The sequence below is a fragment of the Quercus robur genome, chromosome 10 (assembly GCF_932294415.1).
Source record: "Quercus robur chromosome 10, dhQueRobu3.1, whole genome shotgun sequence".
Lineage (NCBI taxonomy): Eukaryota > Viridiplantae > Streptophyta > Magnoliopsida > Fagales > Fagaceae > Quercus > Quercus robur.
The window spans coordinates 47,441,280-47,508,355 of record NC_065543.1 but is presented as its reverse complement, the minus strand read 5'-3'; the positions used below and the strand labels follow the sequence as shown (position 1 = coordinate 47,508,355).

Sequence of the window (67,076 nt, the reverse complement as noted above, 5' to 3'; positions counted from 1 at the left end):
ACAAACAGAATAAAAAAGGAAAAAAAAGATAATGATAAATCACTACACAGTCCACACTCTAAATGCTAATTACTATCTCAAATATTTATAATCCACATAATAATATAAAATTTACAAAAAAAAAAGGAAAAAAAAAATTTACCTAGTACTTTATTTCTTGAAAGTAAAGTACTATACAAACAGAAAAAGAAAGATAGAAAAATAAGGATAAATCAATACATAGTCTACACTTTCAATTCTAATTACTATCTCAAATATTTATAATTTACATAATAATATGAATTTTATAAAAGAAAAAAAAAGTGAAAACAAAATTTACCCAGTACTTAATTTTTTGAAAGTAAAGTACTACCAAATAACCATTTATTTAGAAAAAAAGAAAGGAGGACAGATTTTTTTTTTAATGAGAGGGGGCAGTGGATAATTATAACATGGTTCCACTTAAATTTAGACAGATGGAGCAAAATTGAATTCTAATTCCATGTGAATTGAACAATTGGAAAGATAATTATTGTGTAGTCCCCACATAAATCTAGACACATGATACAAAATTGGAACTCTAATTTGAAATTATAATTTGAGTTTTTCTTCACTTCACCTATTATTATTTTATATTTATATATATATAGATTATCAATTGATTTAGTTGAGGACAAACTTTTCCTCCAATTTGAAGAAATGTTTTTCTTAAAATGAGTAAAAGGCAATTCACAAATCCATATCACATGATCTCATTTATGAATGATATGGCTATTAAATTGGTCATATTAACTATATCAGTTAGTGATTGAAATTTGAAAGTCATCAATCGTGTTATTGACGAGATAGTTTTGTAAACTGCCAAATAACCATTTTTAGAGGAAATTTAAATCAAACCTGATCGAAGAAACTCTTGGACTTTCAGCCCAGGATGCAAAACAAAAGCTGAGTGGCCCAAGTTGGGTAATGAGCTGCTTGGGCAAGGCTTAAAAGACCGACAAGCATTGTGAGATGAAATTTAGATGCGCCCAACTATGCCTTCATGAGCCCAACTGGTCTATAGCCATTTGCGAAGCTTTGATGCTTCTGGCCTGTTCTCTTATAGGCTTTCTGCCTGTAGGACTATGCCTGTATTGGCTAGTTAGTTTCTTAATGCAAGTTTCCTTTTAACAAAAAATGAAATAAATGAGCCCAACTAATTCGTTGATTTGGTGAACCCATTACTAGGAACAAGCATTAACGTGTGGGCCTGTTGGGTTGCTCGTTGAATATAGTTGCGTGGAACTTAATAGTGTTTTTTATTTATTTATCCTGCCTAACGAATGTTTTACCACCATTAGCAATGGAGTGTTTGATCCAAAAATTTACTCCAATCGCATTAGCAATTTTGAGGAATTTTAACACTCCAAGATTTTCAACTGAATCGCTATTCTCCGTTTCTATTTTATAAGGATGGTGTTTGAGATTATATGACTGAATATTCAATTTGTTAGTATTTATATCATTGTTTATACTTTTTTAACTAGTGTCAGATTCTCTCTGTCTCTCTGGAAGAATGGTCCCATTCTCCCTCTAGGCAGTAGATGTGTTTTGTCCCTTACGTAAGTAAGGAGTGTTTGTTTTCTTATTCTACTGTTTTATCTGGTTGTGTTGTTTTGTTATTGACTTCTATTTGTCTCCATTCTCGTCTCACTACTGGTGTGCCGAGACTAGTGGGTGTCTTTTTCTGGGGTATTGGGAAACAATTTTCTTTCATTTTTTTCTTCTTCAACTTGTTCTTTGATATGGAAGACCTAGCAGCTAGTTGGGATAACTTGTCTTTGTCCGAAAAAGAAAATACTGGGTACACTATGCGGGCGGACCATCGTACTGGGGAGTATATGTTGGCTGCCAAATTTCTTACTCCACGCTTCTTGATAATGGAGGCGGTGGCTAGAACATTTAAGCAGCTATGGAGATCAACAAATGGCTTTAAAGTTAGGCGCTTGGGCGAACATAAGTGTCTTTTTGTCTTTGACAACCTCCCTGATGTAGACCGTATCATCAAAAATCAGCCTTGGAGCTTCGACAAATACCTAGTTGTTATTCAAAGGTATGATGGTGAATCCCCGGTGCGTGAATTAATCTTTAATAAGGTTACGTTTTGGGTGCAGGTTCATGACATCCCATACAGGTATATGACGAAGCATATGGCTGAATGCTTATGTGATATTATCGGTGAAGTGCAAAAATCTTCTGGGGCAGTCGATGATGATGGGGGTCAGTTCATGAGAGTTCGAGTTACTCTTGATATTAACTTACCGCTATGCCGGGGCCGTGTTATTACCCTTGAAGGAGGGGGCAAGTCTTGGGTTTCCTTCAAGTATGAGCGCCTTCCGAATTTGTGTTACTGGTGTGGTGGTCTAAGCCATGATGAAAAAAATTGTGAATTATGGATTAGCAGTAAGGGTACTCTCAAGACTGAAAATCAACAATTTGGGCCATGTTTAAGAGCCGCTCCGTACACCTCTGCAGGGAGAGACGTTATCTACGTTCCGGGGTATTATGAGAACCGGTTCTCGAAGCCGGATAATCTGTCACAGTGTCCGGTGGATGCAGCGGCTATGGAGGTGGGAATTAATTCAGAGGCGCCGATGGAGCATTCAGTTAAGGGAAAGGCGCATGTTGAGGAGTTAGTTAATGCAGTATCCGTTTCAAATCCAAACTCATCTGCTGGGATGGATGGAGTAACGCATGACAAACTTAATAGCTCTATTCCAAAAATTACGGTAGCAGTATCCCAGCCAGTTTTGGAAATTCCAACGGGTCAGAAACAGAGTAATGACAGGGATTTATTCTCGGAAACTCTTAAGGAGATTGACGCTGAAATTTCCAAATTTGATTCCCTTAGCCACGTGGATGTAAGCAACGAGTCTCAAGGCAATTGTTCTGTCCGTAGTGATCCTTGCCCCACGCCCCAAGCACGTGACTCACTTAAGCAGCCCAGCTCTTTCCAGTTACAGAATTCGACCCTCACTGACGTCCCTGTTTTGACCGATACCTCTGTTCCATATTCAGGTACCTGGAAAAGATTTTCTCGCCCACTTCAGGGGGCAGCCTCTTCGCAAGTCCAAAACTCATCCTTAAAAAGGCCCTTTTCTCTACTCCATGAATCAAATGAGTTACCTAACAAAAAACGTTTGGTTTCTCAGGCGAAGTCAGGAAGTATTACTCAATTGGCAGAGACTGATATTCAGTCCTGCCAGGAGCCATGAGTGTCCTAGTTTGGAATTGTCGTGGGCTTGGGAACCCACAGACAATTCGAGAGCTCGGGAATTTGGTCCGGGCACAAGATCCTGCGGTTGTGTTCTTGGCCGAGACATGGCTAACAGAAGATAGGCTGAAGTTTCTTTTGCGGAATTTTGTTTGTGATCAGAAGTTTGTTGTTTCAAAAATAAGTCAGGGGGGCGGTCTTGCTCTTCTGTGGAGGTCTGATTTTGACGTTAAGGTAGTGTCTTCTTCAATAAATCATATTGATGCTGTGATTAATTCAGGGAAGGAAAACTCTTGGAGGTTCACGGGTTTCTACGGTAATCCCGAGACTCACAAACATCATGAGTCTTGGGCTGTCCTAAAAAATCTGAACCGAAATTCTTCCTTGCCTTGGCTTTGTTCGGGTGATTTTAATGAGATTTTAAGGTCCCATGAAAAGAAAGGTGGTAGAGCAAGACCGGAGGTGCAGATGCGGGAATTCCGGGACACATTGGATGAATGTGGTTTTGCCGACTTGGGGTTTAGTGGCCAAAAATTCACTTGGTGTAAAAGGTTGGCAGGAGGTGTTATGGTTTGGGAGCGTCTTGATAGGGCCGTGGCTAATCAAGAATGGATTTCTATGTTTCCGGGATACTCAGTAACTCATCTTGACACGGTCTTCTCGGACCATAAACCCTTAAGTATTTATATGGAGGGGTTTCAAATCCGAAATCAAAGACCATGGAGGTTTGAACAAGTTTGGTTGAATGATGAGGCGTGTCGTTCTACGGTGGAAGCCGCTTGGGAGAGCCCTTTTTTCTCTCCCAACCCGATGTCGGTGGTTGAGACTAACGTGGAAAATTGTCAGAGGCATTTAAAAAAATGGAGTAAGGAATCTTTTGGTAATATATCTCGGGCTCTTGTGGAAAAAAAAAAACAAATCAAAGTGGCGGAGGGGGAGGCGGTGAGAAGTGGAAATGGGGACCGGTTACATGCCTTGAAGGTTGAATTAAGGGAACTTCTTATTAAGGAAGAAAAGCTTTGGCAGCAGCGTTCCAAGTTGCATTGGCTTAAAGAAGGGGATCAAAATACACGTTACTTCCATGGTAAAGCTTCTCAGAGGTATAGGAAAAATTGTATCAAACGCTTAAGAAACAAAAATGGGGAGTGGGTTGATGGGGAGGACCAAATTGCTCAATTATTTATTGACTATTACAGTGAGCTTTTCACAACTTCAAATCCTTCTCATTTGGAGGAGGTATTGGAGAATATTCCGCAGGTTGTCTCAGATTCTATGAATGCGGATTTGGTGAAACCTTTTGTTAAGAAAGAGGTGGATGTGGCTCTTAAGCAGATGGCACCTCTGAAAGCGCCAGGCCCGGATGGCATGCCCCCCATTTTCTATCAACACTATTGGGACTCCATTGGTGATGACGTGTCTTGTGCTGTTCTTTCCTGCCTTAATTCAGGTTCTATCCCAGCTAGCCTTAATCATACTCATATCACCCTTATCCCCAAAATAAAAAATCCCGAAAGTGTTTCTGATTTTAGGCCTATATCTTTATGTAACATTCTGTATAAGTTAATTTCTAAGGTGTTGGCTAACCGTTTGAAAACTCTGTTGCCATATGTTGTATCAGAATCCCAGAGTGCCTTTCAATCCGATAAGGCTATCTCGGATAATATTTTGGTAGCTTTTGAAACATTACATCATATGAAGATAAAAAAAACGGGGAAGGAGGGGTTTATGGCTATGAAATTGGATATGAGTAAGGCGTACGATAGGGTTGAGTGGATTTTTTTGGAGAAGTTGATGCGAAAGATGGGTTTCCATGAGAGATGGGTTGATATGGTTATGGTTACAATCAAATCCGTGTCTTACTCTTTCTTGATCAATGGGTTCCCTCGAGGATTAATTAAGCCTACTAGGGGGATTCGTCAAGGCGACCCCTTATCCCCTTATCTTTTCTTGTTGTGCTCGGAAGGATTAAATGGGTTGCTCAATAAAGCTGTGGCTAGGGGTGATTTAAGGGGCTTCTCGCTTTGTAAGAATGGCCCACAAATCTCACACTTATTCTTTGCCGATGATAGCTTGATCTTTTGTCGGGCAAGGATGGGTGATGTGCAAGCAATCCAAGTGGCGTTATCCCTATATGAGAGAGCATCCGGGCAAAAAATAAATGGCTCAAAAACAAATCTTTTTTTTGGTAAATCTGTCCCTGAGAGCACCAAATTAGATTTGATGAACTACCTAGGGGTGCTGGAGGTAAAGGAGTATGAAAAGTACCTAGGATTGCTGGCTATGGTGGGTAGGAAGAAAAAGGAGAGTTTTATCTATATTAAGGAGAGGATTTGGGGGAAACTTCAAGGGTGGAAGGAGAAACTTTTGTCACAAGCCGGTAGGGAGGTGTTATTGAAAGCTATTGTGCAAGCAATCCCATCTTTTGCTATGAGTTGTTTTCTTTTACCGGTGAACCTTTGCCATGAAATTGAGGTTATGATAAAAAAAATTTTTTGGGGTCAACGTGGAGAGAGAAGAAAGATTCATTGGAAAAATTGGGAGTCTTTGTGTATGCCAAAAAATGAAGGCGGAATGGGTTTCAAGGAACTTAGGAAGTTCAACGAAGCCATGTTAGCTAAGCAAGTTTGGCGGCTGGTTCATGACCAAAAATCTCTCTTTTATTGGGTTTTTAAGGCAAAGTTTTTTCCTTCGGGGGACATTTTTTCAGCACATGTCAAAACGGGGTCATATGCATGGCGGAGTATCCTTAAGGCACGCTACATAATTGCTGAAGGTGCTAGATATAGAGTGGGGAATGGCCAATCTGTCCGGATTTACAATGATTGTTGGCTGCCTGGTGATGGGTCAGGCAAAGTGATCTCTCCCCCCTCTTTGTTATCTGCTGATTCGAGAGTTTCAGACATTATAGATGCTGATACGGGTTGGTGGAATGTGTATCTGTTGGAGCGAGTTTTTCTGCCATTTGAGGTGCAGAAAATAAAATCCATCCCTCTTTGTCTTATCCCACAAGAAGACATGTTGATTTGGCCAAAAACTAAGGATGGCCAGTATTCGGTGAAGCTTGGGTACCAACTGGTGTGTGCCAAGGAGCTCTCTGGTTCACCGTCAGGATCATCAAATGAGGCAAACCGGAGGTTGTGGTCTGGTTTATGGAGAATGAAGGTGCCCAGCAAAGTTAAGACTTTTTCTTGGCGGGCTTGCTCGGAGTCCCTTCCCACGATGGTGAATTTGGCTAGGCGAAGAGTGGTTCTGTCCAGCAGCTGCACGGGGTGTAACAGGGGGCCTGAGACAGTGTTTCATGCTCTATGGGGGTGTGAGAAGGTGAAGGAGGCATGGGGTACTAACTTTGATGAGTTGCGGAGTGCAACGAATCAAAATTTATTTTTTGTTGATCTTTTCAGGTTGGCGCTGCAGAATCCACGTGGAGCTGAAGGTTTCATAATGATCTGTTGGTCTATCTGGAATCGGCGCAACAAAATCCGAGTTAATGAGGTTGCTACTCCCCTTGAGAAGATTCCGGAGCTGGCACAGAAGCAGCTGACGGATTTTCAACAATTGTGTGCAAAACCAGAAGCAAAAATGGTGGCGCGGAAGGCCATCTGGAAGCCTCCTGATGTAGCGCTGCTGAAAGCTAATTTCGACGGAGCGGTTTTCGACGATCTGGGAGCTGCTGGAATTGGTGTGGTGGTGCGTAATGCGCTGGGTGAGGTCTTGGCGGCTCTGTCTGAAATAATTCCCCTGCCTTCATCCATTGTTGCTCTGGAAACTATGGCAGCAAGGCGGGCTGCTCTGTTTGTCCGTGAGTGTGGTTTCAGTGGTGTTATTTTTGAAGGGGATTCGGAAGAGTCTATTTCAGCTATAAAGAAGAAAAATTTTCAGCATCCAGTTGTGGGTCATTTAGTTCAAGACATTATGTCTTCAGTCAGTGTGTTCCAATACTATTCTTTCTCTCATACGCGTCGGCATGGCAATGTTTTAGCACATGCGTTGGCTAGACGAGCGAGATTGTCTTTTCCTACTTTAGTTTGGATGAATTCTGTTCCTACGGATATTTATCGTTTTTTTGTGTCTGACATTCCAGTAATAAAATAATTTTTGTCGGCCTGGTCGGGCAGGCCTGATTCTCAAAAAAAAAAAAAAAAAAAACTAGTGTCAGATTAATAATTACACGTAGATCCAAGTAAGAGTGTTTATTCAACCAACCAACATGATTCTTCGTGTTGGTTTTTTCATGGGTTGATGGGATTTATTTTAGGTTGGATATGTGTGAGTGTTTTTTTTTTTTTTTTTTCCTTTCAAATTAATAATTACATGTAAATCCAAACAAAGTTAGTAATATAAGGTACGCGTTTAATATTATAAATATATGGACGGGTATAATTCAGTATTTTTCATAAAATTATGTTTCAAAAATTTGTCATAAAAATATAGAAATGGTGAAAAAACAGTACGTGTATAGTACGAGTATTATATGTTTATTTTTGATAAAATCGTAGCCGAAATATGAAAACATTTATCATATATAATTTTTTATATAAATAAGATAATCTTTGCATCATGACCATTTAACTCTTGTTAAGTATGTCCAAGAGCCTTCTAACTCAACTAGTTGACATATTTTGAATTTTTTTTTTTTTTTTTGTCTAAAAAAAGTTCATAATTGTTTTTTTAATAAATATTATAGAAAGGAAAATGCTAGAGTTTCAAAGTATATTACAACATTTTTTACAAACTAATGATATAGTGAGTGGTGAAAACGTGATGTTAGTGGTGTGAATAGATGAAAATGAATAATACTAAAGATACAAACTATATATATATATATATATATTAACTTGATCTTACTCGTATTCAACAATATCTTGATGGTACTGTTAAAACAAGTTTTTTATATATATATATATATATATAATGAGAAATTATTATATATTTTAGAAATTCACGGCTTAAAAATTGTGTAAATTGTAACTCTAATACTAGGTATAATTTGAACTCATATATGTGTGTAATTGTGATTGTTTTTACATATACCCATGCATATACCTAAGGTTATATATTAGTTTTTTTATATAATTACCTATGATTTAAACCATCTTAAGACTAAGAGAAAATTTAGTTAAATTCCAAATTAGATTTCAAAAGTTAGACAATGTCTGGTTAGTGTAATTTTAAGATAATTGCTTTAGTACTCTACGAAATTGATTTGTCCATGAGCCTAAGGTAGCTCTTGTTAGATTGGCAACCGCGGACATTGAATGTCAGTTGGAGGTTGAGGCAGAGGCAGAGGCAGAGGCAGAGGGTTTGGGGGAGGAGATGAATCTAAAGTTTAGATTTTTTTTTTTTTTTTTAGCTGCTTTTTAGAAACCATTATTTTAGTGATTTTGTTAGTAAATCAATGACATGACATAATCTGAATTCATTATAAAAGAAATGTTAAAATTAAAGTGACTGTATGCGGTAAAGTTTTTCTAGAACTATATATAGAAGATCTTGATCTATATAAGACCACCTCATCATCATTGTTTGCACACTTTAATTTGCACAAAACAATAATACTACAAAAAATTACTTCAAAACAGGAAAAATAAATAAATTAACCCATACCACACACATGTCCATTTGTATCTTTACTCCCCCCATACCCCACCCCCAAAAAAAAAAAAAAAAAAAAAAAAAAAAAAAAAAAAAAAAACTATGACATATGATGGCTCATGGTTTTGTTTTGGCAGAGCAGATAACAAGTTTGATTTAAAGCTTTAGGATATAAATCGATTACTTATCATTTTCTTTTGTAAAAAAACAAATTATCTCCATTTATTATGTCTAAATTTATAAAGTAGGCACATTTAATTTGTACACATGATGTTTTTACATTTTACAAGATTGTTGTCAAACATAGAGTTCCATGGTATCATATTCCTTGTACAAATATTAACAACAGTAAATAATAATAATTATAATTATAATTTACAAAATCCAAATAAATATTAATTATTCTTCAATTTTTTTCTTTTATCACTACTATTTCCATGCATAAGCATGGATTACAACCTGGTATAGATTTCTAAAGGAATGCAAAAATTTTAGTTGTAGAGTTTATTATGTACAAAAATAAAATAAATTAATCAAATAATTCGTGAACAAAGTAAAACTTAACTTGTGTTCAAAATAAAATTAAATAAACAATATTAAATTTTTAATTCTTGAGTCAACACTAATATCTAGAGGAAAGTCTCAAATGACCAAACACCCTCCCCCTGTTCTTTGTCAAAAGAAAAGAGGAAACTTGAGATCAAAAGAAAGAGAAAACAGTGCACTGTTCTTTGTCAAGGGAGGAGAGGAGACTGAGGTCAATAAAAAGAAAAAATAGTGCACTGTTCTTTGTCAAGTGTCAAGGGATGAGAGGAGACTGAGGTCAATAAAAAGAGAAAATAGTGCACTGTTCTTTGTCAAGGGAGGAGAGGAGACTGAGGTCAATAAAAAGAAAAAATAGTGCACTGTTCTTTGTCAAGGGATGAGAGGAGACTAAGGTCAATAAAAAGAGAAAACAGTGCACTATTCTTTGTCAAGGGATGTGCACTGTTCTTTGTCAAGGGACGAGAGGAGACTGAGGTCAATAAAAAGAGAAAACACGGCACTGTTCTCTGTCAAGGGATGTGCATTGTTCTTTGTCAAGGGACGAGAGGAGACTAAGGTCAATAAAAAGTGAAAACAGGGCACTGTTCTTTGTCAAGGGATGAGAGGAGACAGGTCAATAGAAAAAGAAAATAGTGCACTATTCTTTGTCAAGGGACGAGAGAAGACTAAGGTTAATAAAAGGAGAAAACAGTAAAAATAAATTAAATATTTAAAAGTCGAGTATTATATCTGTGGGGCCAGAAAGCTTATGATCCGGCCCACGCTCTACTAAGGCCTAGGGCCCGTGCCGAGGAGGGTATTTGCCGAGGACGAATAGGGAAAGGCCGAATAGCCTGGGGGCATAGCCGAGTATGACCCTATCCTCGGCATCCCAAGACTTCAAAGGGAAGAGCAACATCTCGTTGAAGGCTGCCCCCAAAACACCCCCTGAAGAAGAGGCGAGAAGAATGGGACCTACGTGGGGGTACGGTGTGGAGTTGGTTCAAGGTAAATACGTCCCCTCCGCATTAAATGCGCCCACAAACGTCCTAACCATATTAATGAGAAAAGACGCTTGAACAGTGTGGTTTCAGTTATTGCAACTAACAAAAAGCAAGGGGAGGCAGCCGATGGAACAGGTACTTAAGTAGGCACCTGCCTGATCAACAGGTGGAGGGCCAGGATCAACCAAGAAGGGCTATATAATGTGAAGGTTGATGCGCCAAGAGAGGGGGGGCTGGGAAAAAAGGCCAAGAACCAGAGCCTCCCAGACCGTATTGAGGAGAAAGACTCCTCGAAGCGAACATGACTTACTTTTGTATGAACACCATGGTTAACCACCGACCAGTGACCAAGGCCTAGCCTTTCAAACCCACGCTTTACAGATGATATTGTTTAGGCCCTCTTTACGTACGAGCCCAATATCATCTTAGGGTCATCACGAATTGAATCCCTACAATTGGCGCCGTCTGTGGGAAGGCTTGTACGTTGGCCCAGGCGGTGGAGCGAAAGGTCCTCCTATTACTTCCAGCAGCCCGCTACCGTGTCCTAACGTAGAGTTCCACTAGGGGCTGCGTTTCAAAGCGTTAGTAACGCGGACGGTTTTAGGGGCTTTCCACGGTGGATCAACGTCTCACATCTTGATTGAGGGGCTAATCCCTCAAGGGGCTAACCCTTTCCATACTTAAAAAATCTAAGTTTTGGACAGAACCAAGGTATTGCATGGTCTTCGGACTCAAACCTATGGGGAAACCAACTACATAAAAAATCTAAGTTTTGGACAGAACCAAGGTATTGCATGGTCCTCGGACTCAAACCTATGGGGAAACCAACTACTTAAAAAATCTAAGTTTTGGACAGAACCAAGGTATTGCATGATCTTCGGACTCAAACCTATGGGGAAACCAACTACTTAAAAAATTTAAGTTTTGGACAGAACCAAGGTATTGCATGGTCCTCGGACTCAAACCTATGGGGAAACCAACTACTTAAAAAATCTAAGTTTTGGACAGAACCAAGGTATTGCATGGTCCTCGGACTCAAACCTATGGGGAAACCAACTACTTAAAAAATCTAAGTTTTGGACAGAACCAAGGTATTGCATGGTCCTCGGACTCAAACCTATGGGGAAACCAACTACTTAAAAAATCTAAGTTTTGGACAGAACCAAGGTATTGTATAGTCCTCGGACTTAAACCTATGGGGAAACCAACTACTTAAAGGAAATCTGGACACCAAGTTGGTCCTAAAAACACACATGACATCTCAGGTGATGCCTATATCCCGACTGAAATAGGTTCAGACACGAGTTCAATACCCTATGGGTGCGGGTGAGCTAGCATTCCGAAACATGATCCTAAATATATCATATGCACAACCATTCATACATGTTAAGATAATTAGCTCAAAAATCATAAACGGTAGTAAGCATCGACGAGGGCAACTAACATGTAATCAAAAGGAAAGAGGAAGAAAAGAATTTCGTATACGTGTTCAACAGGTTCAACTACAAGAAAACTACAAAGTTTTCGGGAAAAAAAAAAAAAACTAGTTAATCATTGAACTAAAAACAAATACGGAGGCTGGTCGGGGTTTCTACTTCTTCAGTTCTGTGTCGGCCACATCCTGGGAGGGCAGAACAGGACTAGCTTCGACGTCCTGGAGGATAGTCACTTCTGGGGAAGGCTGAGCAGGATCGGTGTTGGTACTCTTGGGGACCTCAGCAAGGGGAATTGCCTGCAGGGGCCGGGCAAGGATGGCTGGCTCTTCGGCTTCAGGGATCTGAGCGCTGACCGTAGGCTCGACGTCCTTTTTGGGTACCTCGGGATCCATACTTTCGGGTGCTTCTATCACATCGTGAAGCTCTCCCCCTTTAAGCGACTCGCCAGGGGGGACGCTGGTCTGTGCAGCTTCTGACTGAGTGACCCCTGCATTGTGTTGGTTGCTCATAGCCTCGGAGCTGGAGGAGGCGGCCTCACGGATGGCTGGAGGGTAAAATATGCTCTCCGCCTTCCACAAATCAGTCGAAGCATCCACCCCAGCTCGTTTTAAGGCCTCTTCCCAAACCTGGGAGTAGTATAGCCTGCACACTTCGGGAATTTGGGCTTTAAGGGAGGCTTGGGTTTCAGCTACCCCCGTATTGTAACCATCATCCTCGGCCGTTTCCCTAGCAGCTTCGGCCTCATATCTGGCAAACTCAGCCTCCTGCTTGGCCCTCACGGCTTCGTCCTAGGCATGCTCCGCCACACCTTTAGCATTCTCTGCCAAGATTAGTCTTTTCTTCAAATCACTGATCTGCTCCTTGGCTATTCGCAATTGATCCTCGGCTTCGAGCAAACGTTTTGTCGGTTCCTCGGCCTGTTTTTGGGCACCATCTAAACCCGCTGAAGCGCTATCCCTTTCTCGGATAGCCTTCTTTAAGGCCTATTTAGCCTTTATGAGGTTGTCCTCGAAAGCTTTGAGAGTCCACGCGGTGTCTATGCGTTTGGAGCGTTCATTCTCGGCGGCCTTACTCTGCTTGTGAACTTCCTCCTCCATTCTATATGTGGCCTGGAAAGCCTGTCAAGTGAGGTAAATACATCGTGAATGACAAATCGGGAGCAAGAGTTAATAAAGTTTTAGGTTTCAAGAGCCTTACCATTCCCAAGTACCTCTTCGTACTGAGGAAAACCTCCTGTATCCTCATTTTCTTCAACTCATCCATGTCGGTGGGAAGCAGCATAGCTCTCCCTAATGCATTGGCCACATAACCGCCCTCTCCATCTCCGAGGTCCCTCATGGATGTGGTTTCCAACAATGGCCCCTCGTGAAGCATTGGGGAGGGAAGCTAGGCGCTTGGCGAGGATTGGGCTTCGATCCCCTTCCCCTTACTTTGGGCAGATTGGGCTTCAGTTTCTTTACCCTTGCTTTGGTGCCCAATCTTTAATTATTTCACACGCGGGGCTTCATCCCTCTCCTGAGAAGATTAGGACTTTCCCCCGTCCATGGGTTCCTTACCTTTGGGGCTCCTCTTTCTCTTTGAGTTCGTGGGCTTCGGTCGAGGAGGCAGAGCTGATCAAGGAGGAGCAGGAAGTTTAGGGTGGGGAGATTGTGACTGCGACTTAGTGGAGGATGACCTAGTCTGGATGGTCTGGGGCTGAGTTGGTGGAGATGGAGCGCTGGACTGCGTTGTTCCCTACGCACCCTTCCCCGGTTGACCCTCGAGGAGGTCGAGTAAGCTGGTCGGGGGCTTTCTCTTAAGTCCCATCTCGGTTCGGGAAGATGTGCCTACTGATGACAATTCCGCCTCAGACAAGGCCGGGTCACCTAGATCACCAGAAGGATCCTCGGATTGGTCAGCTAGGTCAAATACCCCAAATCCTTCCTCGGACTGATCTAACTCGCCTTCGTCCTCCGCTGCTTGGTGAGATAAGGAGAGGTCCACTAGTGGGATGCCTTCTGGGACAGAAAATCTTTCGAAAATTAAAAATCCTGATTCGACCACGGTAATTTTTGGAAGCCGAGGATGGCTGGCGCTGATCACGTGCCTAGAGTCGGCAAATGACTTCTGAAAAGGAGCATACCCTAAGATTTTGTGAGCGGCTCGGACTTGACCATCCTCGTCATTTACGAAAACTGCCGCTTGAAGAACAGTCTCCAAGTCCACCCAATGAACTAGGTGAAAGTGTCGATGAAAAGCGTGTGGATCTATAAGGAAAACACATGCACATGGTTAGTAACCGAACCACATCAAATTAAAATGGTGCAAAGGATCGGCACCCTTCCATTCTCTATACCCCACCTGGTTTTCCCTCTACCGTGGGGCACTGATCGCCATCATGCCATTCACCGGATACGATAAGGAAGTCCTTGTTTAACCCCTTGTTAGAATTAGGGAGGCATTGAATTAGTCGAACCCTCTCGTCTCTCGTCTTCATATAATAGGATTTCCCCTTCAAATTTTGGAGATTATAGCACCAATTCACGTCGTGGTGGGTCAATCTTAGCCCCATCTTTTCATTTAAGGCATCCACACAACCCAGAATCCTAAACATGTTGCCGGTGCACTGGGTGGGGGCTAATCGGAAGTGCCTGAGGTAACCCTTAGTTACCTGCCCCATGGGGATTCTCATACCCCCCTTTATGAAGTCGAGGACAGGAATTACCACCTCGCTTGTTCTCCTCAGAAAGTGCCACTCCCCCATCTTACAATGCCTCAGACTCACGTTGGGGGGAATCCTGAAGTCGGCAATGAACTTTTCCATCGCCTCCTCAATATCAACCAATTTCCTCAGTCTCAATTTAGCCATCTCTACGAGTTACTAAACAAACTCAACCAATGACGGGAGAAGGAAGGGAACTAGAGAAAAATAAACCCAGAAAAGAAAAAGCACGAGTTAATGGAGGCAGGGAACTTACAGAAAAGAGGAAAGGCACCTCGAACAGGGTTTTTGTGCTGGAGATAGACTTGAGTTTGGACGAAAGTTCAGATGAACCCAGGGTATATGCGATAGAACTCTTAAGTGCAAAACTGAAGAGACAAATCAGTTCCAAAAATCATTTATGCCTCCCATTGAGATTAACTGCACAAATTTTCCTGCCCATAAAGGCAAGGAAATCCCCACCGTTAGATCTTCATCACGCCGTTGAATGTGGGAAACATAGAGCCGCCCGCATTTTATGAGGACACGTTTCACCTTCCAAAGGCTCCAGGAACGTGTCTCGGACAGACAAAAAATCTCGGGAACCGATAGGTATAAGGATTGACAAGCATTGATAGATGTCTGATGTCATCAAAACCCTCCTATCCTTCCGAGGAGCCGGATAGCAGGATTTTGAGGGGCTATTGTGGGGCCAGAGAGCTTATGATCCGACCCATGCTCTACTAAGGCCCAGGGCCCGTGCCGAGGAGGGTATTTGCCGAGGATGAGTAGGGAAAGGCCGAATAGCCTGGGGACACAGCCGAGGATGACCCTGTTCTTGGCATCCCAAGACTTTAAAGGGAAGAGCGACATCTCGTTGAAGGCTACCCCCAAAACGCCCCCTGAAGAAGAGGCGAGTAGAATGGGACCCGCGTGGGGGTACGGTGTGGAGCTGGTTCAAGGTAAATACGTCCCCTCTGCATTAAATGTGCCCACAAACGTCCTAACCATATTAATGAGAAAAGACGTCTGAATAGTGTGGCTTCGGTTATTGCAACTAACAAAAAGCAAGGGGAGGCAGCCGATGGAACAGGTACTTAAGTAGGCACCTGCTTGATCAACAAGTAGAGGGCCATGATCAACCAAGAAGGGCTATATAATGTGAAGGTTGATGCGCCAAGAGAGGGGGGGCTGGGAAAAAAGGCCAAGAACCAAAGCCTCCCAGTCTGTATCGAGGAGAAAGACTCCACGAAGCGAACATGGCTTACTTTTGTATGAACACCATAGTTAACCACCGACTAGTGACCAAGGCCTAGCCTTTCAAACCCACGCTCTACAAATGATATTGTTTGGGCCCTATTTACGTACAAGCCCAATATCATCTTGAGGTCATCACGAATTGAGTCCCTACAATATCCTTTCAAGGTTTAGTACCAAGAAGCAAAGATTGGTTGTCAACAATTAATCTAGAATCAATTAATCTGCATAAAACAATTCTATAGCCTCCAATTTTGTGCTGGTAAGTAGAGGAGACCCATGAGAATAAAATTTTGGCATCCAATTTTTTCAGTTTCAAGCTAGTTGGATTCAAAATTCTGCATCAAAAAATTTTACTCGAAACTACACTGTTAGTATTGAAGTTTACCGTGTGAGTGCAATTGATTATTCTAGTTATAAGTAATCACTATTGGTCCCTTAAATTTAAAGAATGAGGGCCATTTATAGTTCTTTTGTTAATTGCCGTTATTGCTATTGTCTATGTGTTTTACACCTCTGACCTGGCATGACGCTGCATCAGCTTTAAAAAAAGATTTAAAATAAAAACTTAAAACACCAAAACATCAAAATTCTCAAATGTAAGCCCATTGTTCATCTCCATTTTGCCTTCTTCGCATCACCACGAATCAGCCATTCTGCCAAGAGTTCCTTTTGCTTTATTTGAGATTTTATTGATTGTCTTTTTTTTTTTTCTTTTTTTCTTTTTTTTGCCTTGGTTTTTTGTTTTGAGATTGAAGAGGGCGAGAGTGGGTTTATTGATAAAGTTGATTTTTTTTTTCCTGGGTTTTTATTGTGTCAGACACCAAAGATAGATTCGGTCTTTGTTTATCTTTTTTGGGTGCTTTTGAACTTTCATGTAATGAATATGGGTTTAGTATTTGAACTTTCAAACACCATTTTTGGTTTTCTATTCTAGTCTTTAACTATCATTGAATCCTCTCTCTATTTTTCTTTTTTGATTTTTGTTGAAGCAATTGTATCTAAAACAATTGTGCTCCTTTAGTACAAATTGGATATGAATTTGCATGTATATGCCTATATAGAGCTCTTGCTCATTCTTTTTCCCATATGGCTTCATCATGTCTTGTGAACACATAGATTTGGATTTGAGAAGAAGATTAAGGTTAAATTTAAATTATAATTCCAATGAAAGTGAAATTAAAAGGGAGAATTAGATTAGATTTAGATTTGAGAAGATATTTTGAAATTGAAACAATTGTATTCACTATTGACTCAAAAGGGGCTTTGGTGTTGTGAAGATAAACCAGCCATATTAAAGTTTGATTTTGGGTATTGCTAGCAAATGGTAGAGGAAGAATTGCAAGAGAGATAAGGGGAGACTGATCTAGTTTTTATTTTTAAGTTTTTAACAGATTGATGAATTAATTAATTAAAACATGCGTACGTGTAAATCTATTTTAAAGTTAATTACATTCCATAATACATGTAAATCTATTTTTCTTCTTTTTAATAAAAAGAAATGTTACATCGATTAAAAAAAAAGATGCCACATTATTGTTCCATAACTTCTGTTAGCCATATAGGCAATACAATAACAACAGTTAACAAAAAGATTAATAATGCTAATTTTTAAAATTTGCGAGACCCAATAGTGCTTACATGAAACTTGAGGGACGAATTGTACTCATAGAGTAAACTTTAAGGACCGATAGTGCTGTTTTGCTAAAATTTTACAGCCTCTGGTTTACATTGGTTAATTTGGTTAGTGGAATGACCCATAAGGTCATAATTTTCACAAGTCTTCCACAATTCACGCTCACTAATAAGAGACCCACAAGGCCTATAATTTTCCGAGGCTTTGGTATATAATCTATTTTTCTTCTTTTTAATAAAAAGAAATGTTACATTGATTAAAAAAAAAAAGATGCCACATTATTGTTCCATAACTTCCGTTAGCCATATAGGCAATACAATAACAACAGTTAACAAAAAGACTAATAATGCTAATTTTTTAAATTTGCGAGATCAATAGTGCTCACATGAAACTTGAGGGTCGAATTGTACTCATAGAGTAAACTTTAAGAACTGATAGTGCTGATTTGCTAAAATTTTATAGCCTTTGGTTTACATTGGTTAATTTGGTTAGTGGAATGACCCATAAGGTCATAATTTTCACAAGTCTTCCACAATTCATGCTCACTAATAAGAGACCCACAAGGCCTATAATTTTCTGAGGCTTTGGCCTATAATCTATTTTTCTTCTTTTTAATAAAAAGAAATGTTACATCGATTAAAAAAAAAAAAAAAGATGCCACATTATTGTTCCATTACTTTCGTTAGCCATATAGGCAATACAATAATAACAGTTAACAAAAAGACTAATAATGCTAATTTTTTAAATTTACGAGACCAATAGTGCTCAGATGAAACTTGAGAGACGAATTGTACTTATAAAGTAAACTTTAAGGGTTCGTTTGGATACAGCTGAAAACTGAAACTGAAACTGAAAATTGAAAAACACTATAGCAAAATAATTTTTAAATGTATGAATAGTACCGTGGGACCCATTTTTAATGAAAAAGTTGTTGAAAAGTGAAATTTGTGGGTTCGTGAACAGTACATGATGTGCACTGATTAGCTGAAAAAAGTTAGAAAAGTCAAACTTTGTGGCTACTGTTCATTGAAATTGCATGAACAGTAGCCACAAGTCACAAAAACATGTGAAAAAAGAAGAAGGGAAAATCGCAGACACAGACGCGCTGGAAATCAGCCCAATCTAAACATCATCTAAGAACCGATAGTGCTGTTTTACTAAAATTTTACAACCTCTGGTTTACATTGGTTAATTTGGTTAGTGGAATGACCCATAAGGTCATAATTTTCACAAGTCTTCCACAATTCACACTCGCTAATAAGAGATCCACAAGGCCTATAATTTTCCAAGGCTTTGGCCAATGACTTGAAGAAACATCTGTAGGTTGAAGACTTCTAATCACTTTGCAGCATATAAATATCTTTCTGTGCTATCTTAATTCTCATCTCTTTCTATTGTTTAAATGTTTAATGATTAAAGAATGCTAATGAGATATCAAAGTTCAAACAATTAATTCTTTAGAAAAGGAGAAAGAAAACCAAAACAATTAATGTTCATTCTAAAAGGAAAAACTCATCATACAAAAACAATACAAAGGACTCGTATTTTAAATTGTCATACTTTCTAATCTGCTTTTTGGAATGCATCTAAGACAAAATTAAGTGGAATCTTTGTGGAAGTCAAAAATCTTATCTATGGATACGGGTACTGGTCTAGCTATTATGAGGGAATAAATCTAGTCTTCTTGTGAAAATGTTGTATCATTTTGTTATATTCCTTTTTTTTTTTTTAGTTTAGTCAAATTAGGTGAGCCAAAATTCATTGTTCCACCCATAGTCTTCTTGGGCTGGATTTTTTTTTTTTTTTTAAATGCACAATTTTAAATGGTGATCATAGTTTAAAACCAGTAACAATTTAGCACTTAAAATTTGTTATGAAAATGTTATAGATACAAATAATAAAATATCAAACTGTGACCTACCATAGTTGGAAATAAAAGGTATTGTGAAAATGTCATGACATTTTGTTGTATTCCTAAACTTTTTTTTTGGTTTAGTCAAAATTTAGTGAGCCAAAATTTACAATTTAAAGCACAACTTTCTTCGGTTGGCATTTTGTTTTTGTTTTTTTTTTTTTTTTTTTTTTTTTTTTTTAATTTTTTTAATGCATGATTTAAAGTGGTTGGCCCAGCTTAAAACAAATAACAATTTGCATCCTAAGATTTGTTATTAAAATGTTGTGAACATAGCATTGCTTTAAAATAAAATAATAAAATATCATACCAGGGCCCTCCATAGCTAAAAATAAATGTAATATGAAAATATTATAACATTTTGTTGTATTCCTAAGTTTCTTTTTTGGTAATGTCTTAATTTGTTGAGCCAAAATTCACTTTCTAAGCACAATTTTATGTAAATGAGCATATATGCCTACTATTACTGTTTTAGTTAAACTTTAATGAAAACTTATGACTCTTAGAAAATTTCGTTGTGCAATTAATGTCTTAAATGTCCCAAAAATTTATTCATGTATTTTGAGTTTTATGTGATGGTAATACTTGGAAAGCAAGAATGGTGATGTATGGTCTCTATTTGCTACCTAGAGAACACTAATTTACTAGAGGTTTAAATCTTCTAGATTTATAAGGGCACGTTTGGTAGACTGTAATAGACACTGTAATGTAATAGATATTCCTATGACATAACTATTCAGTTGTTTGGTTATGTTTTTATTACAATGAATAATTATTCCTTATGAATAGCTATTCTTCAAAATGAGAAATAACTATTCATTATCAAAAGTACTGAATATCTATTCCTTTACCTTATGTAATAACTTTTTAAAAAAATTTCCTAAAAAGCCATTAGTTGCCACATTTTTAAAAGAAAAGAAAAGAAATTTTCCCTGTTGATAATTATTAACTCTATTTTGAACACCCTAAAATAAGTGTATTTTAGGAAATTTGACTTAAAAATGATTTAATTACACCTTCCTTTTATTCTCTACTAAATTGAGGATGCATATTCAGGATTCTATTCCTAAATGGTCACCAAACTAATGAATAATAATACTTATTACATTTCAACTTAATGTATTCTATGTAATACTTATTTCTATTCCTATATAATAATCATTACTATGTACCAAACGTAATTACACTTATAAAATAAGATGATAAATTAGGAAATATGAATAACAAAATATTCATTGTAGATGGTTGTAGGTATTTAATTTGATGAAAAGTTTCAATTATAGCATATATCATTCATTATGAAATTTTAAATATTGTGGCAATGTCTTATCAAAACTTAATTGTTTATTATTGGAAGATGATGACATTCATTATCATTCTTAGCATAATTTTTTCGTGAGTAAATATCACTTTTAGTAAAATAGGATCTAAGAAATTATTATATTAAACAGATATTCATATGGTAAATAACTATACTAAATTTAAGTACATGATTTCATACTTCTTCCAAAAAATATATTATCTTATTTTTCTTGCTTAAGGTGCAGCACATACCTTGCATTGCAACCCAAACTAGTATTACCAAAAGTGCAAAAAAAATTAAAAATTTTATTATTTATTTAGATTATTTTAATAATCCATTATACTTTTTAGGTTGTGATAAATCTCAGTCTTACATAACTTCATTTCTCTGTGTAACATAAAGTAATTTTTCATTTTTACCATGTATTTTATCGTTCATTTTCAATTATATTTTTGTTTGTTTGTTTGTTTGTTTTTTTTTTTTTTTTTTTTTTTTTTTTTTTTTTTTTTGCATACAATATTTTATTAATCTACACATTATACAAAAATAATACTAATTTGTAATCATCATGATGAAAATATTGTTCCATGGGACCGTGAAGCATCCATCTAGCAAGGAGAAATAATGTTAGATGATTAAATCAAAATGAAAACCCAACGGATTTATTTAAACTTGTTCGAAAAAGGTTCACAGTGAATATTTTATAGAGAATGTGACATAAAATTCAATTAACCATCAAATGGAGTGGATTTTTTTTTTCTTTTGTATTCTGTGCATCATTACATGCATTATAAAACATTTTTACGTGAAAAGCGAAAGTCTGGGTTTTTCGTTTTGGGGGGCCAAACCGCCATACCAATCCTTGGATTAGAATTTAAATCGAAATAGAGAAATTAAAATATTGTTACTACAAGCTTGTAGCCCACAATATATGATTTGGTTCCTCTCATTGTCTCTCCCTAGCCTCAACTGAACCAACATTTTTAGTTCAAACACAACCAACCCCTCTTCCTTTGTGTACTTTCCTCCCTCTCATTACACTTCAACTAAATCCATGGATCACCCTCTTCTCCTTCTTAACAATCATCCTTCCCCTCTTGAACCCTTTTGTAGCTTTTGCAGTTAATCCACAAGGTGAAGCCCTTCTTCCATGGAAGCAAAGCCTGAATGGACCCACTAAGGCCTTGTCTAATTGGAACCCAACAGATGAAACTCCATGTGGGTGGCTTGGAATTAGGACTGAGCAAGGACCCGGCCCACCCAAAAACCCGACCCGACCTGACCCTAACCGATAGGTTTTGGGCGGGCCTGAGAATATTCAGGTCGAGTTTTGGGTCTTAATTTCAGATTATTTTCGGGTTTGGGTTGGTATCAAGTCAGTCATCGGGTCATATAAGTACACTAGTCTGAACTCGATTTTTTCTTTTGAAAAAAACCCTACTCTGTTGTTTGTTCTCTCCGCCTCCCTCAGCTCTCTGCCTCCCTCAGGGCCTCAATTATCTCTGTGTAAGTCATCATTCTCATTTTGTGTTTGGTTTTAGATTTTGGATAGTGTTGTTGTGTTTGTGTGTGTGATAGTCTAAACCTGATTCAATAATGGGTTTATGTACTTATGGATGACTTGAATCTGAGTGCCTTCAAGTTTCAATTTTTTTCATATATTCTATCTGGGTTTGCGGCTAAAGCCTTCAAGTTTCAATTTTTTATTTATTTGCTTTTTGGGTTTACTCTTTCTTCACTCATTATACACATTATTGGATTTTCCCGCAGTTTTTTGTTCTCTCTTTGAACAAGAACAAAAACCCAGTTGGAGTTTTGTAGTTTCAAACCGCCAGATCTGTTCTACAGTGCTACTAGGTATGTGTAGTTCTTGTTTTCTCTATGCTTCACTCCAATGGGTGTTCTGGGTTTTGCTAAAGATAAGATTTTTTTATCAGTTTTTATTTGGGCTTTTCTAGTTGGGTTTTTAAACTAGGAATTATGAATTTTCTCTGTTAAGTGCTTCACATTTGGTTCTGGGTGCTTCTGAAAACACTTTTAGCTGGTGTAACTTTGGAATATGTATGATTCATGTTTGTTCTCATGTTCTTGTGTAGCTTCAAATGTTTTGGTTAATTCATTTATTTTGTGTTGGTGATTTTATGTCTCTTTTCTTCATTCTTGTTTTGGCCTTTTTTGGGGGGTTTACAATTTATATCTCTGGAATTGTGTAGCTCAATGTTTGTCCTTTACAATCCCAATGGCTGCAAACTTCATTTGTTTTTTGCTTTTCTTGTTGGGTTGTTTCCTTTTTCTCTTTTTTGTTAATAAAAAAAGAAAACTTGCAATTTTTGGGAATGTGTTAATTTATCTTTGTTTTGTGTTCCACTAAGCTTTTTTGCTAGACTAGTGGGTTAATCTTTGCTGTGCTTTGTTTTGGTAACATTTTTATCTATTTTGCTTGGGGTTTTTGATTATGTTTTTCCTTATGTTTTTGTTTGTCTAAAAAAAAATTGCAGGAGAGGTTATCTCAGCCGGAGAACTCAAACGGAAGGGTATCGGAGCCTTACAAATTGAGTGATGTGACTGTGAGGCGTGAATCTAATCGTGTTGTAGATCTGTTGGAGCCGATCAAGAGTCCTACTCCTGCGTTGAGGGTGTCAGTGTATAAGTAGTGAAAGGTAATTTTTTTTCTTTAAATGTTTGTTTGGTTTGGATTAAAGATTTAGCAAAATGGGATTGCATTGTGTAGTTTACAATTTAGAGATTCTGATTTAGGCTGCGTTTTGCATTCTATTTTGGTGTGTGTGAACTTACTTTTTACCATCTGTTTAGATTTTGTTTTTCCAGTTTTCAACATTTTGTCTAATCTGACTATTTGGGTGTTTGAGTTTCTATAATGGGCGTTTTTGTTATTTAACATGGGCATTTGTGGTTTTGTACAAGGTCCTTTATTTTTCATGCGTGCTAGTTGTTTAAGGGAATGAATGAACTGTTTCTTATCTCTATTCTGTATTGGTTTGTTATCGCATTGTTGAGGTTCATAGTTTGTTCTTGAGGTTAGGAGCTAACAATAACTAATAGTATTGCTAACTTGCCATTGTATATCTATTTGACTTAATTCTCTGTTTGGAGCTCCATTTTATTGATTTATTTCATTTCTAATGGATGTTGCATGATAAAATGCTTGAACTATTGTAAGGTTGAATTTATTCAACCATCTAATTGGCTTTATTCCGTGCCAAATTTGCTTGTAATTCAGCATTTAGTAACCCTGTATTTAGGTGGATTTGTTGTAAGGGTAGTGAGTGAGATAGAGTGAAGTTTGCTCAAGAGTGTGCAAGAAAACAGAGTGTCGCGGCTGGGACTCGCGGGTGGACTCGCGGCTGCAAGCCGCCTGAAGCTGCACACGTGCCAAGCATGCTGGAAGATGAACAGTCATGCTAGCTAGAGCACTACAGGACAAAACAGGACAACTGGCCATACGGTTAACTCGCGACTGGATCTCGCGACTTGGTCAAGCCGCGAGGTCAAGCCGCGAGCCACCCCTGTTTTGCCAAAACCTGACGTTTCACATTCCTCTCCACTCCAGTATAAATACCCCTTTAACCCACAATTGAAAGAGGGCTTCCAGAGAGAATTTTGAGAGAGAAACCCTAAAGAAAAACCAGATTGTTTCACCCACAATCTATACCTTAGAGTCTCATCAAATTCCCTCACTCTCTTCCTCTCCATTGTCAAAACCTTGAGAGGCATTATACCAAACCTGGTTCTCACCATTATCATCTCTGTGAGACAGTCGTTTGGAGTTCTGGGAAGCAGTTAGGAAGAAGCCAATCTTCATTGGTTGATGCTATGGTCTAGTAGCGGAATCCGGGAAGCTAGAAAAGAAAAAGGTTCGGCGCAACCTCGTTGGAGCAAGAAGCTTGGAGGGCTTAGGTGCACTGGGTAGATTAGGCTTGGAGGGTCTATTGCTGTCCTTGTATCCCAACTGTATTTTCTAGTGGATTGATTACCGCTTAGAGGGCGGCGGAGAGGTTTTTCGCCGAGGTCTTCGGTTTCCTCTTCGATAACACATCGGGTGTTATCTTTGTGTTTGCATCTTCCTTCCTCTCTATCTCTGCCTTTACATTATCTGCTGTGGTTTTATTTTGTTATGGCTTAGATAGTTGTTTAACCAATTTCATATTATAGCATATGTTAAGTTTCCGCACACTAGTTGTTTGACATATTGCTTGTGTTGGTTAAGTTGGTTTTTGGGGGTCTAAACGTTCAAAAGTGTTTTTGTACACGTTTTTGAACTTTCAACTATTTTTTTTTTTTTTGGTAAATACGGATTTATATTAAGCTAAGAAATCAGAACAAGGTGAGAGCAAGTCAAAAACAAAAACATAAGGAAACACATAAGCAATTCCTTGGATTCATTGAATTAAAGTATGAATGTGTGGATTGCAAATGTGATTTTCTTGGATCCGTTTTTTTTTTTTTTTTTTTTTTTGGGTTTTTTTTCCTTGGTTGTAATAGTTGCTACTGCTCTAATAGAACTATAAACAAATGAAATCGTGTATTCTTTGTGGAATTGACATTGAGTTATATGTTGGATTAGTGTTTGCAGTTTTAGGATTTTTTATGCAGTTTGAAGATGACAATTTGGAGTTTGCAAAGACTGTGAAGCAGTGGAATGTAAAGATTATCTCAGTGAGGACTGTTTTTCTTGATCTGGTTGGTTGTTTTGATCTTAGTTATGTTGAATGGGATATGAGTATATCAATGTCTGTGACCATTTATTATTAAGATTTGATGTGAATGTATATTGCAAATGTGTAGATTAGCAAGAATAAGCAACACCAAGATAAAACTGCAGTGTTGGATGTGTGGGAAAATCTAGAAGATTTTGTTCGGTCACAATCACATTCTTGATGTGCACCGACTTTTTACCAATAGATAGTTTGCTTGAAAAATCAATTACCCATATTTACAAATTTGGATAGTTTGGAGTTTATGTCAAAAGTTGGAACTTTGATAAAAATAAGTAGGGCATTGTAGTAGACATTGTTTATTTTAGGTGTGTGTGTGTGTATAATTGTTAATGTAAGACTTGGTCTTTGTTTTCATCAATTTTGGTGAACTTCAAGGTTTTGCATTCATAGTAGTTGATACAGAGGATACATTTTGCAAGAACACTGAATGAAGTGTTATGTGTTAAGTCACACTGCAATTTCCTTGATGGGTAATTGGAGAAGGACCATGCAATTTTATTGATATGTAAATTTCGTTTTTGGCTGTTGCCAATTTGCTTAGGACAATACTAATCTTAAAACCTAGGAATGATTTTTTATTTTATTTTATTTTTTTATGAATAAGCAAATTCATTCAAAAGAAACGACCTGCTTTAGCCAAGGATAGGAAAGTCTAGTTTACCAAAAAAAAAAAAAGGATAGGAAAATCTAAAGTTGAAATAGAGATGACCCAATAGCAACCCTTACCTTAACTTCCCATTTAACAAGCAACAATAAAAAATAAAAAAATCAACCCGAGACTCGACCTGAGACTAAGAAAACTGACTGGATCACAGACCTGATTTTTCGGGTCGGGTCGGTTTTCAGGCAGCTAAACCCAATTTCTATCGGGTCGGGTTTCGGGTCACAGTAAACCCTACCCAACCTGAACCAATATCAGTCCTACTTGGAATCACTTGCAACATCAACAAGGAGTTCGCGGAATTGGAATTAAGGTACTTAAGTCAATGAGTTTATATGGTATAGTTCCAACTAATCTCTCTTCATTGGTTTCATTAACCAAGGTTGTACTTTCTAGAACAAACCTCACGGGTTCAGTCCCAAGAGAGATTGCTTACTACATGAACTGAATTAATTGGACTTGAGTGGCAATGCGTTAACCGGTGAAATCCCATCTGAGATTTGCAACTTGCTTAAGCTCCAAGAAATCCTCCTCAACTCCAACCAGCTAGAGGGCTCGATTTTGGTTCAAATCGGCAACCTCACAAGCTTGAAATGGCTGACTCTTTATGAGAACCAACTCAATGGAGAAATACCCAATACAATAGGCAACTTGAAGAACCTCCAAGTGATAAGAGCCGGTAAGAACAAGACCTTGGAGGCATTATATCCGAGAAATCTGGAATTGTACTGAGTTGACCATGTTAGGCCTAGCCAAAACAAGTTTCTTGGGTTCCCTTCCTCCGAGTCTTGGTCTCCTCAAGAAGCTTGAAACCATAAAAATCTGGAAAACTCTCCTCTCCGACCAAATCCCACCTGAAATAGGCAACTGTATCGCCCTCCAAAATATCTCCCTCTCGCAAAACTTGTTCACTGGTTCAATACAAAAAGGTCTTGGAAACCTTAAAAATCTTCGAATTATTTTGCTCTGGCAGAACAATTTGGTGGGTACTTTCCATCAGAGCTTGGGAATTGCAAGAACTTAAGATTTCTCAATTTTTCGGATAATTTGATCGAAAGTACTTGGCCACTTCAGGTACTTCCACTGCACATTGTTTTCTTTTCAATCTCAAGGAACAATTTAAGTGGAGAAATCCCTTCCTATCTTTGCCATCTCAATTTCATCAACTACCTTGACGTCGCTCATAATCATTTTAGTATGATTCCTCCATGTTTGGGAAACATGAATGATCTCAAAAATTTGGATCTACGAAATAACAATTTTCATGGCACCATCCCAAAATTTGAAAAGTGCAATAACTTTAGAAGTCTTAAAATCATTGACAATCAATTTGAAGGGCCATTACCACATTCATTAGTCAATTGCAAAAAATTGGAAATTCTAGACGTTGCCACTAACAAGGTTAACAACACATTCCCTTATTGGTTGAAAAATATCTCGGAGTTGTAGGTTCTCTTATTGCGATCAAACGGCTTTCATGGTGCCATAGACAATCACAAGACTAAATTCTCATTCCCTAATTTGAGAATCATAGACCTCTCTCACAATGCATTCCATGGTCATTTGCCATCAAACTTTTTCACGCATTTAACAACCATGATGAATGGGAACATGGAGAAAGGTAAATTGCAACATATGGGTGATGATTATTATCAAGATTCCATTATGATTGATATTAAAGGGAATTATATTGATGTGGTGAAAATACTAACTCTATTGACAACCATTGATTTTTCCAACAATAGTTTCAAAGGAGAAATTTCAGAGGTAATTGGAAAGCTTGGATCACTTAAAGGGCTAAATTCTCCACACAATAATCTTATGGGTCATATGCCTATATCATTTGGAAATTTAACTAATCTTGAATGGTTAGATCTCTCCTCAAACAAGCTCACAGGAGACATTCCTATGCAATTGATAAATCTTACATCATTGGCAATTTTCAGAGCTTGAATTTGAACACAAATTTTGTATTTTTTCGATGGAAATGAAGAGTGTTATTGTCATTTGAATCAGTCTCACTGAGTTATCCGAAATACGGATACCAATTATGTGCCGATGGAGGGGCTTAAGAATGGAAGTTTAATGATTTGCTCATGAATTTGGCTTGGAAATAATTTTCCTATATTATGAGATCAATAATCTTGAAATCAAATCTTGGGTAAAAAATACGTTTGTGGCAATTTATTCACGAGCCGTATTCGCTGAGAAAATGTGTTGAAATGTGACCTTCCTTCTCTTTTTCGACAATAACTTCTGAACGGTATGGAATTTTTAGATGTGGCCTGAATGTTTTCGAAAGTAAAGATTCAGAGCTTAAATTTGAACACAAATTGTGTATTTTTTTCGATGGCAATCAAGAGAGTTATTGTCATTTTAATAAGTCCCACTAAGTTACCCGAAATACAGATTCCAATTATGTGCCAATGGAGGGTCGTGAAAATGGTAGTTTAACGATTCGCTCATGAATTTGGCTTGGAAATAATTTTCCTATACAGCGAGATCAATAATCTTGAAATCAAATCTTGGGTAAAAAATACGTTAGTGGCAATTTATTCACGAGCCGTATTCGCTTAGAAAATGTGTTGAAATGTGACCTTCTTTCACTGTTTTGACAATAACTTTTGAACGGTAAGGAATTTTTAGATGCGGTAGAATGTTTTTGAAAGTACAGATTCGGAGCTTGAATTTGAACACAAATTTTGTATTTTTTCAATGGTAAGCAAGAGAGTTAATGTCTTTTGAATAAGTCCCACCGAGTTATCCAAAATACGGATTCCAATTATGTGCCGATGGAGGGGCGTAAAAATGGAAGTTTAACGATTTGCAAACGAATTTGGCTTGGAAATATTTTTCCTACATCGCGAGATCAATAATCTTGAAATCAAATTTTTGGGTAAAAAAAACGTTATTGGCTAGTTATTCTCGAGCCGTAATTGCTTAGAAAATGTGTTGAAATGTGACCTTCTTTCACCATTTCGACAATAGCTTTTGAATGGTAAGGAATTTTTAGACGCGGCCTGAATGTTTTCGAAATTACAAATTCGGAGCCTGAATTTGAACAAAATCTTTTATTTTTTCGATGGAAATCAAGAGAGTAATTACCATTTGAATTAGTCCCACCGAGTTATCCGAAATACGAATTCCAATTATCTGCCGATGGAGGGGCGTAAAAATGGAAGTTGAACGATTCACTCACGAATTTGGCTTGGAAATATTTTTGCATTATCGTGAGATCAATAATGTTGAAATCAAATTTTGTGTAAACAATACATTATTGGAAATTTATTCAAGAGCCGTAATCGCTTAAAAGATGTGTAGAAATGTGACCTTCTTTCTCCATTCCGACAATAACATTTGAATGGTAAGGAATTTTTAGACGTGGCCTTAATGTTTTCGAAAGTACAAATTCAAAGCTTGAATTTGAACACAAATCTTGTTTTTTGTTTTTTGTTTTTTTTTTTGTTGGAAATCAAGAGAGTCATTGTCATTTGAATCAGTCCCACCGAGTTATCCGAAATATGGATTCCAATTATCTACCGATGGAGGGGTGTAAAAATGGAAGTTTAACGATTCACTCACGAATTTGGCTTGAAAATATTTTTCCTATATCACAAGATCAATAATCTTGAAATCAAATTTTGGGTAAAAAATAAGTTAGGGGCAATTTATTCACGAGCCGTAATCTCTTAGAAGATGTGTTGAAATGTGACCTTCTTTCACCATTTCGACAATAACTTTTGAATGGTAAGGAATTCTTAGACGCAGCCTGAATGTTTTCAAAAATACAAATTCGGAGCTTGAATTTGAACAAAAATCTTGTTTTTTTTTTTTTGGTGGAAATCAAAAGAGTAATTGTCATTTGAATCAGTCCCACTGAGTTACCCGAAATACGGATTCCAATTATCTACCGATTAAGGGGAGTAAAAATGGAAGTTTAACGATTTGCTCACGAATTTGGCTGGGAAATATTTTTCTTATATCGCAAGATCAATAATCTTGAAATCAAATTTTGGGTAAAAAATACGTTAGTGGCAATTTATTCAAGAGCCGTAATCGCTTATAAGATGTGTAGAAATGTGACCTTCTTTCACCATTTCGACATTAACTTTTGAACTGTAAGGAATTTTTCGACACGGCCTAAATGTTTTCGAAAGTACAAATTCGGAGCTTAAATTTGAACGCAAATCTTGTTTTTTTCGGTGGAAATCAAGAGAGTTATTTCCATTTGAATCAGTCCCACTGAGTTACCTAAAATTCGTATTCCAATTATGTGCCGATAGAAGGGCGTAAAAATGGAAGTTCAACGATTAGCTCACGAATTTGGCGAAATAATTTTCCTATATAGCAAGATCAATAATCTTGAAATCAAATCTTGGGTAAAAAATACATTACTGGCAATTTATTCACGAGCCGTATTCGCTTAGAAATTGTGTTGAAATGTGACCTTCTTTCACTGTTTCGACAATAACTTTTGAACGGTAAGAAATTTTTAGATGCGGCAGGAATGTTTTCGAAAGCACAGATTCAGAACTTGAATTTGAAAACAAATTTTGTTTTTTTTCAATGCTAAGCAAGAGAGTTAATGTCATTTGAATCAGTCCCACCGAGTTACCCGAAATACGGATTCCAATTATGTGCCAATGGAGGAGTGTAAAAATGGAATTTCAACGTTTTGCATACGAATTTGGTATACAAATATTTTTCCCATATCGCGAGATCAATAATCTTGAAATCAAATTTTGGGTAAAAAAAAAAATGATATCGGCTAGTTATTCACGAGCCGTAATTTCTTAGAAAATGTGTTGAAATGTGACCTTTCACCATTTCGACAATAGTTTTTGAATGGTAAGGAATTTTTAGACGTGACCTGAATGTTTTCGAAAGTACAAATTCGGAGCCTGAATTTGAACACAAATCTTGTATTTTTTTTTTTTTTTTTTATGGAAATCAAGAGAGTAATTGTCATTTGAATCAGTCCCATTAAGTTATCTGAAATACGGATTCCAATTATCTGTCGATGTAGGGGCGTAAAAATGGAAGTTTAACGATTCGCTCACAAATTTGGTTTGGAAATATTTTACCTATATCGCGAGATCAATAATCTTGAAATCAAATTTTGGGTAAAAAATACATTGGTGGCAATTTATTCACGAGCCATAATCGCTTAGAATATGTGTTGAAATGTGACCTTCTTTCACCATTTCGACAATAACTTTTGAACGGTAAGGAATTTTTAGACGCGGCCTGAATATTTTCTAAATTAAGAATTCAGAGCTTGAATTTGAACACAAATCTTGTATTCTTTCGAAGGAAATCAAGAGACTTATTTTCATTTGAATATGTCCCAATGAGTTACCTGAAATATAGATTCCAATCATGTGTCAATGGAGGGGCGTAAAAATGGAAGTCTAACGATTCACACAAGACTTTGGCTTGGAAATATATTTCCTATATCGCGAGATCAATATTCTTGAAATTAAATTTTTTGAAATTAAATCGTTATTGGCTTGTTCTTCGTGAGACGCATTCGCTAAGAAAATGTGTTGAAAAGTGACCTTCGGTCACCGTTTCTACAATAACTTTGAAAGTCTTAAGTTTTAACTTATCTAAAATTTTTAAACTTAAGACTTTTAACTGTTCACAAACACAACTACCAATATTTCCTTAAAAAAAAAAAATTGCTTACACCTATACCTCTACCCACATTTTAATCTCACTTGAAGTTACAAGTTAAAATTTATTTATTTATTGATACACTTGCTAGATTGGGTTAGTTCAATTTTAACACTGAAATCAATGGCATGAAACAAACTTTTTAGAGGGGTTTTCTAATTCTAAAACATTTTTGTTGAGATTCAATCATCCTTGTTCATGAATTATTACTTGAGACTTGAAAATGCAATTTGAGTACGCTAAACGGCATGTCTCCATCAAAGTTTTAAAAAGTACACCAGTTCATGTGAATGTGGAAATTTAGATATTTTAGTAGATACCTTCAATAATGCATTGGTTGCTTTTAGCAAGGCAATGCAAATGATATAGCTCCAATCAATCCATATCATGTTAATGTGGAAATAGGGTCCTAACATAAAATTCATGCGTCAAATGCTAAGTCTAGTCTTGCGTTTTCCTTTTAAGTCTTTCACGCATATTCGTTCTCTAGTATGCAACTATCTTTACTTCATAGAATTAATGTTTCAACATCTATTGCAAAAAAAAAATAAAGGTCTAATCAAAATATGAATGTGCTTGAATCGGTGTTCTTCAACAATCACCTCAATGTAGAAAATTAAAGCACTGACTGACTAAAACTCAAATTGTTTAGGTAGTTATTAGCAAGTTAAACGAAATAACAAGGATGTAGGCCTATTCAGTCTCTATCATTGTAGAAATTACATTCACTAATTCAAAAGTATATTTCTTTACAATTCAATTTTCAAACAAGATCACTTTCAAGTTCTTGGATTATTGACTAGTATCTTCTAATAATAGCTCCAAACTCTTATTGGCACTAGGGGAATGGATTGAGATTTCATAGTGTGACCTTGTGGTATCACCTATCAATTTGTAGTTGTTGGGTTTAGGCCTCTTTGTTCAGTCTTTTCTTACTTTTATATATAAAATTCTATCTTCTTTTTCAAAAGAAATAATAAAATAATAATGTTATTAATTAAATATTGTGAAAGACCAAAAAAAAATGCAATTTTAATGAGAGTTAACAGATAGTTTAATGGAATACTAACTAAGGTCTTAATTGAATACTTTTAAAACTTAGAGAACTAAATTGAACAAAAGCAAAATTAGAGTATTGAAATGAATTATGGTGAAACATAGGGGGTGGGTTTTGTATTTTAGTCAAACATCTAAAACCAGTTGCGAATTGTAGGGATGGTAATGAGGTGGGGCGGGTTCGAAGGATGGGGTCTTTGCCCCTACCTCGCAAGATTTTGTCTTACCCTATCCCCACTCCACCTCGCATGATGGAGAAAATTTTCTTGCCCCATCTCCACCTTTTAGGGCCCGCGAAGCCCCACCCCACTCCGTAAAATTCTATTTTTTGTTAATTTTCCCTACAACTAGTATAATTTTTTTAATGAAACTTACTTCATTAATAAAAATATACTTGAAATTACAACTAAATTTATCCCATCAAATCAAATCAATTTTTAGAAAAAAATTGAATAATATATCCAAGTGTTTAACAAGACAATCATTAATAATAATAATAAAAATCTCATAGTATAACACATAACAAAATAAAGGCAGAGAACCACATTGGGTAAAATAAAATAAGCTAATATTAATATGTTTGTTTAAATAGTAGGGTTTTAGGGTATGAAAAATTTATAATTATAACCCTTAACAATGCGAGAGGGAGTGGGGACGGGAAGGGGTGGGGCGGGGTGCGTCTAAAAAGTCTAAACCCATCCCCGCCCCGTCCCATGGTACGGGGCTAAAAGCTTACCCTATCCTCGCCCCACCATCTTTGCGGGGCGGGGAAAATCCATGTGGGGCGAAGTAGGGAGGGGTGGGTTAATCGGAGCAGGGAAAAATTGTCATCCCTACTTGGGCTAATGAGAGATGCATATTCGAAAATTTCCTTTTTGCTTTCTTACCTTTTTATTTATTCCCTTCCTGAATCTGCATACTGCATCCTTTATTTATTTATTTTTAAAAATTTTTTATTGGAACCTTCCTGCCCTAGTTAAAGAACAGTAAACATACATCAAAAATAAAAATAATAAATGAATAACCTTCAAGATTTCAAGCATAACTCTCTCTCTCTCTCTCTCTACTCGTAAGTCGTAATTTGTAAGTACCTCCCCACCCCCAATGCATCTCTTCATGATTAAAATTTAAAGCTAGGACCTAACTACTTTAATTTTTTTTAAAAAATCATATTGCTATGTATCCCCCCCCCCCCCCCCCCCCCTCCCAAAAAAAAAGAAAAGAATTGAAAAACCCGCCCTATGACATATCTACTTTTTGTTTTTTTGGCTGAATATGACCTATATATTTCCACTTGCTACTAGCATATAATAAATAAAGAATAATATCTAATCAATAATACTAATAATACGGAGTCTTTTGGCTAAATATTGCAAAAAACGGAGTTTATTGTTGTTATAGGCACTGTTCAAAGTTATTTAGCAATATGAGGAGAGAGACTGAATTTTGGCAACACCGTTGCCCAAATTATAAGAAATAGTATGAGAGAGAAGAAAGTTGAGTGATGTGATTGGGAGGGAGGAAAAAAAATGAATTTTGGTAATAATATTACCGAAATTCATTCCACTGCCCAACCTCTGCCCGTGAAGTGCCCTAGTGGGAGTGCCCGAATGATTACCAATTGTGGCAACCAAGTTGCCAAAATTGTAGGGAATTGAGGAGAGAGAAAATATGAATTGTGGCGACCAAGTTGCCGAAAATGGGAGGAAAAAAAATGGTTGCCGAAATCTGGGGAGGAATAAAAAAAAAATGTTATGTCCACAATATTTTTACAACATTTTTACAATATTTTCATAACAAATCACAGGTGATTATTATTAGTTCAAATTTGAATTTAACACTGAGATTACTTTTTTAATTCAAATAATAACAACTAGTAACAACCTGCCATTTAGGATTTGTTGTAAAAATATTGTAAAAATGATGTGCACATATCATTTCTTAAAAAAAAAAAAGAAAAAAAAGTGGCAATGGCATTGCCAAAATAGAGGGGAAAAAAATTGTTGCAATTGGTTTGTGGTAATGATATTGCCGAAATAGAGGGAAAAAAAGCTTGTGAGAATGAATTTGTGGCAATGGCTTTGCCGAAATAGGAGGGGAAAAAAATTTGTTGCAATTGGTTTATGGCAATGGCATTGCTGAAATGGAAGGGGAAAAAAAAAGTGGCAATTGATTTGTGGCAATGGCATTGCCGAAATAGGAGGAAAAGAAAATTGTTGCAATTGGTTTGTGGCAATAGCATTGCCGAAATAGAAGGGGAAAAAAAAAAAAAAGGTGGCAATTGATTTGTGGCAATGGCATTACTGAAATACGAGAAAAAAAAATTGTCGCAATTGGTTTATGGCAATGGCATTACCAAAATAGAGGAAAGAGAGAGAGTTGTCTAAATAAAAAATTTTAAAAAAAAGTATGCATATTGTTATTCTTCAATATTTTTTTGACCGAAGCAATTTGGTTTGTGTGTATGACATGTTATTTCATTTCGTATTGTAAAAGTACCCTATGAAACAAATAATGATAGATTCAAGTACAATGAGTACATTGATTCTTATTCTAAAAAAAGTACATAGATTCTTATAATACGAAATGGAAGAAAAAAAATTAATAATGTGCATGCTGTGAACAAAAAATATATATATATATATATACATAGATTCTTACAGAAGAAAAAAAATGATTGATGTGGACGCTGTAAACAAAAAAACAAAGAAAGTATATAGATTCTTACAATAGGAAAGAAAAAAATGATTGATGTGCTCACTGTAAATAAAAAAAATAAAAAATAAAGAAAGTATATAGATTCTTACAATACGGAAGAAAAAAATGATAGATGTGCACACTGTAAACAATGAAAGTACATAGATTCTTACAATACGGAAGAAAAAAAATGATTGATGTGCACGCTATAAACAAAACAAAGTAGAAAAAGTACATAGATTCTTATGTGCACGCTGTAAACAAAAAAAAAAAAAAAAAGTACATAGATTCTTACAATACAGAAGAAAAAAATGATTGATGTGCACATTGTAAAAAAAAAAAAAACGAAACAAAAAAAGGTACATAGATTCTAACAATACGGAAAAAAAAAATGATTGATGTGCACACTGTAAACCAAAAAAAAAATTTGAGATTTTTGCAGAGATTCTTTGCAGTGAATATATGTTTATAGTTAAGTAATTTATTTGTATTAAAGTGTCTCATCTGTGTTGTGTTATATTTGGTCAATTGCGTATCTAATTATACAGTTTAAAATCTAAGAATTTAACTGATATGAAACTTGTATCCTATTTAAACAGCACTAATGTTATTAAAATTTCCATGATTCTTATTTTCTACTCTTTTTCCCCTATAAATTCCATCAACATTCTTCTCCACTCTTATTCCCCTCATAATTCTACCAATCATTTTCAATTCATGCATGCCATAGATTCTACAAACAACTATAAGTAACAACACTTGCAAATATCTATCCGTTCTTTATCTCTGACAAGGTGCGTTATATCTCTTAAGTAGTTACTTTTCTTTTTATAATATTCATGTTGATATGTTTTAAGGGCATAGCTAAGCATGAAAATCTTGTTTTTGTATTATGTGTTTTACAACATGAACTGATTTATATGATATGTTTTAAATTATTTGTCCATGAATTCTTGCCTAAAATTTCATATAGCAAAAATATATTTCAAAATTGACATATATTTCCTTAAAGAAATTCCATCAACATTCTTCTCCACTCTTATTTCCCTTATAATTCTACCAACCATTTTCAATTCATGTGTGCCATACATTCTACAAACAACTATAAGTAACAACACTTGCAAATATCTATTTGTTCTTTATCTCTTACAAGGTGAGTTACATCTCTTAAGTAGTTACTTTTCTTTTTATAATATTCATGTTGATATGTTTTAGGGGCATAGCTAAGCATGAAAATCTTGTTTTTGTTAAATTATTTGTTCATGCAAATCTTGTTTTTGTATTATGTGTTTTGCAACATGAACTGATTTGTATGATATGTTTTGAATTATTTGTCCATGAATTCTTGCCTAAAATTTCATATAGCAAAAATATTTTTCAAAATTGACATATATTTCCTTAAAGAAATACTTAGTTTGTTAGCCTATAATATACACGTATGCTATAAGAAAACCAAAAAAAAAAAAGGTTAGTACATGCTCATAAACCCTAATATCTAAGTTTTAGGTATAATAATAATAAAGAAAATTGTACGATATTAGATATTTGTTTGATAATTATTGTATGGATGCATGAGAATATTATATAATCTGTCTTGTTTTAGAAGAAGCAAAATGAAGAGTTACATAAAATAATTAACTACCTCCACCCTTCACCTCCCCCTTGCGCACGTATCTAGTCCAATATCTAAGACAATTCGTGTTAGCCCATTAATCACCACAATTAAAAAGAATAAAATAGTCTCTCTTCTTTTCAATGTGGGATTAAACATTTTCACTAACTCCTCATCTTCTATATTCACTTCCACATCTTTACATTTATGTTGTAACATTTATTCATTTTAATTATTTAATATTAAAATGCTCCAACATAATGTTTTGCCTAGTTACTTAAGAAAAGGGAAACAAAAAATAATTTTAACTACTATGATGGACAGTAATAAATTATCAGTGAACCAATCATCTTTAATAGAATTCTCTTAGCTCTAACTATTTAAACATTGAACATTTTTAGTGGATTACCTTCTTGTATTGCATTGTAATGATTGTTTAGTGTTAATATATTAATACGATTATAATGTTTTAGTGTAGATGGCAGAAAAGTTGTTCATTTTTCTCATCCATTCTGGCGGAATAATTAAACATGGCGAAAATGGGGTTTATTACGAAGGGCCACCTCCTTCTATGATCCATTAAGCCGGGGTGTTACATTTGAAGATCTCTGTGATGGAGTAGCATCCACGCTTCATATAAACAAAAAAGATTCAAAACTAACTATTTGGTATAGAGTTCCTTTTCAATGTCATCCACATCCTGTAACTTACCAGCAAGTTTTGGTAGAAGATGATAATGGTGTCAATTCAATATTCGATATGTTAGACCGCCAATATGGATTTGTGGGTGCAGAGTTATACGTGGGTGTAGAGCCCATAAGAAGCCACCGAAATGTTTCTTCCATTCGATATGTCAACAAAGGACCGAATGCATCATTTAGTTATTCACATGGCGGGCACTTCCATGATCCATATGCCACTCATACTGGTCATTATTCTAAAGATGCGACTCATTCCCCAATCAACATTAGTGGTGTTGACCATCATGCTCCATATACCCATGTTGCAATTGAAGACCAACATGTTTCTTATTGGCCAATGAACACCAGTGATGCTGACTATGATAATCCAACTGAGCATGTCACACAAGAGACTACTTGTTTTGAGTTTGAAACTTAGTATGACCAAACTGCCACTCTCAGAGAGCTACTAATGATCCCAATGATATACCGCATAGCTACTACTACTGAAAATGCGGTCCATACATTATCAGAAAGGATGTGGGCCATGGATAGTAATGACCAACTTGATGACGATGAGGTCCTTGATGATGTTGGAGATGAACAGGAGCCTCTCAATGAACCTAATCATGAAAGCAGTCCAGCAATGACATTCCATCAACCTTCATAATTAAGCTTTTCATAGAACACGTGAGATAATATGATTGATCCAACCCCACCATTCAAAAAGCCCACTTAGAGTATTTAGGACCCTACCCAAGAGTTTTATGTGGGCTTGCTTTTGTCGATAAGGATGAACTACAAGCGGCTATTAAACACTATCACATCAAAAGGAACCAAACATTTTGTGTAAGAGCGTTAGATCCAGCATGTTGGTTTGTAAGGTGCAAACATCATTCTTGGCGTCTTCGAGCATGCTTCCGGGCTACACATGGGTTATTTGAGGTTAGGAAATACAATGGTTCACACACATGTATCGAGTCCATGTTCACACAAGATCATGAGCAATTAGACACCCATGTTATTGAGAAAGAGTTGAGGGATGTTGTCAAAAATGATCCAACCATAAAGATTTTTTCACTTCAACAGACTCTTTACAATAAGTACCAATACCAACCTTCTTATTTTAAGGTGTGGGAGGTAAAAGAAAAAGCAATTGGTAAAGCGTTTGGTGATTGGGACAAATCTTACCAATTATTGCCAAAATGGTTGAAAGCTTTGACTGATTCAAACCCGGGCAGCGGGGTTGTTTGGAGAACAATATTTGCTACTATGCCAGGCTGTGCGATATTCGAGAGAGTGTTCTGGGCTTTTGGTCCATCAATTGAAGGTTTTCAACATTGTAGGCCAATGATTAATATAGATGGAACTTTCCTATATGGTAAGTACAAAGGTACATTATTGATTGCATCAACGTGGGATGGTGACAACAGACTTTTTCCACTTGCCTTTGCCACTGTGGAGAAGGAAACTGATGATAGCTGGTATTGGTTTTTGCGTTGTATTCAGATTAATGTCACTAATCGGGAAGGGTTATGTATCATATCTAATCGTCACCCTGGTATAATGGCAGCGATACAGACTATATGTCAATCGACATATTGGTATCATCGTTTTTGCCTTCGCCATGTGGCTATCAATTTCAATCAACAAATTGGGAATAAAAACTTAAATGCTATGGTAATATGGGCAAGCATGGAGAATTAGTTACGAAAGTATCAAATAACTAGGGATAGAATTACTCAATTAAGTGCAGATGGTGAGAAGTATTTAATGGAAATACCGGTGGAAAAGTGGAAGTTAGCACACAAGGGTGGACATCGTTATGGGGCAATGACCACAAACTTGTCTGAAAGCTTCAACGGAATTCTAAAGAGTGCTAGAAATATGTCCATAATTGCGTTAGTTGAACTTACATTCTACCATTGTGTAGCCTACTTTGCCAATCGGTATACTAAGGCATGCGCAAAGGTTACTGCCGGTGAACTCATTACGGCCTTTGCAAAGAATAAATTCAATAAATGGGAAAAAAAAGGCACCAAAGCATTCAGTTACTGTGTTTAGTCATGAAGATGGTCTATTTGAAGTCAGAACATCAATAAACCCTAACTCTGCATATAGGGGTAATCATCGTTATGAGGTAAATTTGAAGCAGAGCACTTGTAGTTGTAAAAAATGGCAGGTTTATAAGATTTCGTGCTCACATGTCATTGTCATGTGTAAATATCAAGGCATCTCTGCAATGCAATATATCGACTGTTGCTATCATTTGGAAGAACAAGTTGCTTGTTATGCACCTAGATTTTGCATGGTTCTAGACAGTGTACATTGGAATAAGCCTAATTTCCCGGTAATAGATGTAATAATTGATAATAACAAAGTAAAATTGATTATAAAAAGATCAAAATAATACAATTTATTACAATTTCTGTGGTCATATACTAATAATAACAATAAATAATATTAAATAATTTCAAAATTAACAAAACACATACATAAATTTAATTAGAGAGTTGAGATGCTTACCATAATTGTGATACCAACTGAAAGAGTGAGAATTATAGAGTGATACTTGCAAAAACACACACACACACACACACACACACACACACACACACACACACACACACACACACACAATTAGATAACCATAAAAAATAATTCATTAATCTAAAATTTGAATGACAACAACAATAATCATAATCACAGGCATACAAATAATATTAACTACAACAATACATAATATTTTACAATGTATTAGCTTCTAATATTTACAAAGCATATGTTTATACAATAATAATAAATCTGTTAATTTCTAGAGCTATAAATTAATAAGTAAAGCAAAAAAAAACTTACATTAACAAAAAATTTACAATACTTAGTTGTGTACACTGAAGCAAGGCAAAAGAGTAACTGAACAATCGGAGGATGTAACTTTGTGAGGAGATGCAATTCTTCAGCATGCGAGGAGAAATAAAAAGACAAGGGTACTTGCCTTTTATTACAAAGAGGAGAAATAAAAAGACAAAAAAGAATCTCTGAGATAGATTTAGGCGTGATATGAATAGTGGTTTTATTGGGAATGATCAATGAATATATTCCAAGTAGAAAATAAGAATCAGACGAGGAGTTAAGGTGATTGGTTGATTGACTCTTCACTTACAATACAAAAGGAAGGAACATGACATACACACAAAACAGGTCAAAAAAACTACTGAAGAATAAGAATCTGTGTACTATATATTTTTTTTATTCAGACAGCTCTCTCTCTCTCTCTTCTCCAATTTCCTATTTCGGCAATGCCATTACCAAAAATCAATTATTTTTTTTTCTTTTTCCTCCTATTTTGGCAAAGCCATTGTCACAAACCAATTGCAACAATTTTTTTTTCTCCCCTCCTATTTCAACAATGCCATTGCCACAAATTCATTCCCACAAATTTTTTTCCTCTCTATTTCAGCAATACCATTGCCACAAACCAATTGCAACAAAATTTTTTTTCCCTCCTATTTCGGCAATGCCATTGCCAAAATTCATTCCCACAATTTTTTTTCCCTCTATTTCGGCAATGCCATTGCCACAAATCCGTTCCACAATTTCTTTTTCCCCTCTATTTCGGCAATGCCATTGCCATAAATTAATTGCCACTTTTTTTTTTTTTTTTTTGGAGAAATGATATGTGCACACCATTTTTACAATATTTTTAAAACAAATCCTAAATAGCAAATTGTTACTAGTTGTTAAAAAGTAATATCATTGTTAAATTCAAATTTGAACTAATAACAACTAATCACCTGTGACTTGTTGTGAAAATATTGTAAAAATATTGTGAACGTAGCATTTTTTTTTATTTTAATTGCTTCCCAGATTTCGGCAACCACTTTTTTTTTTCCCTCCCATTTTCGGCAACTTGGTTGCCACAATTCATATTTTCTCTCTCCTCAATTCCCTACAATTTCGGCAACTTGATTGCCACAATTGGTAAATCATTTGGGCACTCCCGCTAGGGTACTTCACGGGCAGAGCTTGGGCAGTGGGATGAATTTCAGTAATATCATTATTGAAATTCATTTTTTCTCCCTTCCAATCACATCACTCAGCTTTCTTCTCTCTCATACTTTTTCTTATAATTTCGGCAAGTCTTTATCCTCATTTTGCTAAATAACTTTGAATAATGTCTATAACAACAACAAACTTTGTTTTTTTGTAATATTTAGTCAAAAGACTCAATAATATGAGTTACTTTTTTAGTATTTTAAATAAAGATTGAAGAATAAAATCACACTACCTTCAAAGTACAAAGTTTCAACCCTTCTCATTAGTCCCACTGAAACTCTTCACTCCCACCACAGCCGCTCTCCATCTACCCCCATCCCAATCCAAAAAAAAATGCAGCTCCTCCTCTTGCTACTCCTCCACCTCCACCTCCAAATCCACACAACTCACTCAGCCCACATCCCAGAATACAAAGCACTTCTCTCGGCAAAGTCCCTCATAGACGACCCACAATCGGCCCTTTCATCATGGAACGCCACCACCAACCACTGCACGTGGAGGGGCGTCACGTGCAGCGACACCACTCACCGTCACGTGACATCTCTTGACCTCTCCGGTCTCAACCTCTCCGGCACTCTCTCCCCTGACCTCGCCCACCTCCGCTTCGTTTCGAACCTCACCGTCGCCTCTAACCGACTCTCCGGCCCCATTCCTCCGCAGCTCTCTTCTCTCTCGGCTCTCCGCTACCTCAACCTCTCCAACAACATTTTCAACGGCACTTTCCCAACCCAACTCGCTTCCCTCAAGAACCTCCAAGTCCTCGATCTCTACAACAACTACATGACCGGTGAGTTGCCTCTGACTGTCGTTGAAATGCCTAACCTCCGCCACTTGCATCTCGGCGGAAACTATTTCACCGGTCAGATCCCGACCCAGTACGGAAAATGGCAGTTTCTTGAGTATTTGGCCGTTTCCGGCAACGAACTAAACGGAACTATACCTGCCGAGATCGGAAACTTGACGACCCTGCGTGAGCTTTACCTTGGATACAATGCCTACGAGGGAGACATTCCCGCCGAGATCGGAAACCTGTCGGAGCTTGTTCGTATCGACGCCGCAAACTGTGGGTTAACCGGAAAGATACCACCGGAGATTGGGAAGCTACAGAAGCTCCACACTCTGTTTTTGCAAGTGAATGCGCTTTCGGGGTCTTTGACGGTGGAGCTTGGGAATTTGGCGAGCTTGAAATTAATGGACTTGTCGATCAACATGCTCACGGGTGAAATTCCATCCTCGTTTGCTCAGCTGAAGAAGATGACGCTGTTGAACTTGTTTCGCAACAAGCTTCATGGAGCTATTCCGGACTGTATCGGAGACCTGCCGGCGCTCGAGGTTTTACAGTTGCGGGAGAACAACTTTACTGGTAGCTGTAGAGAGGGAAAATTCCCGACCTATCACAAGCTGACACATCACGTTATCAAGTCCACAAAATACAGCCAATTACAGAACACCATGTATTGCTGCTAGGTTTTGCTATCACTATTCAGAAGCCAACAGAAATTTGCCAAGTGTCATGCAAGAGCCAATCACGCATCAGCGCACGTGTAAGCGATGACTCAAGCAGCCTCGCACGTGTAAGCAATGACTCAGGCGACCTCGCACGTGTAAGCGATGACTCAAGCAATCTCGCACGTGTAAGCGATGACTTAAGCAGACCAATCAAGCTGTGACATGTGTCACCAATCAAGCTCCGCCACGTGTCGCTCACCCACCCCAAAACTCCTATAAATAGAAGCCTTCCTGAGACATTTGAGAGGACCAGGGATTCAGAAGTGAAAAAGCTCTGCGAAGATCAAGCCTCAAAGCCTTCAAGAACTTCAAGAACTTCAGCCCCAAAATCGAAGAACATTCGAAGCGGAATCATCCAAACTATCTGCCTAGATCTCAAAGTTCACTGGAATCAAGCTCAAAAGCCTCCAGAAACCTCAAACAACCACAAATCAGTGAAGCTCCACGGATTCAAGCCCCTAAAGCCCCGGAGAACTTCCACAACAAACCTTCGAAGACGAAGAACACACGAAGAACACGAAGAACGTGAAGAACAAAGGATTTCCAACAAGCTCATAGCCAGAAATTCATTGTAATTCTGTTCCAAAGATCTTCGATCCATTCTTCAGCCAAATTGAAGTACATTGGGTGTTCAAATCAAAATCACATTACTACAAATCCAATCAACAAGTCTTTTAAGGAGATCGAATCAGAGGATCACTCTTTTGTAATTCCAGAGAATTGTACCACACAATCATCAATACAAATTCGCATTTGTGAAACTATTTTACTTGTTTGATTTATTTCGAACCGAGAAATTTAGTCGCTTACAAATTCTGGCACGCCCAGTGGGACCTCTCTGCCTCTCATCTCATTCTCCTTCAAAGAAAGAAATCAACATCACCATCTTGCTATCTACTTCAATGGCTTCTAGCAAGAACATTCAAGCTTCAACAATAGCTACTTCAATTAGACTTGCGGCTACTACCAACAACTACATTGGTACAATCAATTGTAGCCAACCTAAAGCAAACAATCAACTTCAATCTCAATCAACCAAGGTTCAAACAATCATCTCCTTAGACCCTCTTACAAGAAACAAGTTCATCAACAAGGACATCTCCACCTTGGAACACCTCAAGTATGGGGGCAAATCCCCTTCTTCCTTCACAAGAAGTTGGTCGCATGATTTCTCTCCCATCGAAGGGAACCCAAAAAATGAGATTTCACCGACTCACATCAATTCACTTTCTTCTCCATCATCTTGGGAAGTTGTGTCAGTCATGATGACTAACACCTCTACCATGGAAGAAAAGATGGCCGAAATGGAACAAAAAGTTGTCCTTCTCACAAAAGCACTTGAAGATAAGGACCTCCAAATTGCAACTTTGATGAACAAGCTCGAAGTGCAAAATCTTGGTGAATCAAGCCATGGTCATAAATTCACATCTACGAAAGATGACGAAGGGAGAGAAATTGAAAACACTCCCCGACGAGAACAATCTACTTCGGTTGCTTCGTTGTCAGTCCAACAATTACAAGACATGATAACAAATACCATCCGAGCACAATATGGAGGTTCTTCTACAAGTTCTCTCACATATTCAAAACCTTACACAAAGCGCATCGACAACATGAGAATGCCAAATGGGTATCAACCTCCCAAGTTCTTGCAATTTGATGGCAAAGGAAATCCTAAGCAACACATTGCTCACTTTGTAGAAACTTGCGAGAACGCAGGGACTCAAGGAGGCCTCTTTGTAAAGCAATTTGTTCGTTCACTCAAGGGAAATGCCTTTGATTGGTATACAGACTTAGAACCTGAGTCAATTGACAGTTGGGAACAACTAGAAAGAGAGTTTCTCAACCGATTCTACAGCACACGGCGTACGGTAGGCATGATGGAGCTTACCAATACTAAACAGTGGCAGGATGAGCCCGTCGTTGATTATATCAATCGGTGGCGTTCTTTGAGTCTAGATTGCAAAGATAGACTTACTGAAATATCTGCTATAGAGATGTGCATTCAAGGCATGCATTGGGGACTTCTTTACATCCTTCAAGGGATAAAGCCCCGAACATTTGAAGAGTTAGCAACTCGTGCCCATGACATGGAGTTGAGCATTGCTAGCCGCGGAAGTACAAACCCTCCCATACCTGAGGAAAACAGAAGGGAAGTAAGGAGGAATGATAGGAATGCAAAAGTCAGCCTCAAAGACCCAATGGTTGTTAGCACTGCCGAAATCAAGGTTCCAAGAAGAGGAGCAAAGGCAAATGAAGAACAACTTGAAGGGTGGCAAAAGAATGAAGTGCGTCGCCTGACCTTTAAAGAACGTGAGCAAAAAGTATATCCGTTCCCCGATGAAGATGTGCCAAACATCTTAGAACAACTATTGCAATTGAAGCTAATTGAATTGCCAGAATGCAGGCGACCAAAAGACATGGGGAAAGTTGATGACCCTAACTACTGCAAATATCATCGCATCATTGGCCACCCAATACAAAAATGCTTCGTCTTCAAAGAACAAATCATGAAGCTTGCCAAAGAAAACAAGATTGATCTAAACTTCAATGAAGTTGTTGGGTCAAACCATGTGACCGTTGCTTGTGATATACTTCCAACTCTTAGGCAGGGGGCAAAAACCATTGGAGCTCACAAGTTGATCGACAATGACGATGGCATAAGGATCGGCCCCATCAATGGGAAGTTCCTTAAATACTTCTACACTTGAAAATCGAGGAGTGCTCCTCGGTAAGAGCTTAAACTACCCACCATAACGCTGCAAGGGTACATGATGTCTTCCCATTACCTTTGAAAGCGTACAAATAAAGAAAAATTAATCCCCCTTTATGACACCATTTGCGAGTGTGGCGTAGTGGTTGGATGCCTATGTCGCCCTTGAGGCCAAGGTCTCGGGTTCGATTAGTGGTAATACCCGCTATGCGCAATTGGTACCCATGAAATACCGTGGGGCGTAGGGCGAGGATTACACACGTGAGCCCTCCATTTTTGCCAAAGAAAACAAGATTGATCTAGACTTCAATGAAGTTGTCAGGTCAAACCATGTAACCATTGCTTATGGTGTACTTCCAACTCTCAAGCAGGGGGCAAACACTAACCAAGCTCACAAGTTGATCAACAATGACGATGCAAAGATCGGCCCCATCAATGGGAAGTTCCTCAAATGCTTCTATGCTTGAAAGTGTACCAATAAGGAGAAATTAATCTCACTCCATGTCAACAATTGCGAGTGTGGCGTAGCGGTCGGACGCCCGTGTCACCCTTGAGGCCATCTCGGGTTCGATCAGTGGTGATACCCACTATTACACACTGCGCCCCCCCTTTTTGCAAAAAAAAAAAAAAAAAAAAAAAAAAAAAAAAAAAAAAAAAAAAAAAACACAAAAATCTTTTGAACTACGTGATGACTTGATCCCTCTCAAGGGTACGTAGGCAACTTAGTATCCTTTGCTAAGTTCAGTCTCAAAAAAAAAAAAAAAAAAAAAAAAAAAAAAATGATGAAGGAACAGAAAATAAAGTCTTCTTTATTGATTAACGAAAGAAATATAGTACAAGAGGAAAGCATGTTGACATATATAAAGGAAATTAAAACAAAAGAAATTACGACATCCATTTCAAATCTTTCAAGCTAGAACGATTATCTTCCAGAAGGGCTCGTATCTTCTCTAAAGCCTCCATATCCTGGTCTTCAAGAGCGGGGGTAGATTTGACTTCTTCAAGTTGTTCTTCTAAGTCTTGCACAACATCGTCTTGTTCAACTTGATGAGTTTCAATTTGAGACAATAATTGTTCTAACTGGACAAGCTCAGTTTTCAAGTCAACCATCCTCAATCTAACAGCATCAAGTTCAGTCTTCAAAGACGCTTTCTTCTGCGATGCTTCAGAAAAAAGGGATTCAACTTCAGCCTGGCGTTGAGACAAGATGACAGAACTTGGTCGTTGGTTTAGAAATTCCTTCATCTTCAAATAGTCTACAATACCCTCGCAATATTTGTCAACATTCTCGCGCAAGTGTTGAGGGTCCACTCCAAGACTTTTAACCCCACTATAAATCTCTTGTACTTCAGCTTGTGGGAGGATGGTGTCTACGGAAAGATTTGAAAGCCTGTTTAGAAGAACATCTCCTAGCATAGAAGCCCCTTTCCTACGCACAAAAGAAATATGTGCCTTGGCTTGAAACACAGAGACTTCCGGAGGTTTAACTGGTTGTAGGCATGGCAGAGGCGCCCTTTCTGTCTCAATCGGAAATTGGGACGACGTACCAACATCAGCAAATTCACACCTCTCAAGATCCGAACTCTTTGCAGATGGCTTTGAAATAGAAGACTCGCTATTTGAAAGAAGCTGTGCATGATTAATAGAAATCTCCACATCAACACCCTCCATTGGACTCTTCGATTGTTTCCAATTATAGCCCAGGTCGTTACCCACCTCCTCCTCAGAAATTTTACTGGCATCCTTAACTGGTACAACAAATAGACCTTTGGTGCCTTGACTGCAGGTGACTTCGATATGTCGAGATGAGGCTTTTGAATGACTATCATCTTCAAGACGACGTCGTGCAAACTCTGACAAATGCTGTGGAATGTATGGGTCTGGTAGTTCCCTCTTTCCCTTCTGAGGCTTGTTGAATGTTAATGGCTTAACAGGGAAGGAGGCGATGTCAGCTAGGAGGTCTGTTCCTTTGGTAAAATCATTTCCGCAAACCCTTTCCCACCATTGTTTGTAGCTATGTCTGACTCGACTTCCAAAGTCTGTGGCAAAAGCTGGAATGAATACCTTAGAATCTGTGTTGCAGCAAGTGAAGGATTGATAGAATTGGTAGAGGTCTTTCAAAGAACCGGTATGAATTTCCTCCTTCAAATCACCTGGGATGTCTTGATGAAATCCAAAGCGCCGACTGAATCTGTGAGGACTGTATGCTTCTACAATATGTTGGTCTTCACATCGAAGTGACAAGTACCCCGAGCGAAGGCTTATAAAGTAGTCGAACTTCTGAACGGATAAATGATCATTGTCAATAAAAGTCTGGTCATAGTTTTTCTTGAAAGCAGTTCGGTGCCAAAGAAAGTTGGTGGCGTTTCGTATATGCTTGCGTGCAGAGAATTCGTTGAACGGAGAGACATAGCCCACACCAGAATATTTAGTCATCAAAGCATCAGATGGTTTATCTTGGGTGAGGCGATTGCTTCGGAAGAAATGACCTACCCAGGCATGAACATAATGGATGGCAAAGCTAGCTCCGGACTTGCTCGGGGTAGAAGAGGAAGAAATGGTATTAAGCCCACGATAAATGCTAGCCAATACTGGGGAAGCAAGGCCAAATGAACGACCACTAGCTATGGAACTAGCAATTTTGAAAGTGCCCGGACGGATGCTGTTCTGATCCTTGATAGGGAAGACAAATATGCACAGCCAACAGGAAAGAAGCGCCGATAAATAAGTCTCCTCCTTTAAGTCACCTTCAACTTGAAGATCCACAAAGACCTCGTGTTCTTTATCAAGCCATGGCCCATGTTCCTTTATCTCACCCGAGGGATTCTGACTATACTTGGGAATGGTTGTCCGTCTCGCTGGTTTTCTAGGAGCCGAATACTTGCTATTTCCTCTATACCAAAAAGTGATCCAGTCACGAACACTTACTTTCCCTTGTTTCTTCAGCCGATTTTGAAGATGATGATACGCCAGGAAGAGGTAGCGACAGCTGTACGGTAGATAAGGTCGTCCTTGATCATTGATCCCATCTAGCTCTTCCGCATTGGGTACTACTTCATCATAAAATGCACCGGTACAAGGAAGTCCACCGAGAATGGAAAGATCCCATGGTGTGATGGAAATTTCCCCAACGGAGGTATGGAGGGTATTAGTGGACGGACTCCAACACTCACAAAATGCTTTCATGAGGTTTTCATCATAATCATATGTGAATAAGGAAGCAAAGACCGCACTGTAGAGGTGGGTCACATCAAGGAGCTGTTTACACCGGCTGAGCACATCTTCTAGCCAATCCCAATAAAGGAAGAAGTAAGAAGATCCTCCATTCACGTTAAAGGAAAAATCCCAATCCGCATGTTTGGCAATTATCTCCCGTCCCAAAGTGTTGTACGGCTTTGATTTAGCAACATTTTTGTGATGCGAGGCAAGAAGGATGGTTGTTTCCAAGTTAGAGCCGCCATTAGAAGAAACAACCTGTGACCATTTCGGCAAATTGAGAGGATAAGAGTTACGACCCCATTTCTCTGAAAATTTTCCAATTGTGGGCGGACGAACAATCAAGGTCGTAGGCTTCGCATCCTTGTCATCTTTCTTCTTATAAATAAACAAGGCTGGTTCTTCACCAATTTTCGAATCCTTAAAGAAGAGCATCATGATACCTGTGTAAAAAAAAAAAAAAAAAAAAAAAAAATCAAATAATAGAAAATAAATAAATTAACATAAAAAAAAAAAAAATAAAAAAAAATAAAAAAAAAAAAAAGAAAAGGGGGTGGGCATGGTTTCTCCATACAGAGTATTATGTTACTATAGAGTATTCTGTTATTAGAGATTACCTTTGTACGAGTTAGTGCATGTCCTGAGTGGCTTTATATAGAGATCCATAGAAGCTAGTAGACAAAACAAAAAAATACACCTGTAAAAAAGTTAAAAGTGCCATATCTTCAAAGGGTGACGTGCCCATTTGAAAAATCAAAAATATCAAAGCCCATAAATGTATCATGCTGTCAGAAGGAAAAAAATTACACTAGACCTCAGAAATTATGACACTAGACTGTGAATGAAGTCTTAGACCGACGAAGGAAAGCTTCTTGTTCTACTCCTTTGTAAACAGCAGAGATACTCAGTGATTACTCTGGAACCACTCTCTGCCTGGATTGTCAAATGTTGTCAGAACAACCACCATTAATATAGATCAAGGTGCCAACAAGTCCAGTAAATGCTTTCAGTCTCCCATCCTAGACCGACGAAGGAAAGCTTCTTGTTCTACTGTGTCACCGACTTCTTGAGGACAACAGAGATATTCAGTCATTACTCTGGAACCACTCTCTGCCTGGATTGTCAAGCATTGTCAGAATGGCCCCCGTCAAAGTAGACCAAGGTGGCAACAAATCCAACAAAGTGTGCGGACTCCATTTTGGATTTCTAAAGTTTCTGACAAGATTGCACAAAGAAGTCAACCCACAAAAATCTTCTAAGGACTTTGGTGTACAAAACCCAGAAAAATCTTCAGCAGCGGCGCCACCACGCACCGCCACGCATGGCCTCAGACTCGCGACGACCCGCGGCCTAATCCTTCAAATCTGTGCAAATCTGCCAATGGTTTTAGAAAACTGACTATACCATGGTCTTTTACGGCCCACGATCTACAAAACCCAGAAATTTCAGGTCCAAAATCCTAGGCACGCGCCTCCACGCGCCGCCACAGGCTAGCGACGATCCGCGGCCTAATCCTTCAAATCTGTGCAAATCTGCCCATGATTTTGGAAAGCTGACTATACCATCGTGTTCTAAGGCCTCCAATCTGCAAAACCTGAAAATTTCAGGCCCAAACGTAAATCCACGCGCCGCCACTCGCCACCAGAAAATCCGGCAAACGCTGACGCGCCGCCACGCGCCTCCAGCTTCTTTCACGCGCTCACACGCGCCGGGAGGTTTCCTCACGCGCTGGCAGCTTCTCAAGCGTTGACGCGCTCCATGACGTCATGGATGACGTCATCATCATACAACCGGCTTGACCCGTTGCCCAGATCCGACCTGGACCGACCCGGAAATTTGACCCGGATCCGAACTAAAAAAAAAAAAAAAAGAGAGAAAATACTTTGACCAAATGGACCTTTGACCTTGACCAGAAAATCAAAATTTTCAAAACGGACTTGTCCCACTCGATTTTTCGAGTACATTCCGATTTTGGGACCCGTTTCTTCATTCGAAGCTCAGAAATTGTGCAAACGTCCAATTTCCAAAAAAGTTGACTTTTGTGCGAATGTTGACCAAATGTCAAAATTTTTGAGATGGACCTATCTTGCTCAACTTTTCGAGTACATTCCGATTTTGGAGTCCGTTCTGTCATTTGAGACTTGAAAATTGCAAAAATGACTCAATTCCAAGTGTTCAAAACTTAGGTCCTCAAGAACAAAATTTGAGATTCATCCATTTAATTGGGATCCTCGCAGGGTTATTCTCCAGATTCCATCAAGGCTTGCCTTTCAAAGTACAAATGAACTCTCACAAGTGTGTCTTAAAATTACACTAGGTCATTAGTTCAATCTGCTATTCCCGTTCGGTGCCTACCAGTCTCCAACTTACCATTCCCGTTCGGTGCCTACCATTCCCACCTACCGTTCCAACCTACCATTTCCACCTACCGTTCCCACCTACCGTTCCCATCTACCATTCTCACCAAAAATTCTCAACTACCATTCTCAACTACCTACCTACCATTCTTCATCTCTCTACTATAAATAGGAGGGCCGGGTTCATCAAAAACTCATCCAGAAAAAAAGAAAAAAAAAAACACTGAATCATGAAATGAAGATTTGCCTCTTTCAGATTTTCAAATCCTCCTTTTCACAACCATTTCTCACTATAACCTCATCATTCTCAACGTCTAGCAACCAATCTTGCTTCATAATCGGTTTGAGACCAACCCTCCCATGGTTCGGTCGAAACCCTATTTACAACATCATTGCAGTTTTGAGATCCAAACAAACTTTGTTTCTCCACTTAACGACCACCTTTGTCCATAAAATTTCTCATAACATAGCCTGTATCATTGTTCCTTGTAGTCTCAGATCTACCTAATCAGGAGATCTAAGGCCAACTGAATCTCTTGTACCCTAGCTCAAGGAGCTTCCTAACTGCTTTGGGAACTCCGTAGTCCTTCTCAAGTTGTTTGGTCTTACAGCAAAGGTAGAGGTTCGGAACAAACAGCAACTTGTTTGGTTTCCAAACCAGGTTCACAAGTTAGCTCCATCTTTCATTTTTCTGTGCTTTTCCAACAAGTGGCAGTAAGTGAAGATGGTAAAAAAGTGTTGGGGTATCCTACAAATTGTTTTCCATCAACACTTAAAACAGCCCCCAAGGCGCCAGCTCATCAGAATTCAGCCTTTGGTGCCGGTAAATGGTCACCAAAGCTTTATTCCATGTCCCCACTACTATGGGACCCAAAGGTCATCGTTGCTGGTACCTCAAAACTCATTTTCTGAAATTACTCCAACTTAAAATCAGCTTGAAGGATTTCAGAAGATACTCTTCTGAAATTACTTCAACATAACGTCCGTCAGCATGGTCCTATTACACAGGCGCATTCGATTACTTGCTGTCGGACCCCATGCAACACACAGTCAGTCCCATATTCAAAGTTGTACTTCCCATAAACATCTACACCAGAAGGGTCCCAGCATACAGGGCCAGTACCATGGTGGTGTACGCTTTGCTCGTTTGCTTTGCTTCATTTCCATCTGCTTCATTGCCTCTACCAGCATACCCAGAATACATAAGCTTCTGAAATTACTTCAACTTAATTTGGGTGATACAAATATGCAGGTGCATTCAGCCATTTTCCCACCTGTCCTCGTTGAAATCCAACGCGTGATCTTCTGAAATAACTTCACCAGAAGTTCTTAAGAACACGAGGTTAGTTCCATGACCCTGCATGCTGTATCCAGCCACCATTCTCTCATCTTCCCCATCTTCAACATCTTGTGATCGCCGCCAACGATCCAAAATACTCTTCTGAAAGTACTTCAACTTAATCTTATCCTCCTGAAAGCTCCACCACCTTCAACAGCTCCACCACCTTCAACAGCTCCACTACCTTCAACTACTTCACTTAAAGAGTCAAGTACCAAAAATCCATTTTCGAAACTCATTCCCACACCACAATCATCAATCTGTGTGCGTGAACGAGTCTCGAGGGGGCATTTGTAGAGAGGGAAAATTCCCGACCTATCACAAGCTGACACATCACGTTATCAAGTCCACAAAATACAGCCAATTACAGAACACCATGTATTGCTGCTAGGTTTTGCTATCACTATTCAGAAGCCAACAGAAATTTGCCAAGTGTCATGCAAGAGCCAATCACGCATCAGCGCACGTGTAAGCGATGACTCAAGCAGCCTCGCACGTGTAAGCAATGACTCAGGCGACCTCGCACGTGTAAGCGATGACTCAAGCAATCTCGCACGTGTAAGCGATGACTTAAGCAGACCAATCAAGCTGTGACATGTGTCACCAATCAAGCTCCGCCACGTGTCGCTCACCCACCCCAAAACTCCTATAAATAGAAGCCTTCCTGAGACATTTGAGAGGACCAGGGATTCAGAAGTGAAAAAGCTCTGCGAAGATCAAGCCTCAAAGCCTTCAAGAACTTCAAGAACTTCAGCCCCAAAATCGAAGAACATTCGAAGCGGAATCATCCAAACTATCTGCCTAGATCTCAAAGTTCACTGGAATCAAGCTCAAAAGCCTCCAGAAACCTCAAACAACCACAAATCAGTGAAGCTCCACGGATTCAAGCCCCTAAAGCCCCGGAGAACTTCCACAACAAACCTTCGAAGACGAAGAACACACGAAGAACACGAAGAACGTGAAGAACAAAGGATTTCCAACAAGCTCATAGCCAGAAATTCATTGTAATTCTGTTCCAAAGATCTTCGATCCATTCTTCAGCCAAATTGAAGTACATTGGGTGTTCAAATCAAAATCACATTACTACAAATCCAATCAACAAGTCTTTTAAGGAGATCGAATCAGAGGATCACTCTTTTGTAATTCCAGAGAATTGTACCACACAATCATCAATACAAATTCGCATTTGTGAAACTATTTTACTTGTTTGATTTATTTCGAACCGAGAAATTTAGTCGCTTACAGTAGCATTCCTCAGGGTTTGGGAAAGAATGGAAGGCTTAAAACTCTAGATCTTTCTTCCAACAATATTGCCAGTACGATACCATCCTCAATTTCCAAATGTCAGAATCTCGAGGTGATCGATTTGTCTTATAACAATTTGACTGGGAATATTCCCAAAAGAATGTTTCAGCTCAAGAAGCTGAAATGGCTCTCGCTTCTCTCAAACGATTTATCTGGCGAAATACCAGAAGATATTAGAAATTGTTCGTCTTTGATTCGGTTTCGAGTTAAAGATAACAAGCTTACTGGGCCAATACCGAGAGAGATTGGGAACTTGGAAAATCTGGATGCCTTGGATCTCGGATCGAATCAGTTTTTGGGAAATGTACCGGCCGAGATCTTAGGCTGCCGAAACTTGACGTACCTGGATTTGCATTCTAATTTGATCACCGGACAGTTTCCTGGCGAGTTAAGCAGCCTTGTTTCGTTGCAGTTTGCTGATTTTTCGGATAATTTGATTGAAGGTACTTGGCCATTTCGTGCTTTTCCACCTAACATTGTTTTCTTTTCAATCTCAAGGAACAATTTTAGTGGAGAGATCCCTCACTGGATTTGCAATCTCAATCTTATCAACTACCTTGATTTCTCTCATAATCATTTTAGTATGATTCCTCCATGTTTGGGAAACATGAGTGACCTCATAAATTTGGATCTGCGAAATAACAACCTTTATGGCACCATCCCAAAATTTATAAAGTGCAGTAACTTGAGAAGTCTTAAACTAACTGGCAATCAATTAGAAGGGTCATTGCCACGTTCATTGGTCAAATGCAAAAAATTGAAAATTCTAGATGTTTCAAACAACAAGGTTAACGATACATTCCCTCGTTGGTTAGTAAATCTTCCAGAGTTAAGGGTTCTCCTATTGCGATCAAACAACTTTCATGGTTCAATAGGCAATCACAAGACTAAACTCTCATTCCCTAATTTGAGAATCATAGATCTCTCTCACAATATGTTCCATGGTCATTTGCCATCAAATCTTTTCAAGAACTTAATAGCCATGATGAATGGGAGCGTGGAGAAAGGTAAACTGCAAGATATGGGTGAAGGTTATCTACAATATATGGATTATACTTATTATCGTGATTCTATTACCATTGATATTAATGATTCTATTACAATTGATATTAAAGGGAATTATATTGATGTGGTGAAGATCCAGACTCTATTGACAACCATTGATTTTTCCAACAATAGCTTCAATGGAGAAATTCCAAAGGTAATTGGAAAGCTTGGATCGCTCAAAGGGCTAAATTTTTCACACAATAATCTTATAGGTCATGTACCTATATTATTTGGAAATTTAACTAATCTTGAATGGTTAGATCTCTCCTCAAACAAGCTCACAGGTGACATCCCTATACAATTGATAGATATTACATCACTAGCAATTTTAAATCTATCAAAAAACCATCTTGTGGGACCGATACCTCAAGGTAAACAGTTCAATACGTTTACAAATGATTCTTACAATGGAAACTTGGGTTTATGTGGATTTCCGATGACAAAAACTTGTGGCAATGATGAGGGACAACACCCACAACTATCATCAACCATCCAAGAAGATGATTTTGAGTTTGCAAATGGGTTTAATTGGAAAGTTGTGTTGTTGGGGTATGGATGTGGATTCATGTTCGGATTAAGTATGGGTTATCTTGTGTTCTCAAGTGAAAATTCAAAATGGCTAGCGAATGGTGTTTATGGAAAACGACACAACAAGGTGCGAAGATCCAAGAAGAATGCTCGTAGAAGAATTAATTGAAGCAAAATTTTACAAATACAAATACTGATTTCAGGTATATATTTATCTACTATTATATTAGAAAGTACATTTTTTATAAAGTCATATTAGAAAATATTTTATTTCATGATTTTGGTTCTTAAAAAAAATGTCTTTCTAAATTGTAAAGATAATTTTTCATCTTTAATTTATTTTCTATCGATCAAAAATTCCAATACCTATTGTAGGGATAAGGGCCCAAAATTATATATTGGACCTTGAACTTTGGCCGAGGACGTTGATTGTCCGAGGACAAATAAGTAGTAGTAAGGGTGTTAAGTTCAGAGTCCCATAAATAACGTGCAAGTGGAAATATTGGGAAATGTGGTCTGAGGGGGATTGGCTCCTTGGATAAACGAAGTACAGATCAAAGGTATGTTCTATCACTCAAAGTGACCTTCTAGGAAATGCCACTGTGAGGGACATGCATTATGAACATACTGGAAGAATAGGAGCTCAGAAATATCTAAGGGAAAGCTACTACCACTGCATTAAATACTCTGCAGCTAACTTTCTGGCTATATTAATATCGAGAAGACCCTTAAACAGTGCTGCCTTAGCTACCCCAACTCATAGAGGGCCTAAGGGAGTGTTCGATGGAATAAGCACTCAAGTAGTGGCTTAGATGACCAACAAGCGTAGAACCAAAATCGTTCAAAGAGAACTATATAACATAGGAGACCCTCCATGGAGGGGGGATCGGAAATTTGTAAGAGAAAACATTGTAGCAATCAAAAACCAACTCTATAATCAAACTTGTGAGGAATATATAAAAACTGATCTCCTCGAACTATGCCGATGACAATTTTCTCTAATTTAATTCAATTTGTTTCTCTGTTCTTGTCAACTGAGCCCACTTTATTTGTGGTCCAACTCATTTTAACTCAATTTTCCAACCCACTCTCTACAAATTCATTGTTTTGGGCTTTTTGGGCCTTGGTCCATCCATCGTCTAGGCTAGGGACTCAAATCTGGTCCTTACACCTATTTTTGTGTCAATGTTGAGGCTATTACTATTATGTGACCCCCAATCTCCTGGGACAAGGATTTATTTTATTTATTATTATTATTATTTTTAGGGACTTGCCTAGCTAGTTGAAGTGCCAAATAATCAGGGGCATATTCTAAAACTACACTTTTTTTATTATTACCATTAAATCCTTGTGACTATTATCTACATTTTGCATAACAAAAAAGATGTTGTTGGTTGGATCGCTTGAAGAGTGAAGTTCATCTTACTAGTGCTAAGTAAGATGTTTTAATTATGCACGTTTTATTTCAATTATGTTTATCCTAGTTTTTTTTTACCAAATGTGTTGAAATAAACTTTATTTTGATATTACTAAGTTGTGATGCATTTTGCTTCTCCTTTTAGTTTTTCTTTTTTGTTTGGTTGGTAGATTATTTGTTGTTATTTTTAACTATTTGTTGGACCTAGGTATGACATAAATTTAGAGGTCTCAGACTCAAAAAATCTACCACACTATTGATTTATGGGGTTTTTGGGGTATTTAATAAATAGAGACTGGAATAATTTAGCCAAATATTGAGACACCACTTTCTTATATCAGACAAACAATCAAATAGTTCTAGCTGGACTGTTGGAGCATCTTTTAGTTTTGTACTTTAATTCATGCTTAAAATGATCATCTACTAAAGAATTAAAAAGAATAATAATTTTATCGAAATTAGCAAATTTTGCTAGAAATATTCAATGCAAACAAAAGTGGAATTTAAATTTAAGTCCTTATGAAAGTTGTTGAGTTTTCTCTTCTTTGTATACCACGTAATTCTTCAAACTGAAGAATTTTTTATGATTAAATACATTTTCATATATTTAAGAGTATATAAATTTTTGGGACCTAATGTAAAGCTCATTTTCTAGTGAAGAAACAATTTAGAAAAAGCACCTAGTGTTTTAAGGATTGATACTTATATGGTTAATACACACTTTGTTTAATCCATCATTCGTTGGGACAGTAGAGCATATGTATTATAAAGGTCTGTGAAATGTGGACAAGGTTCTCATTTCTTTGACTGAGGCAAATTATTATGTGGATTTTCAAGGGCAACTCATACAACCTAGCAAGATTCAATTAGGCCTTTTTTTCCTACTATTTTTTTAAGGAGGGTTCTTTATTGATATTAAACTATGAAACTTATGCAACCTAGTAAGATTCAATTAGGTCTTTTTTTTTTTTTTTTTTACCTACTTTTTATAAGGAGTGCTCTTTATTGATATTAAAGTTAAACTAGGAAAGGATTACAAAGTAAGCAGCACACTTCCACAAAACACAACACATACATAATTAATTTACCCCAAGATATGATGAAACTGCAAAGACCAATACTCTCCCATATTTCTTTAAGAAATCCACCCAAACTCTTAAATGTCTTTTTCTTTTTAATTCAACATCTTTTATATATATATATATATTAATTCATGATCAAACAGTTTAGATACACACACTCGCCACAACTTGTACACATGTCAAGTTGTTATTAGATTAATTTGAGTGCTTTAAGTGATGAACTTATGTATAAGTGATGTAATGCAATTGTAAATTGATACCAAACAAGTTGCGGTAAAATGTGTGTCAAAATGCTTCCCCTAAAAAAATTTGGATTAACCGACACGACAATGCCCAAGCATCAGTCAACAATTAGCTTACAACAAAATTACAAAATTAGGAGATTAGTACATAACAAAAGCCTCCCTACAATTAATTCTTGTTTTAGTTAGAATAGCAACATAGTAGTTTCTTTCCAGATGAGCATGTTGGGGATGGACTTGCTAAAAATATTGGATTAGTAGGTTGTAGTTAGAAATCAGGGCGTTACAAGGATGACAATTAAAACAAAAGTGTTTTTTTTTTCTTCCATCTATATATATATATATATATATAAGTAAAGTTTAGAGGAAATCCAATTAGATTCTACAGTTGAAGTCCAATTTTGCTCAATGTGTTCTAAATTATTTATTTTTAGAGAGAGTTTTATTTTTTACTTTTGGAGTCAAATGTGGGACTACATCATAAATATTCATCTACATGAGTTATTGCGTACAAAAACCAAAGAGTCTAAAATTAATGAACTTAAAATTTTTTTTAAAAAAATAAACAATTTACATTTTCTACCTAATAATATTCTTACAAGACTTTTTAAAGAGTTCAAATATATATATATATATATCTATATATATATAAAAGAATGACTATTAAAAATATTTCAATTATATAAATAAGAATTATATTATGCATCTTAATGTATATCTTTTAAGTATATCCATGCACATATGCATAGGATTACAAATTAATAGCCTATACAATGAGAAGCAATTCTCTCAGTTTTCTCACTTATATGTGGGAATGCATTCCCTATCCTTATGCAACAATTTAGAGGAAATTTAAATCAAACCTGTTCGAAGAAACTCTTTTGACTTTCAGCAAAAGCTGCAAAACCAAAGCTGAGTGGCCCAAGTAATGAGCTGCTTGGGCAAGGCTTAAAAGACGGCCAAGCACTGTGAGCTGAAATTGAGATGAGCTCAACTGGTCTATAGCCATTTGCTAAGCTTTGATGGTTCTGGCCTGTTCTCTTAAATAGGCTTTCTGCCTATCTATGCCTGTTGCTAGTTTCTTAATGCAATTTTCTTTTTAACAAAAAATGAAGTAGATGAGCGCAACTAATTCGGTGATTTGGTGAGCCCATTACTAGGAACGAGCATTAAAGGGGTGGGCCTATTAGGTTGCTTGTTGAAGATAGTTTCGTGAAACTTAATGGGTTTTTATTTATTTTTAATTTTTTTAATTTTTAATTTTAATTATTTTTATATTGGGTTAGACCATGTTAATTAATCCACACTTGTACACACGGATTTAGTAGAGGAAACTGGATTCTACTAGTAAAGGAACGATCTAAAACAAATAATCTCGTTTCTCAAAAACAAAAAACAAAAACAAAAACAAATAATCTCTTATTAATGAAACCACCATAACCCCACTTAACCAACATTTCTCTAGTTGTTAGCCTAATTTCATTCCAAGCTAAGGATCTGATAAATCTCCCAAATTTTGAGAGCAACCATTGTACAAAATCATCATTTGCTAAGTCAAGTTGTGATAGGTACTGATAACCTATCTGAAAATTCTTATTAAAAAAAAAAACTATCTAAAAATTCACCTCTATGTCAGATCGAGTTGGAGGGCAGAACTAGTTACCCTGTTTCAGAATACTAGAAATTTGGCATTCACATTACTTGCAGCTTCAAGAATCATCTAGTGACCAAATCTAAGCAATAATGTACCTTTAGGGTGCCAATTATCATGCCCAACGAATGTCTTAACGCCATTAGCAATGGATTGTTTGATCCGAAAATGAGTTGTTTCCCTAAAGCTTCAAAATTTTACCCTGACCCCATGAGCAATTTTGAGGAATTTTAACACTCCCAAGAGCTTCAACTAAATCACTATTCTTCCTTTCTATTTTATAAGGATTTACCCCGTCCATAAGGTGTTTGAGATTATACGACTAAATATTCAATCTGGTAGTATTTATTTCATTGTTTCTAATTTTGAAGTAGTGTTGGATTAATAATTGCATGTAGATCTAGGTAAAAGTCTTCATTCAATCCATCAATTCGACTTTTTTTTGGGAGGGGACTTGGGTTGGATCAAATTTAGGTTGGCAAACTTTTCAATATGATTAACCCAAACTGACCCACAATATGTATAATATTTCTATTCTATTTGTTAGTTTGATTTATGTTGGATTTTAAGACTATGCATAAAATTGTTAGTTTTGTTTATTTTAATTAGTTTTAAAGGAGATTGAATATTATGCATAACTAGCCGTGAACCCGCGCATTACGCATGATAATTATTTTTATGGTGGTTTTATTAAAAAAAAAATTTACAATTTAAACTAATCTAATAATAAGTAATGTATTTCATAATTATATTTTTATTTATTATAGGAACAATCATAAATGTAATATTGGAACAATCTAAAACACCAAAAAAACATAAACTAAAAAAAATTAATAAAACTTAACAATGATTAATTGAACCAATATTAGGATAAAATTTTGTTTTTAATAATCTATTAAGGATATTTTCTTTGTAGAAATTATAATTTTGGCCACCCAAAACATATTATCAAATAAACAATTATTAGCAAAATCAAAGAATTAAATTTCTATACATGCATTGTTATAAAATAATAATAATAAAAATAAAATTGCAAAAGTTAAAATTTGTCACCTATCCGATTATTTTCGTTTGGCTAACCTTTGCTTTTCTTTAAATAAATGGCATTAAAGAGTACTTTTAATGCAACTACTAAGAGTATTTTGTCCACCACAAAGGATTAGAAAATAAACAAAAATTAGTAAAGTCTCATAGTTTAACATCTAAATTGAATACTATAAAAAATCATGCTATGTAACAAAATAAATACCAAATTATTCAAATCATGCTATGTAATAGAATAATATTATATTTTTATATGTTATATTTAATTCTTTAGAACACAATAGGATAACATTTAACAATCAAAGAGAATAATAAAAAATAAATAAATAAATAAAACAACAACAACAACAATAACGACAACAACAATTTAAAAAACAAAACTAAATCACAATTTAAAAAACAAAACTAAATCGCATTAACCCAAAATAGAGTTTTAAAGAATATAAAAATTTATCAACCTAAAGTAGAGATGCAAGAAGAATAAAAAAATCCACCGAAAAATTTAGAGAGAGAGAGAGGGAGAGAGAGAGAGAGAGAACTTTCTTTTTGCGAGAGAAAACTATGCATAAAATAGAAAAAAAGTGACAAATTTATAGTAAGAGGGTGTGAATAAGAAGAGACAAAAATAAAGGAAGATGAAAGGAAAGAGGAAGAATGATATTAATGTAGAGGGTAGTGGGGAGATGAAAAAGGTAAGGGAGGGAGAAAGATTGAAGAAGTAGTAGGGAGATGAAATGGTAAGGGAGAGAGAAAGGTTGGAGAAGTGTAAATATTAAAAAAATAAATGTTAAAAACAATTATAAGAAAATTAGAAAGAATTTTTTTTTTTTTTTTTTTTTTTCCTTTAAGGTGAAAAGGCTCACACAAAATCTTAAAACTGAACTGAAAAGGTTTTGGATTGGGCTTGATAGTGGAACTAAATAAATAAAAGGTGAGCTGGATTAATTATACAGATTTATTATAAGGTGATAGTGGAAATAATAAATAAGTAATGGACTGGATTTATTATAAGGTGATAGTGGAAGTAAATAAATAAGTAGTGAGCTGCATTTATAGGGCTAAAAATTGTAAAAACCATTTTAAAATTGTAGGACAAATTATATTTTAAAAAAGAAAAGAAAAAAAAGAATGATGTGGCAGCTAATGTGGCGTAACGTGAGAGCAGTAGCATTAAACGCTATACTTCAGCTTTTAGTAATATATAGATTGGGTAAATTAAAATAAATAAATGAGTTTAAATAGTTGAATAATAGTTTTTTTTTCTTAAGTGACAAAAATGGCTCCTACCTGATGATGTAACTCAATATGAGTTGGGTTGGTTTTCAGAGCTAATATCGTTTGGGTTGGATTGGAGATTTTCCAATCCTTGGGTTGTGCCATGATCTGCACTCTTCATAGTCTAGGTTGAATCAGAGATTATTACAAGAACAAGAGAGAAAGCTCAATTTAACTAGCTTACAACACAGTGAAGAAGTGGAGGGGGTACTTAAATCCAGGCTCTCTTTAGTCAAAGAATTGATTAATGTAACTGAAATACAAGACTCTTGGCGAGTTACCATTGCTCAATTAGTGTTTAAATTATAACAAAAATTCTAGGGTTAGCTTAAAATACAAGTTACAAGCCTAAAACAGAAAGGAACAATACACGTGCTAAAAAAAATCATTACAAAGCTACTTTAATGGTTAGCAAGCAACAAAAAGTGTTTTCAGTTCAAAATTTTTATTTATAAGCATCTCGGTTAATGTTGTGAAGTAAATGATTAAAAAGTTAGTCACCTCTCATTCATGGCTAACATCAGAGTGTTAATTATAAGAGTTTGCATCTCTCTTCAAATGTTCTTGAGAAGTTTCTCAAAGAGCCTATTCTCAAGGTGGCATTATTGCCCCCTTTATGCGAGCAAATGATTTTGAATCTTGCACGTTTAGTCTTAAAGAAGAAAAGCAAGAATTAACAATATTATGTGTGTCTTAGAGTTTAGCCACATTAAAATTTGTAAATCACATACTTTGGAGCCGAAAGAAGAAAAGCTAGTTAGGCCATTACCCTTGAAAGAAGGGAAGAGTACCACCCACAAAGGAAAAGCACAAATAGAAAACACAAAAGAGATGGCCAACCAAGAAGGAAAGAATAGCTTTCACAAAGTGATTATATGTGTGAGATTAAATATTATATGAAATACACTAAACAAATAGATGATGTACTTCAATTGTATAATTGGCTTATGTAATAATTGTGACTTGTGAGGTTACCCACACGTGTTGTGGAGCCAAATGGGCCATGCAATGCTTGGAAATATAATTCATAGTCAAAATGATCTAATATTTGACTAGCCGTTGATTAGAGAACCTTTTTTTTCATTGGGATTGTCTCTCATACTTGCTCAATTATTGTTCAAAAACAATCAAAGCAAGTGAGCAATCTAACACTCCCCCTTTGCCCATTTAAAAAAGTTGTCAATCATATGTGATTGTCTAAAACAGAGATAAAATGTGTATGATGGTGAAAGAGAGAGATTTGCATCAGCAACTATATGGAGTTGATTGATGCAGCTTAAAACCCGGATAGGCCATTAAAAAAACCAGAGCACTAGAAAGTCAAAGTTTGCAGCTGCCACCCAAACTTCCACCTTATTAGTAAAATCATTTTTGGCCATATATTTTTCTTTAAAACTTTTCTATCTTTAATCCCAGGCTAACCCATAAAAAAATATTCAACTTAGCACCTCAGATTCTTACTTCCCTTGTAACACTTTTTCTCAGCAAATGATCTCATTAGAAGTTTATTTAAAACGAGTTTCAGTCCGTTCAACTAGTGTAGTCTTTTACTCATTGAATAAGGGACATGTGATCGAATCCCACCTACACTAACTCATTTAAAAAAAAATGACACTTCCTCTTATGCTTGAATTCATATTCTGGTCTATATTCCAACTAGAATACTTGTAATATGATTAGCTTAATATGGTTGATTCAATTAATTAAATGTTTTATGTATTCATTTTTGTCTTCATGCAATTAAAAGTTCATTGATTAAAGAATGCTAATGAGATTTCAAACAATTAATTCTTTAGAAAAGGAAGAAGAAAACCTAAACAATTAATGCTAATTCTAAAAGGAAAAAAGTCATCATACAAAAAACAATACAAAGGATATTTGACTGGTAAAGATCTTGAACAAATAATTATATCCTCACATTCATGGACCATTAACCATGATAAGAAATCTTTAATAGCATAAGAGCACCTTCTTGGATACATACTCATAGCTTTCAAGGACTCGTATTTTAAATTGTCATGCTTTCTAATCAGCTTTTTGGAATGCATTTAAGACAGAAGTGGAATCTTTGTGGAAGTAAAAAATCTAATCCATGGACCATGATATTGCAATTCATAATCTGGTACTGGTATAGCTATTATGAGAGAATAAATCTGGTAAATCATATGTTAATGCGCATCTTCTTCTAATTCAAATGGACTGGCATTCTCTTAAATATTTGTTGAGAAGACATGGACATATGGTACAAGCATTTTCTCCATTTGCTTATTTGATCTTGCAACTTGCAAGCACATTGCATTAATTTACTATTCGATTTTGCGTTTACTGACTCCACCACAGTCTACACCCCACTCACAAGTCAAAACAAGGGGAAAATGATAGAAACAATTAATGTTGACAAGGATTGCAACAATTAATATGGGTCCATTTACCCAAGATCGAATTTTTAGGAAATCTCAAAAAATCTATATATATACATATATATATATATATATATAGTTAAAGTCAAAAGATTAGAGAAAGTCTAATTATATTTTAAGTTGAAATTCAATTTTGTGACACGTATTTTATCTATTTTTAAATTTCTGTGTTAAGTGAATTATTAGGTGTAAAAATTGAAGATTTTATATCTAATTAGATTCTAAATTGGATTTCAATTAGAATTCAATTTTATGCCACGTATTCTATCTAAAATTTTAATTCTTGTAGCAAGTAAATTATTGGGTGCAAAAATCGAAGAATTCAAATTCAATTAGATTATAAATCATATATATAAAGTGAGAAATCATTACATATTTTAGAAATTTATGGCTTGAAAAATGTGTAAGTTGTAACTCTAACACCACGTATAATTTGAACTTATATATATATATATATATATATATATGTGTGTGTGTGTGTAAGTGTGATTATTTTTAAATATACTTGTGCTGCTGTGCATATGCAGGACTAAAATCGTCCAACATAATTTAAAAAAAAAAAAAAAAAAGATATTTTACTAGATGATCTAATAAAATCTCTCTCACAACATTTATGAGTCCCATATATGTAGGACTCATACCATGAGAGGATGGTTTCACGAGACTGTTTCATGAGATACACTCTCATCATAAAAGGAAAATAGGTTAAATGATTTTAATTATCAAAATACAAAGCCAAGAATCTTCTTTTATTTATTTATATTTATATATATAAAAGAAATTTTCCATTCTATATGTTATGGTTGCGATAAGTGGACTCTCTCTCTCTTTTCTTTTCTTTTTGTTTAATATTTTCCTTTTGTTTTTTCTCCTTATACCACATGATGACATGGCACATAACTTCATTAAAATTAACACAATATTTTTTCTAAGTAAACCCCTAACATCAAAGTTTCAAGAGTTTTAACAATATTATTCCAATTAAATTATATTGCCAAAAATTAAAAAAATAAAATAAAAAGTTATATTATTTATTTTAGATTATTTTAACAATTTGTTATAATTTAGGTTTTGATAAAATTTAGTTTTACATAATTCCATTTCTCTATGTAACTTAAAGTAATTTTTATTTTTCATTTTTGCCATGTATTTTATTGTTCATTTTCAATTATATTGTTGAAACACTTGTTTTAACATACATACAATTATTAATCTGTATATCATTGCATAAGCATAATACTAATTTCTAAGAGCATTCTCATCAAGAGTTTTAAATTTTTTAGCATTTAACATCTAAAAATCCAATTTTATAGCATTTAACACATCACTTTACAATACACCTAACATCAAAATTTCTATTTTTTTTACTACTTCATTTAAATATTCTTTCTTTATTATTTTTTTTTATTCTTCCTCTCTCTCCCTCTATGTCTCTCTCTTTCTCAACCCAACTATTCTAAGCACTGCCAGCCACAAAATCACAATAACAATTCACAACAGAGATAACGAACCCACCAAGTACAAAATCAAATCACCCCGCCAAAGTCAAACCACAAAACCCACCAAAATCAGGTCACATCCGCCAAAATCAAATCCCAAAATCAGCCACACTTGCCGAACCACTGTCGCCCAAACCCACGAAATCAACCCAAACCCACACTTGTCGAACCATCGCAACTACACTCGCCGAAACCTAGCTAAAATCAATTCAAAATAGAGACCCACGAACCCACCAAATCACAAAATCAGATCACCTCATTGAAATCAAACCACAAAACCCACCAAAATCAGATCATACCTCAGCCCACACTTGTTGAACCACCAAACCATGAAATCAACCCAGATCCACGAAATCATGAACAAGGATGATCCACCACCTACGAAATCAACTCATCCTACGGAGAGAGGAGAAAGATCAACAGTCAAAGAAAGAGAGTGAGAGTCAGAAAGAAAGAGGGAGGTGACATGGAGAGAGACGAAGAGGTAGAGTGAAAGAGAAAGAAGAAATAGAGAAGAGAAGAGGCACGACAAAAGAGAGAGAAAGTGATAAAAAAGAAAAATAATAATAATAAGAGCATTCTCATTAAAGGTGTTAAAAATGCTAAATGCTATTTTTTAGCATTTTTAACACCTCAAATCATAAAACCCATCTTTATCAAGGGTGTCAAATCTTAACA

The 67,076-nt window shown here is 36.7% G+C and overlaps 4 protein-coding genes, 1 long non-coding RNA gene and 1 pseudogene across 5 annotated transcripts; all 6 read left to right on the top strand.

Moving 5' to 3' along the window:
* Positions 1–21,536: 21,536 nt before the first annotated feature.
* LOC126704258 (LRR receptor-like serine/threonine-protein kinase RGI3) lies at positions 21,537–27,930 on the top strand (annotated as a pseudogene).
* On the top strand, positions 23,065–25,363 carry LOC126701579 (uncharacterized). The gene is made up of 2 exons (XR_007647409.1): positions 23,065–23,237; positions 25,163–25,363. It is a non-coding gene; the product is annotated as an uncharacterized LOC126701579 (long non-coding RNA).
* Positions 27,931–38,682: 10,752 nt separating the features above from the next.
* Positions 38,683–39,405, top strand: LOC126704257 (uncharacterized). Its single transcript, XM_050403271.1, has one exon. It carries the CDS (start codon positions 38,683–38,685, stop codon positions 39,403–39,405), a length of 723 nt encoding a protein of 240 aa, XP_050259228.1.
* Positions 39,406–42,028: 2,623 nt separating this feature from the next.
* LOC126704256 (leucine-rich repeat receptor-like serine/threonine-protein kinase BAM1) lies at positions 42,029–43,119 on the top strand (the record flags this gene model as incomplete). Its single annotated transcript, XM_050403270.1, has 1 exon — positions 42,029–43,119. A coding segment is annotated over exon 1 (1,032 nt), but the record flags the coding sequence as incomplete, so codon positions are not given.
* A 194-nt stretch (positions 43,120–43,313) lies between these two features.
* LOC126701576 (uncharacterized) lies at positions 43,314–46,648 on the top strand. The gene is made up of 2 exons (XM_050399776.1): positions 43,314–45,826; positions 46,299–46,648. The coding sequence occupies exons 1-2, from the start codon at positions 44,166–44,168 to the stop codon at positions 46,441–46,443; spliced, it is 1,806 nt and encodes a 601-aa protein (XP_050255733.1). The 5' UTR covers positions 43,314–44,165; the 3' UTR covers positions 46,444–46,648.
* Positions 46,649–54,293: 7,645 nt separating this feature from the next.
* On the top strand, positions 54,294–55,937 carry LOC126704255 (receptor like protein 22-like). The gene has a single exon (XM_050403269.1). It carries the CDS (start codon positions 54,294–54,296, stop codon positions 55,935–55,937), a length of 1,644 nt encoding a protein of 547 aa, XP_050259226.1.
* Positions 55,938–67,076: the final 11,139 nt, after the last annotated feature.

Excerpts from the sequence above, each read along its gene's own strand:
- LOC126704255 (XM_050403269.1), top strand. The coding sequence starts at position 54,294 with ATGTTTCAGCTCAAGAAGCTGAAATGGCTCTCGCTTCTCTCAAACGAT.
- LOC126704257 (XM_050403271.1), top strand. The coding sequence starts at position 38,683 with ATGTTCACACAAGATCATGAGCAATTAGACACCCATGTTATTGAGAAA.
- LOC126701576 (XM_050399776.1), top strand. The coding sequence starts at position 44,166 with ATGGCTTCTAGCAAGAACATTCAAGCTTCAACAATAGCTACTTCAATT. Across the intron at positions 45,827-46,298 it reads AACTTCAATGAAGTTGTTGG|GTCAAACCATGTAACCATTG; the intron begins GTCAAACCATGT and ends TGAAGTTGTCAG.